The sequence below is a fragment of the Oncorhynchus mykiss genome, chromosome 7 (assembly GCF_057628025.1).
Source record: "Oncorhynchus mykiss isolate SJ-2025 chromosome 7, ASM5762802v1, whole genome shotgun sequence".
Classification (NCBI taxonomy): domain Eukaryota; kingdom Metazoa; phylum Chordata; class Actinopteri; order Salmoniformes; family Salmonidae; genus Oncorhynchus; species Oncorhynchus mykiss.
In genome coordinates this window covers 23,830,191-23,902,279 of record NC_143028.1, presented here as the reverse complement: position 1 = coordinate 23,902,279, position 72,089 = coordinate 23,830,191, and the positions used below count along the sequence as shown (strand labels likewise).

General features: G+C 41.4%; 4 protein-coding genes and 1 long non-coding RNA gene across 5 annotated transcripts in view; 4 read left to right on the top strand and 1 right to left on the bottom strand.

Moving 5' to 3' along the window:
* LOC110528935 (uncharacterized) overlaps positions 1–890 on the top strand; it is a 7,879-nt gene extending 6,989 nt beyond the window's left edge. The window contains exon 2 of the mRNA XM_036983120.2: positions 1–890. This exon is cut by the window's left edge and continues 1,585 nt beyond it. The gene's annotated coding sequence lies outside the window, so the exon portion shown is untranslated.
* A 13,068-nt stretch (positions 891–13,958) lies between these two features.
* LOC149982353 (uncharacterized) lies at positions 13,959–42,377 on the top strand. Its single transcript, XR_016497158.1, has 2 exons — positions 13,959–14,557; positions 41,285–42,377. It is a non-coding gene; the product is annotated as an uncharacterized LOC149982353 (long non-coding RNA).
* LOC110527622 (uncharacterized) lies at positions 22,981–33,716 on the bottom strand. The gene is made up of 2 exons (XM_021609024.3): positions 32,821–33,716; positions 22,981–26,664 (listed from the first exon to the last, which is right to left on the bottom strand). Exons 1-2 carry the CDS (start codon positions 33,101–33,103, stop codon positions 25,469–25,471), a joined length of 1,479 nt encoding a protein of 492 aa, XP_021464699.3. The 5' UTR covers positions 33,104–33,716; the 3' UTR covers positions 22,981–25,468.
* Positions 42,378–43,979: 1,602 nt separating the features above from the next.
* On the top strand, positions 43,980–45,312 carry LOC149982352 (uncharacterized). Its single transcript, XM_090242209.1, has 2 exons — positions 43,980–45,195; positions 45,230–45,312. Exons 1-2 carry the CDS (start codon positions 44,460–44,462, stop codon positions 45,310–45,312), a joined length of 819 nt encoding a protein of 272 aa, XP_090098335.1. The 5' UTR covers positions 43,980–44,459.
* Positions 45,313–69,895: 24,583 nt separating this feature from the next.
* The window catches only part of LOC110528825 (uncharacterized), a 9,975-nt gene continuing 7,781 nt past the window's right edge, over positions 69,896–72,089 (top strand). The window contains exon 1 of the mRNA XM_021610958.3: positions 69,896–70,452. Within this exon, the coding sequence (XP_021466633.3) occupies positions 70,149–70,452 (304 nt within the window). The 5' untranslated portion in view covers positions 69,896–70,148. The remainder of the gene's footprint in view (positions 70,453–72,089) is intronic.

Genomic DNA, 72,089 nt, shown 5'->3' with positions numbered 1-72,089 from the left:
AAAGTGACTAACAAAAAAAGTTGTTACATTTACCACGTTGGTGACCCACTTGAATGAAAATGCAACACTTCAAAATGTAGCTAGCTGATTTCTACAAATTGTCCTCTAACCAGGGATGTACACATTATTCCTAGATTCCGTGTGGTTTTTGAGCTGTTAGTTTTAACAGAGACATTACACTTAACCACATGCGTCTGTGACAGAAACAATGATGTATTTACCTCATTTGGTGGATATTTAACAATGATTTACTTAACAAACAGTACGATATTTCTGTCCTGCTAATTGTGAGTTTTATGGTGTCCACTCTAGCTTCCTGCAGCTAGTCTGGGTGTCGAGGACATGGGCTTCATTAGAGATGGCTTGAAGCTGACGATTGATGTCTCGGTGATTAAAAACCAAACAGCCACATTCCATTCTAAGATTAGTGGTACAGGTGAGACATATGTCTCCGGTCTGATTGAGCCTGCATTCCATAGACAATATATGGTGTATGTTGAGCTGGGATAGAGAGGACTAGAACAAAGGACTCAATGGTCCTGAGACATCCTGGCATCTGGGATATTAGGCCAGGGTCGGGGGTTAAGATAACATCTGGGATATTAGGCCAGGGCCGGGGGTTAAGATAACAACTGGGATATTTGGCCATGGTCGGGGGTTAATATAACACCAGGTGCAAATGAAGACAGGATGAGCCCAAAGTGGCTTATGATGCCCCCCAATCTAGATGGGAGGGGTGGAACCAAGCATTCTGGGTATTAGCTATATAAACTGGGCGTTGTCTGTAAAGGGTAGGCTCTCAGACTAACAGTCAGTTAAGACTGTTGGGCTGACGGTTTCATTATTGCAATAATTAATCAATGTTAAATAAAGATGATTGTTTGAAGAAATGTCCAAGTCTCTCGAAGTACTGAATTTCCACGACACGACCCAATTGAAACAATACAACACTTCAAAATGTAAAGAGATGTTTTCTACAAATTGTCCTCCTCCTCAGTGATGTACACATTATTCCCAGATTCCGTGTGGTTTTTGAACTGTTAGTTTAACAGGACGTGCAACCTCATCTCCCTCCTCTCATATGCAAATTATTTTAGCATAATTCGATGAGTGATGACAAATAAGTGTTGCTTTCCTTTGTTCATCGACCCCTACATTTAAATACATCCCTCCAAAATGTAGACGACTGTCTTCTGCAGGTTGTCCTCTAACCTGTGAGGTAAAAGATATCTCCCATTTCCATGTGTTTTTTTTAGTTGTGTTAGTTTCAACAGCACGTACAACCTGACTTTCTCCCTAATCGATATCAGTGATTTATTGCTGCTTGTGCAGTTTATAATGAGCTTGTTTAAAAAATACAAGTAATATGATTATTGTGGCAGATGTTTGTGTAAATAGCACATGTTATGTTTAGGTTTTCAATTTATCCCAAACTGTTTCTGCATATTGGTTATTGATTTGGACACATTAAAACTGTGTTTTGACATTGGGATATCCCACCTAGCAAAATGTAATTGAAAAGACGTTGAAAATAAGACTATTCCCGACATCCGATATAAGTTCGGTTTTAGTTGAAAGTGAAAGTTGAAAAAAAAAATTACGTACTTGAAGCTTATATACATGGACGCAGTATAATACATTTGTCTATAATCTATTTGATTAATAATTTTTATAATCACTCCAGTATTTATTTACAAGATTCAAGTGCTAATTGTCTTTATTTCACATTTGGTTTTGATATTTCATATTTTCATTTCATGTAACATTTAGTAAACCAAATTATTTATGCAACCAACAGACAATTTTTGGGTACAATTATATTGACACTGTTGCCCTGCTTTTAGAAAATCCGGGTTCATTTTCAGATGTGCCAACCCAAATGTACCAGAGCATGACATTGGGGACTGGGCCCCAATCCAACAACATGCCTATCGAGTGAACCCTGAAAAGAGAGAGAAGCTCTGCAGTGAGGTGGAAAGTTACTTCGGAAATTCCAGGAGTTTCCTCTTGAAATGAGGACAACATGGTTTCTGATTGTCTCAAGGGTGTGCATTCAACAAGTTTTGCATTTAGCCAGTGCGTTGCCATGGATCACAATTTATTTGGACTGCGCGTTTTTCGGTATGGAGATTAGTTTTGGGGCTCGTTCCAAGGGGGCGAGAGTTCTAGAAGCTAGTGAGTTTTAAGTTGTTGTCTGTTGGTTGTAAGCATTCTCTTAGGGGGGAAGGTGTTATAGTCTTTGGTTTTTCCATTTGTGTTTTGAGGTGGACACCAAGGAACTTGAAACTCTCGACTCGCTCCACTACAACCCCGTTGATGTTAATGGGGACCTGTTCGGCCCTGCTTTTCCTGTAGTCCACGATCATCTCCTCTGTCTTGCTCACGTTGAGGGAGAGGAAGTGCCAGGTCTCTGACCTCCTCCCTGTAGGCTGTCAGGGAGAGGTTTAAAATGTCAGTGAAGACACTTGCCAGTTGGTCCGCGCATGCTCTGGGTACATGCCCTGGTAATCAGTCTGTCCTGGCGGCGTTGTGAATGTTGACCTGTTTAAAGGTCTTGCTATGGAGAGTGTGATCACACACGTCCGGAACACCTCAATCATGCTTCAGAGTTGCTTGCCTCAAAGCAAAAAAGGCATTTATGTCGTCTGGCAGCTCGTCTCCACCTTTTCTTCAGGTGAATGACAGGGATTTGGGCCTGGTCTCCTGAAAGCAGTATATACTTCGCGTCAGACTCGTTAAAGAAAAAATATTTGTCAAGTTTGAGGTGACTAATCACTGTTCTGATGTCCAGAAGCTCTACCATGCGAACGAGTTCCCACTAGAGAACACAATCACATGTTGCATGAGGTGTGGCTAACGTTAGCAAGCTTGAGCTAGATACCAAGCTAGCGTAGAAATAGTGCATTGTGGGTAATTGAGAAGATATCCAGAAATAAGTTAAGAAATATTTAATAAAGCAAAAACATAACTGTTTGTCCTTATAGGTAACCAGATCTTCAATACAACTAAGTTACTAAGTCTTTAACCACACTGTGTTGTTACACTGGTGAGTAAAAACTCATGCTTCCTACACTAACTTGTAGTCTGAAAATAAAATATACATTTTACTCAACTGCGTCCAGTCAGCAGATGGACTAGATGCCGCTTAGGCCGCCCGTTGTGACTCCGTCAAGAATTCAGCAGAGCAAGTTTGTATGAAGGTCTGGTTATTAAATGGGATCATAGTTCAATAGTAAAATCCTCTAAAACGCTTTGGTGACAAACTTTGCTGCCCTGTTTCAAGTTGTCCACATGGCTGGGAGAACCTATTCAAGTAAGTAAGTAAATAGGTTTTGGAAATGTAAAAAAACACAATGTATTATTAACTAACTAGCTACAGTGCAGGCTAACTCAAATGAGCTGATAAATTAGCTATCTAGTTGGCTATCTAACTAACTTCAAATACTGTATAATAGATAGCTAAGTGAATTAAATATCACCAGCTACCTAACTTCATATTAGCTAGCTATCTTGATGTATTTATCACAAACAAACTCCAAATGCATTTGTAGGTAGCTAGCTAACAGCCATGGAGGGTGAAAGGATAGCAGCCCCAACTGTCAGTGAGAGAGGAAGCTATTCTGGATGGGGCAGGTACTTTTGTGTTGTTCCTGTCCCTAGAAGTGAGGATGGAGATAATAGTAACATAATATTCAGTGTGGTGTAATTTGACTAGAATGAAGTCTGTTTCTTGTGAGGTTTTCTGTCCTCAGATAAAGAGCTCTATGAAAGCCAGTCTACATATGAAGAGGTCCCAATGAAGAGCAGTGGTTCTCAGTCCTGGGGACTCAAAGAGGGGCACATTGTTGTTTTTGCCTTCGCACTGCACAGCTGATTCAAATGATCAACTCATCAAGCTTCAAGTGGTATTTATGTATTCATTTGTGATGCCATCCTTGATATGATCATGTTATTGTCACAAGCTACACATGCACATATGTCTGCCCATGTATCTATCAATCCAATGTAATCATGATTTGTTATCAGGGATATTATACTTTTGTAATCCACAATGACTTGGTGATTTAACAGTCTAATAATTACATTGTCTTCCATATTCCTACAGATATCTTGTAACTTCCTTCAAAACGATTGCCTACAGTTAACATGTAAGGTCGGGTGACCAGGGTCATCTGGGACTGCCTCCTGGAGGAATTCAGGTGTGTGAAGGCTACCTGTGTCCTGCGTAACTTCATGAGGATGGACACAAGGACCAGGAGGGGATCTGCAGCTCGCCACCGTGTGCCAGAGGAGGTGTCTGCTGCTCTGCAGGATGTTTCAAGGATGGAGTCCAACAACGCAGCAAGAGAGGCAATCCGTGTGCAGGAGATCTTCACCTCCTACTTCTTCAGAGGGTGCTGTTCCCCGGCAACACCATAGACTACACTATGCACAACCAAAGTCTCTTTTAAGAGCCATTCACATTGCAATAAGAGTATTCTTCCATTTACTTAGCTATGTCAACTGCAGTTATTCAATTCACAATTTCTATCCCTTTGATTTCTACTTCTCAGGTGAGGGTGCTGTTTAGGTAAGGGTGTGATGTCTGTACAAAACCAAAACAGGCTCTTATCCCGCTCTCCCCTTCGACCCTAAATAGTCTAGGTTATATCAGCTGTGTCGGTGAACCCCTCCTGCATCTGAACTGGCTACATAGGGTCAACAGGAAGTATTATTAAAGAGATGCTTTACATTGAAATACAGATAGATGCAGTAGTCCCAGAGTTAATGATCCAAGGTCAGTTTTGCATTTCACCTCCTGATTGATGAATAACAATGTTAGAATAAAAAATAAAACACAAGGCTTAAACATGCTCTCTCTCCATCTGTCTCTCGTCTGCAGACATGTTTTGATGTGAGAGGATGCCAACCCCCAGTCTCATCATCGCCACCTCACCTGCTTTTAAGATGACCTTTTGGCTGACTAGAGACACTATTATGTAATTGTGATGAACTGAGAGAATATTTAGGTAGCACTGTGATTCATTAATCATGTGCTGCCTTCCCTGCTCCTATGTGCTTACCTCCTTCCCTTTCTGTCTTCTACACCTCTCCCCCCACCTCTTTCCTCCTCTGTTTTTATAATGCACAACAGATGTGTATTGAAGTACAGATTGAACTTGTATTTATAACACTTGGATAATGAGCTTTTCAATAAAGCGTTTCACATTCTCTACTGGTTGAAATTAAGTGTAATGTGATGAAATACTCCACCTATCCTGTGTTTATCAGATCAATACAGATGAAGGGCATTAGATATTGAGATGAACCGGTTTTAGAGTATTTACATGATGCATAGGAAGTGTAGTGTACTGTTTTTTAACATTATATTTCTCTATATATGAATTAACTAGTTAACTCCTGTTTCTAGTTTATTAGTTACACTGTGTAACCATTGATGTCCCAGGACCAGGATAAAAAAAAAAAGCATAATCGTTTGTCTCTACATTAACTAACATTCCTGTCAACTGTACATGGTTTTGCATGATTTGTTATGACGTTATAATCCCTTACATTTTGCCTTACATCCCAGTATTTCTATCTGCCATCTTTGATCCAGTTCTGTTCTGTGTAGGGGTACCCCTTTCTCCTAGTATTGTTGTCTGCCATCTTTGATCCAGTTCTGTTCTGTGTAGGGGTACCCCTCTCTCCTAGTATTGTTGTCTGCCATCTTTGATCCAGTTCAGTTGGTGTAGGGGTACCCCTATCTCCTAGTATTTCTGTCCACCATGTTTGATCCAGTTCAGTTCTGTGTAGGAGTACCCCTCTCTCCTAGTATTTCTGTCTGCCATGTTTGATCCAGTTCAGTTCTGTGTAGGGGTACCCCTCTCTCCTAGTATTTCTGTCCACCATCTTTGATCCAGTTCAGTTCTGTGTAGTGGTACCCCTCTCTCCGAGTATTTCTGTATGCCATCTTTGATCCAGATCAGTTCTGTGTAGTGGTACCCCTCTCTCCGAGTATTTCTGTATGCCATCTTTGATCCAGTTCAGTTCTGTGTAGGGGTACCCCTCTCTCCGAGTATTTCTGTATGCCATCTTTGATCCAGTTCAGTTCTGTGTAGGGGTACCCCTCTCTCCTAGTATTTCTGTCCACCATGTTTGATCCAGTTCAGTTCTGTGTAGGAGTACCCCTCTCTTCTAGTATTTCTGTATGCCATCTTTGATCCAGATCAGTTCTGTGTAGTGGTACCCCTCTCTCCGAGTATTTCTGTATGCCATCTTTGATCCAGTTCAGTTCTGTGTAGGGGTACCCCTCTCTCCGAGTATTTCTGTATGCCATCTTTGATCCAGTTCAGTTCTGTGTAGGGGTACCCCTCTCTCCTAGTATTTCTGTCCGCTATCTTTGACCCAGTTCAGTTCTGTGTAGGGGTACCCCTCTCTCCTAGTATTTCTGTCCGCCATCTTTGATCCAGTTCAGTTCTGTGTAGGGGTACCCCTCTCTCCGAGTATTTCTGTATGCCATCTTTGATCCAGTTCAGTTCTGTGTAGGGGTACCCCTCTCTCCTAGTATTTCTGTCCGCTATCTTTGACCCAGTTCAGTTCTGTGTAGGGGTACCCATCTCTCCTAGTATTTCTGTCCGCCATCTTTGATCCAGTTCAGTTCTGTGTAGGCGTACCCCTCTCTCCTAGTATTTATGTCCACCATCTTTGATCCAGTTCAGTTCTGTGTAGGGGTACCCCTCTCTCCTAGTATTTCTGTCTGCCATCTTTGCTGAAGAAAGTCTAACAGTCACTAGTGCAGCAGCAGCCTCCCCCGGTCCGAGTGCCGGCCCGGTAAGAACTTTAAGATGCCATGGAAAGTGTAGTGTCTTAACACTTAGTACTTATTTATGTAATAAGAAAGACTCTGAATACAAACAATTGAACTGGAGCTTCACATTTACTCAAACGAGTTAGTACCAGAATAACATAGAACAACACTGCGCATGACCAAGGGTGCTCCATCCTTAAAGGGGACATCAGTAATTAACAGAACATAACACTCCTTCTCTTATACAATCAGAGTTACTTTTACCAAACCACAACTGAAACATTTCCCAGAACTTGTTGTAGTTATTTTGCATCTTTTAATTTTAACTTGAACAGTTAGTTTTTGTTTGTTTGTTTATAAGTCTAGTCTGTCTGGTGGACGGTGCCTTCGTTCTGGGTAGCGCCTCAGATTGTCTGGAGGCTCCTGAACATCCTCAGTGTGTGCTTGTTCCATTATAGCTTCTGCTATAGCAGCACCTTCATCAACACGTTCCCTTCTTTCAGCCTGGGGTCTATTTACTGCCCTACCGTCCTCTACAGTTCCCTGTGTGTCACTCTCAGGATCTCTGTGCCTGTTCTCTCTCGATTGTTGTGCTGTTTTCCGTGGAATGCATTTGGTTAATGTGACGCCGGCACATTATCTCTGGGCTCACTTGAACTTGGTAAGTTCTGGGTCCCGTTTGTGTGTGTACGGTCCCTCTTGTCCATTTCCCTCCTCTTCTGTAGTCTCGCACCATCACTTCCTGTCCTGTTTGGAGATGGCGCTCCCGGCCGCATCTTGGCTTGTTTGTTCAGCACTTCATTACGCCTGTTTGGCTTCATGATGTCCAGCTGTGTGCGGAGAGGCCTCCCGAACATCAGTGCGGCTGGGCTTTCATTTGTCGTGGCATACCGTGGGGTGTTTCGGTAGGAGGCCAGGAACTTGTCCAGTTTTGTTTGCAAAGTCCCTTCGTCTCGTTTTGCTGCACGGAGTCCTTGCTTTAGGGTTTGCACAAAGCGTTCTGCCAACCCATTGGTGGCAGGGTGGTACGGAGCTGAGGTTGAGTGTTTGATTCCATTTACTGACATGAATCTTGTAAACTCGTCACTTACAAAAGCTTGCGCGTTGTCACTTACCAGCTGCAGTGGCAAACCGAAGCGTGCAAACGTTGTTCTGAGACACTCTATCGTCTGAGCTGAGGTCTGGCCATTTGGAATGGGCATCAACTATAACCAGAAATATGTGCTTTTCAAAGGGACCAGCGTAGTCCACATGAATTTTCTGCCATGGCTCTGCGGGCCATTCCCATGGGTGGACTGGGACAGGAACAGGCATGTGAAGGGTTTCCAAACATCCGCTACAGTTCTTTGCCATATTTTCTATCTGTTGGTCCAGACCTGGCCACCAGAAGTGGCTCCTTGCGAGCAGCTTCATTTTGACAATTCCAACATGACCTTCATGTAGTTGCTGCAAGACTAGATGTTGGCATTTCTGGGGTATCATGACTCTCATTCCCCACATCAAACATCCTTGGTACGTTGTAATTTCGTTTCTCCGCTGGAAATATGGAGTCAGCTCCTTTCTGCCAGTAGCTGGCCATCCTGACATGGTGTAGGTGTACACTTTTGACAAGGTCACATCTTTCCTTCTCATGTTTGGTAACTGTGCTTGTGACTGGTAGTGCCTCGAGCTGAGCGGTATGGAACATGTCCACTGCATCCACCCTCCTTTGTCTTTCTCTTGTACACGGCAGTCTGGATAATCCATCTGCATTTGTGTGGAGGGATGACGGCTTAAACTCAATGTCATACATATGACTGGCAAGGAACAGGGCATATCGCTGTAACCTGGCTGCTGTCATTGCCGGAATGCCTTTCTTTGGACTGAAAATGGAAAGCAACGGCTGGTGATCTGTAACCAGTGTGAAACGCTTGCCATATAGGTATGCATGGAATTTCTTGACACCCCACACTAGTGCCAGTGCTTCTTTGTCGATTTGTGAGTAGTTTTTCTCTGCATCATTCAATGTTCGTGACGCAAATGCAACTGGCCTCTCTAACCCATCTTTCAGTGTGTGTGAAAGGACGGCCCCTAATCCATAAGGGGACGCATCACAAGCCAACTTCACTGGCATTTCAGGGTCGTAATGCATCAGGACCTGTTCAGATGTTATGAGCCGTTTTGCCCCCAGAAATGCATTTTCACACTGCTCTGTCCACCGCCATGTCCTATTCTTTTCCAGGAGCTGATTTAGAGGCTGGAGTACTGCTGAAAGTTTTGGGAGGAATCTTCTGTAGTAATTGATCAGTCCCGTGAAAGATCTCACTTCTGTGATATTTTGTGGTCGTGGTGCCTGTACCACTGCCTCGATTTTGTCCTGTGTTTTGTGCAATCCATTGCAGTCAATCTCATGTCCACAGAAGACAATCTTGTCTTTGAAGAACTCACACTTCTTTAAGTTTGCCTGTAGACCATACTCTTTCAGTCTTTTCAGGACCTCTTCCAGGTTAGCCAGGTGCGTCCTGTTATGATCATGTCATCCAGGATACACTGGGTTCCTTGTAAAATCTGGTCAATAGTTTGTTGCCAAATGGCTGGGGCTGATGCAATGCCAAAAACCAGGCGGTTATACCTGTATAGACCTTTGTGTGTGTTTATTGTCAGGTATTGTTTGGAACTCTCTTCAACCGGTAGCTGCAGGTAAGCCAGTTTCAGATCAATTTTACTGAAGTGTTTCCCACCAGCTAGTGCAGCAAAGATGTCATCCAGACGTGGTAGGGGGTATTGGTCCACATGCAACATTGAATTCACAGTTACCTTGAAGTCCCCACACATTCTAACAGACCCGTCTTTCTTCACAGTAGGAACTATGGGTGTGTCCCATTCGCTTCTGTCCACTTTCGTCAGGATCCCTGTATCCTGCAAGCGATCGATTTCCGCTTCCACCTTTGGTCTCAGGGAGTATGGAACAGATCTGGCTTTGTAGAATTTTGGGGTTGTGTCATCTCGCAGTACAAGTTTGGCTGTGAAGCCTTTTACTGTTCCCATCTGATCACTGAAAACTGTGTTGTATTTCTTCCGCAAGTGTTCCAGTGTTTGGTCTGTACCATTCTCTTTGGACTGGAACGTGTGGAGCATTTTCAAGTCACACCAATTCAGCTTTATTTTTGAAAGCCATTCCCTGCTAAATAATGGGGGGCCAGTTCCAGGCACCACATACAGCTGTAACTGCTGTGTTTGCCCCCCATAATGCACTCTGACCTGCAACGCCCCCATTGGGCTCAATCCCTCTCCTGAGTATGTCTTCAGCAACACATTTGTGTTCTTCAGCTTGATAGCCTTAAAGTGCTCATTGTAGACGGTAGTGGAAATTATAGACACTGCAGATCCAAACCCCTCCATTTTGAGGGGTTTGCCTTCGATATCTGGTGTCACCCATATTATGCTACTGCTGGGATAAGTCACTGTGTTTAACTCCATTGTACCAATTAATCGTTCATCTGAATCACTGCCACTGTTCTCTGCTAGTGTATTCACAGACCCTTTAATTTTCTCAGTTTTCCTGTTGTGACTGAATTTTGCTTTGCATGCTCTTTGAATGTGCCCTCTTCTACTGCATTTGTGACAAATTTAGTCTTTGAAACGGCAGTCCTCTGCTCTGTGATCATCTCTGTCACACCTGTTGCATTTTTCGGTCACACAGGGACGCTGTCGACTGCGTGAAAACTTGTGCAGGGAAATTTGTGACAGGTCAGTACTTCTTTTACTTTGCAACTCAAATGCATCTTTAGTTTGCGATTTCCATAGCCACAGAAATTTCAACAGCCTTTGCAAATGTGAGCTCTGATTCTGTGTGCAAACGTTTTTCAATGTGTTCATGTTCCAGTCCACAAACAAATCTATCCCTTAATGTGTCATTTAGGTTCTCTCCAAACTGGCAATGTTCAGACAGTTTCTTCAACACTGCTACATATGTACTAACACCCTCCCCCTCATTCTGATCTCTCTTGTGGAAACGAAAACGTTCCGCGATGAGGATTGGTTTAGGTGATAGGTGATTTTGCAATATCTCCACAATCTCTGTGAATGTTTTATTTGAGGGCTTCAGAGGGGCAGTCAGATCTCTTAGCAAACTGTATCTTGGCATAACAGTCATAAGGTGTTTGCTTCACTGACAGTCACTGGACCCAGTTTTGAGTTCAGCTCAGGACTAGCCCCTGAATTCACTACACTATGAATAGAAGGACTGGTCATCCATAAGGTCAAAATCATAGTTTTAACCAGGTTTCGAGGCTACACAGTGGAGTTATGCAATGTTTTGGTTTCTGATGGGGCAATACAGTTGAAATATTTGAGGTATTTATAAGTTACACCACTGTTCAAAAGTTTGGGATCACTTAGAAATGTCCTTGTTTTTGAAAGAAAAGCTCACAAGTCCTCAACTGACAGCTTCATTAAATAGTACCCGCAAAACACCAGTCTCAACGTCAACAGTGGAGAGGCGAATCCGAGATGCTGCAAAGAAAAAGCTATATCTCAGACTGGCCAATAAAAATAAAAGATTTAGAACAAAACAACACAGACACTGGACAGAGATATGTATTTTTCTTTGCAACTCTGCCTAGAAAGCCAGCATCTTTTTCACTGTTGACGTTGAGACTGGTGTTTTACAGGTACTATTTGATGAAGCTGTCAATTGAGCAATTGTGAGGTGTCTGTTTCTCAAACTAGACACTCTAATTTACTTGTCCTCTTGCTCAGTTGTGCACCGGGGCCTCCCACTCCTCTTTCTATTCTGGTGTTAGGTTCAAAATTTTCAGAGTAAATAACTCACGGACACCAGAGAAGCTGAACCAAGTTTAATTCTTCCCAAAGGGTCTTTACAGCTGTAATTCAGACAAAAAGTATATATACAGTGCCTTGCGAAAGTATTCGGCCCCCTTGAACTTTGCGACCTTTTGCCACATTTCAGGTTTCAAACATAAAGATATAAAACTGTATTTTTTGTGAAGAATCAACAACAAGTGGGACACAATCATGAAGTGGAACGAACTTTATTGGATATTTCAAACTTTTTTAACAAATCAAAAACTGAAAAATTGGGCGTGCAAAATTATTCAGCCCCTTTACTTTCAGTGCAGCAAACTCTCTCCAGAAGTTCAGTGAGGATCTCTGAATGATCCAATGTTGACCTAAATGACTAATGATGATAAATACAATCCACCTGTGTGTAATCAAGTCTCCGTATAAATGCACCTGCACTGTGATAGTCTCAGAGGTCCGTTAACAGCTGCAGAGAGCATCATGAAGAACAAGGAACACACCAGGCAGGTCCGAGATACTGTTGTGAAGAAGTTTAAAGCCGGATTTGGATACAAAAAGATTTCCCAAGCTTTAAACATCCCAAGGAGCACTGTGCAAGCAATAATATTGAAATGGAAGGATTATCAGACCACTGCAAATCTACCAAGACCTGGCCGTCCCTCTAAACTTTCAGCTCATACAAGGAGAAGACTGATCAGAGATGCAGCCAAGAGGCCCATGATCACTCTGGATGAACTGCAGAGATCTACAGCTGAGGTGGGAGACTCTGTCCATAGGACAACAATCAGTCGTATATTGCACAAATCTGGGCTTTATGGAAGAGTGGCAAGAAGAAAGCCATTTCTTAAAGGTATCCATAAAAAGTGTTGTTTAAAGTTTGCCACAAGCCACCTGGGAGACACACCAAACATGTGGAAGAAGGTGCTCTGGTCAGATGAAACCTAAATGGAACTTTTTGGCAACAATGCAAAACGTTATGTTTGGCGTAAAAGCAACACACCATCCCCACTGTCAAACATGGTGGTGTCAGCATCATGGTTTGGGCCTGCTTTTATTCAGCAGGGACAGGGAAGATGGTTAAAATTGATGGGAAGATGGATGGAGCCAAATACAGGACCATTCTGGAAGAAAACCTGATGGAGTCTGCAAAAGACCTGAGACTGGGACGGAGATTTGTCTTCCAACAAGACAATGATCCAAAACATAAAGCAAAATCTACAATGGAATGGTTCAAAAATAAACATATCCAGGTGTTAGAATGGCCAAGTCAAAGTCCAGACCTGAATCCAATCGAGAATCTGTGGAAAGAACTGAAAACTGCTGTTCACAAATGCTCTCCATCCAACCTCACTGAGCTCGAGCTGTTTTGCAAGGAGGAATGGGAAAAAATTTCAGTCTCTCGATGTGCAAAACTGATAGAGACATACCCCAAGCGACTTACAGCTGTAATCGCAGCAAAAGGTGGCGCTACAAAGTTTTAACTTAAGGGGGCTGAATAATTTAGCACGCCCAATTTTTCAGTTTTTGATTTGTTAAAAAAGTTTGAAATATCCAATAAATGTCGTTCCACTTCATGATTGTGTCCCACTTGTTGTTGATTCTTCACAAAAAAATACAGTTTTATATCTTTATGTTTGAAGCCTGAAATGTGGCAAAAGGTTGCAAAGTTCAAGAGGGCCGAATACTTTCGCAAGGCACTGTACTTCACGACACTTTTAAGCTTCTGCACTCCTCTTGTCATCGAGCTCTCTGCCTTCTACCTCAGACTTTTTCTTGCCACTGTAGATGTCATGTATTGTCATGTTATGTTCTCTATAATGAAACATCACCAAGTGAAATAAAGTTGATAAGATACTATTAATAGACATTAAATAAAAAATGGTTGTTCAGAAATCATTCATTATCATGTTGCTCTCATGAAATGTACAAAATATTTCACAATCATTACCACTGCTGATATTCACATAGAATAATTACAAGGATGATATTTCTCAGTTGCATTGACCTGCATACATCAGACACCACCTCTCCCTTGTGCACATGCGACTGAAATGTAACCAATCACAAAAATCACTGAGCCAGATTTGATGGCCCAATAAAAACGAAACTGCATGTTTCTGCCAGCCAAGGGGATAATTCCAGTGCAGTACATGTGTAAAGGGATACTTCCAGTGCAGTACATGTGTAGAGGGATAATTCCAGTGCAGTACATGTGTAGAGGGATAATTCCAGTGCAGTACATGTGTAGAGGGATAATTCCAGTGCAGTACATGTGTAGAGGGTGTAGAGGGATAATTCCAATTCAGGAAGTTCCTACCCCCTATAACTTTTTGTCTGTACATTTTAATATACATTTTGCTCAACTGCGTTACCCACTCCAGTCAGCAGATGGCGGTGTGGGAATTTAAGGTTATGCTGTTGGTGTGACGTATAATCTAGTGGACAGAACGCTTCTTTCAACAGCCGCAACAGTTAGTCAGCCACCTCGGTAGCTTGCTAGACACAATAGCCGAACCAATAAAGCTCTTTAGACGCTATCGTGTATACTAGCCACAGTGTTTTAAACACTCTTCTGTCGTCTAGTTAGATTTAATTTCAAATGTACAGTGTTGTTGTTATTAGTCAGCTAGCATCCCCGACCATGCAGTCACTAAGCTACTCTCCTTCTAAAGAAGAGGAGGATATCACAGTAAAACAAGAAGTAGAGAGTGAAAGAAGAGAAAGACGCGTTCAGAGTGAAAGAGGAGGAGGATCTTACAGTAAAAGGAGAGGAGGATGCAGTTTATGGAGTGAAAGAGGAGGAGGGGGAGATGACTGTTACATCGAAAAAGGAGGAGGAGGAAGAAGAGGAGGAAACTGGATACCTGGGCCTGGTTTCCCAAACACATCTTAAGGCATCCAATGGTTCTAACGATGAATTTAGCCATAAGATGGTTTTGAGAAACCGTTCCCTGATTGACACTAGTAAGTACTGTCTTAAAAACAGGCACAAACTCTGCAGTTGTTTAACTGATGTTTGGTGTTAAAGCGGAAATCTGCAATTGCTACATCCATATTGTGACTTTTAAATTATTTATTTATAGCCATTGATTCTTGAAGAATATAACACATGCTTCATGAGCTTAGTTCAACTGTTGTACCTGTTGTACCAACTGTTGTGCCCATCAGATCCCCAAATAAGCTTTTTTGACTAATGTTTAGAAACAATGTAAATAAACACTGTATAGCCTAAACATGGTAAAAACATGGTTAAAACTATAATGTTGATATCATGGGCGGTCAGTTCTTGCATCCATAGGTCTATCTGTAGTTACATTTCTCCAACCCCATAATAATCTTATTACCAAAACAGTGGTGGAATAACATATGTTATTGTTTGAACTGCAGATTGCTGGGTTGTGTGTTTTTTTTAAACAGCAACAAAATGGCTGCCCAGAGACTTGGTTTGGTAAACAGCTGAGGGATGGGGGAAGGAGAAGTGTAACCACTCTCAAATTCATAGAGAACGATATTGTAGAAACCGTAACCCAAAACCTGGCGACCTCGTCAAGAAGTTCAGACATCTTGGCGTAACAGTTATAAGGTGTTGGCTTGACAGTCGCTGGACCCAGGTTTGAGTTCAGCTCAGGGCTACCCCCTGAATTCACTACACTATGAATACAACGACTGGCCATCCCTGAGGTCATAATGATAATTTAACCAGGTTTCTAGGCTATATAGTATATTCTATAATATGTATATATATATTAGTATATACTAGAATTCATCCATGATGTCATAATGATAGTTTAACCAGGTTTCTAGGCTATATAGTATATTCTATAATATGTATATCTCTCTCTCTATATATATATATATTAGTATATTCTAGAATTCATCCATGATGTCATAATGATAGTTTAACCAGGTTTCTAGGAAATATAGTGTATTCTAGAATTCATCCATGATGTCATAATGATAATTTAACCAGGTTTCTAGGCGATATAGTATGTTCTACAATTGCCAGTGAAGATTTCCTGTGGAGGTCATATTGTTAGAGCTGTTGGCAAGTCATTGTATAATATTCTGGCAATTTATTTTCATGCCATTATATTAAAGGCAAGACATACCTAGATTCAATTACATTCATGAATTGGTTTGAAACCTTTGTTTTAAACTCTTCTCAAACATACATTAAAATACAACACCTGTTTGGCTCCTCCCTTTCCTGGGTCAGTGAACAGCGGTATTAAATTGAATGAATGAATCTGAGCCTCACGCTCATCACCTATGGAAGGCGAGGCTTCCAGCGAGGTGTGGATTTAATAGTATGTTGTACCTAGTTTCCCTCCTTCAGGGAACAGTAGTTATTGTCATAATGTTAAGCTTGTCATATGTTGAACATCAACTTAAATACTGGATCTAGCTGTCGGACAGTTTTTTGTATTCATATCTCTGAAATGCACTCTAACTACGTCACATTTAGTGTCTCCTTATGTTTCGCTGGGAAAACAGTTTTCATGGGCACAGCAATTATAAATCATTTCAGAGTTTCCTAAATCCAATGGTTCTTATGGTTAAGAGTCACTTTAACTTTATAGAAAACACCCAAATGGATAGTCGTTAACACGGTTCTTCAATAATTACACATAATATTTAATACTGTAGCTGTTATTAAGTTAATCACATGTTCAACTATCATCAGCTGAACCAGGAAATAATTTTCTGAATTCCAATCAAATGACAAACATCCCGACATGCAACAACACCAAAGTGCTTCTTCATTCATTACTCTGGTAAAGACAGTTATGCCGTGCTCCACGTTGGATTCAACATCCCTAACAAATTGATGTTTATAATGTTATTGTCTGCTTGATTTATAGTAGGGTCTCATTAGTCTGTTTGGACACAGAAATACTTAGCTCATAATGTGTTAAGAGACCTGTTCCTTGATGGATAGGCTGTTGTACAACACACAGAGCTATTTTCTTATTCAGGACATTTAGAATGACAACACATTACAGAGTAGCCTAGTGGGATTATTCACAAAATTATCTGGTGATCAGGTTATGAAATGTCATGATAAAGACATTTTAGTTTCCATGTTTCACCTGAAATATTTAATTATTTATAGTCCTAAGGTCTGTTATTGTTAGGTGAAGTTATGGGTCCTACAGTAGGTCTATGTTATTGTTAGGTGAAGTTATGGGCCAATTTGGCAAGCACTTAGTGTACAAACCTTCATTGTCAGGCTGATGGAACAGCTAGCCAAAGAGCATTTTACTGGTTGAAGAGTTTTTTTAAAGTATAAAGCAGTTGATATGGGACAATAATACAAACATATTAAGCAGGTGATTCAAGCGAGCCTAATAATCCAAAAGTAATGTGAAATGCCCTCATAAGCAACCTGCACAATAAACTGCACAAGCATCAGAAACGCTGTTGTTTTGACAAGTAGCAATAAATCACAGATATCGATTAGGGGGGAAATCAGTTGTACGTGCTGTTGAAACTAACACAACTAAAAAAAACTCATGGAAATGGGAGATATCTTTTACCTCACTGGTTAGAGGACAACCTGAAGAAGACAGCTAGCTACATTTTGAAGTTTTATATTTTGATTCAAGAGGGTGGCCAACATGGTAAGTTACACAACACTTTTTTGTTAAATCTCATAAGTAGTACTCTTTCAATTCAGAGCCTGGATTTTTCACCTGAGGCTAATATCCATATAATGCTAAAATCAAATGGACAGGGGGCAAACATTTAGGGTGCTACATTGTGACATTCATTAAAATACTCTGACTACAATGTTAAAACATTCCACATTGTGACATTATGTCATTGATATCATGAAAAAACTCCTTCATGTATGTATTTTCTGATGTTTGATCAGAAATATTTTATCAGAGAATCTCTTGTCACATTGATCACAGCTATAAGATTTCGCTCCTGTGTGTGTTCTCAAATGTACTATCAGGCTGTTTGGCTGAGTAAAACTCTTCCCATATTGATCACAACTATGGTGTGTTCTCTGGTGTGTCTTCAGACGCCAGATGTAACAAATCTCTTCCCACAATGAGGACAGTCATATGGCTTCTCTCCTGTTTGTGTTCTCTGGTGCACTATCAGGTTGCTTGGCTGAGTAAAACTTTTCCCACATTGATCACAGCCATAAGGTTTCTCTCCAGTGTGAATTCTCTGATGTATTTGAAGGTCTACTGAAGAGGTTAATCTCTTCCCACAGTCAGAGCAGCAGTGTTAGTTTCGTTCCAGCAGTGTTAGTTTCTCTCCAGCAGTGTTAGTTTCTCTCCCGTGTGTATTCCCAGGTGTACTTTCAGTGAATTTGATCTTAAAACTTCTTCAGGATAGGGGGCAGCATTTTCACTTTTGGATAAATAGCGTGCCCAATTTCAACTTCCTGCTACTCTTCCAGAATATAAGATATGCATATTATTCATAGATTTGGATAGAAAACACTCTGAAGTTTCTAAAACTGTTTGAATCATGTCTGTGAGTATAACAGAACTTATGTAGCAGGCAAAACCCTGAAAAATCATTCTGATTTTTTTTTTGTTGAGGTCACTGTCTATTCAATCATTTTCAATGGGAAACTAGATTTCTAAGGGACTTGTTTGCAGTTCCTACCGCTTCCACTGGATGTCACCAGTCTTTAGAAATTGGTTGAGGTTATTCCTTTGTGTCATGAAGAAGTACAGACATCTTGAATGAGTGTCATTTGAAGTGTACTTTTTGAGAGAGGAGCATGACTCGAAAAGTAGCGTGAGTTTGTTGTCTTCCGGTATTGAACACAGATTGTCCCGTACTCAATTTGATCGATTATTAACGTAAAAAAATACCTAAAGTTGTATTACAAAAGTAGTTTGAAATGTTTTGGCAAAGTTTACAGGTAACTTTTGAGATATTTTGTAGTGACGTTGCGCAAATTGGAATCTGTGTTTTTCTGGATCAAATGCGCAAAATAAATGGACATTTTGGATATATGTCGATGGAATTAATCGAACAAAAATACAATTTGGGATGTTTATGGGACATATTGGAGTGCCAACAAAAGAAGCTCGTCAAAGGTAAGACATGATTTATATTTTATTTCTGCGTTTTGTGTTGCGCCTGCAGGGTTGAAATATGCTACTCTCTTTGTTTACTGTTGTGCTATCGTCAGATAATAGCATCTTATGCTTTCGCCGAAAAGCCTTTTTGAAATCTGACATGTTGGCTGAATTCACAACGAGTGTAGCTTTAATTTGGTATCCTACACGTGTGATTAAATGAAAGTTTGATTTTTATAGTATTTTATTTTAATTTGGAGCTCTATATTTTCCTTGACTATTGGCCAAGTGGGACGCAAGCGTCCCGCCTATCCCAGAGAGGTTTTAAGTAACTTTTCCCACAGTCAAAACAGTGGTGAGGTTTCTCTCCTGTGTGTACTCGCTGGTGTATTTCACCTGTGTGAAGTATCTTTGTGTAGTTTTAGTGAATATGATCTTGAGTAACTCTTCCCACAGTCAAGAGCAGTGGTGAGATTTCTTCCCTGTGGGTTTCCGCTGGTGTTTCTTGAGGAGTTCTGATCTGGAGAGACTCTTCTCTGCCTCGTCAGCATCATGATGTTCTTGATACTCCCCAGAGGATCTACAATAATCACTTCTCTCTCCTGTGTAAACAACAAAGTCAGACAAATGTTTAAAGGCCCACAACACCAGAAATGTACTGTTTATTTGAGGTAAAAGGTGATGCCCAGAGCGTACCCATGAATTTGTACAACAATTGACATCTGTTAAATTATTTGACAATTAAGACAGTCAAGTGAGCAAGAATAGTAATTTTGTCTTGTTTTCACATTAGTAGTAACATTGATGATTGTTGATTGAAGTTATTAAAGTTGTTGAAATCCTAAGCAGTGTGCCAGACGACTTTTGGTCTCCAATATAGGCCCCTTTCTGTGTTTACTAAATTTGCTGCACGAGGGCGATGCACACACAATTTGATTGTAGAAACTCCTCCCTGCTAATGAGGAAACCACTAGTTATGGATGTAGTATATCTGCCTGGAGCAAAAATGGTGAGCGAAGATTTTAGTTTTTCACAATGTATTCTGAATATTACAGCGCATGATCATGAGTGCTACTGAAGGAAACTCACATTAAGTTCTGTGTCTATTCACTAAATCACCCCCGTGGGGGAAACTCAGGGGGGTTCTCATAGGCTGACAGCAAAAATAACCTCCAATTCCAGGTTGCTTATGAGTGCCTTTCACATAACCTTTGGATGATAATTGTAAGGCTCATTTGAATCTCCTGCTTAATATGTTTGTGTTATTGCTGCAAATCAACTGATTTATACTTTTTTTTAAACACTTAAAATGCAATTGGCTAGCTTTGCCATCAGTCTGACAATGAGGGTTTGTCCACCAAGTATTTTAAAAATGACCATAACTTCACCTAACAATAACATAGACCTACTGTAGGACCCATAACTTCACCTAACAACAACATGGACCTACTGTAGGACCCATAACTTCAACTAACAATAACAGACCTAGGACTATATATAATTTAATATTTCAGGTGAAACATGGAAACTAAGATGTCTTTGTCATGACATTTCATAACCTGATCACCAGATCATTTTGTGAATAATCCCATTAGGCTATTCTGTAATGTGTTGTTATTCTAAATGTCCTGAATAAAGGAAAATAGCTCTGTGTGTTGTACAATAGCCTATCAATCAAGGAACAGTTTTCTAAACATTATAAACATCAATTTGTTAGAGATGTTGGATCCAACATGGAGCACGGCATAACTGTCTTGACCAGAGTAATGAATGAAGAAGCACTTTGGTTATTGTTGCATGTCGTGATGTTTGTCATGTGACTGTCATTCAGAAAATGATTTCCTGGATCAGCTGATGATCGTTGAACATGCAACTGTAACTAAACAGCTACAGAATTAAGAATGTGTAATTATTGAAGAACCGCATTAATGACAGTATCCATTTGGGTGTTGTCAATAAAGTTAAGGTGACTCGGTTAGAACCATTGGATTTAGCAAACTCTGAAATGATTTAGGATCTGTGCCCATGAAAACTGTTTTCCCAGCGTAATATAAGGAGCCACTAAATGTGACGTAGGTAGAGTGCATTTCAGAGATCTGAATACAAAAAACTGTACGAACAGGAAAATAACCTAAACCACAAGGCCAAATCGACACTGGAGGAGCTTACCAAGATGACATTGAATGTTCCCGAGTGGCCTAGTTACAGTTTGGACTTAACTTGAGGATAGGGGGCAGTATTTTCACTTTGGATGAATTGCGTGCCCATAGTGAACTGCATCCTACTCTGTCCTAGATTGCTAATATATGCATATTATTATTACTATTGGATAGAAAACACTCTGAAGTTTCTAAAACTGTTTGAATTATGTCTGTGAGTATAACAGAACTCATAGGGTAGGCAATCTTCCAAACAAGAAGTGAAATTCTGAATGTGGGTCAACTTTGCCGTCATCGCCCCCTCCTTTCCCAACAAGATATGGATCTGGTAGCACTTCCTACACCTTCCACTAGATGTCCTCATTCAGTAGAAAGTAGAATGGAGCATTTGCTGTGAACTTTGACCGAATGGGAGGGGAAATAGTCAGTGTCCCGAGAGAATGCCATTTTCCTGTGGCGCATTTCTCTGTGGGTGCCACCGCTGTTCCATTTGGCTGCAGCTGAAAACTTATGATCCGGTTGGAACGTTATTGGATATATATGAAAATAACATCCCGAAGATTGATTCTCTACTTAGTTTGACCAGTTTATTCGACCTGGAATATTTTTTTTTTAAGTTTTCGTGCGAGTTGTCCTGGACCAGCAGTCAGTTTTTGGGCACATGAGCTGAAAGTGATAGCAAATGCAGCTAATTGGACACTAGTATTGGACATTATGGAACAAAACAATGATTTATTGTGGAACTAGGACTCCTTGCACTACATTCTGATGAAAGATCATCAAAGGTAAGGGAATATTTATGAAGTAATTTCGTATTTCTGTTGACTCCAACATGGCGGAGAAATACTTTTACATCTGAGCGCTGTCTCAGATGATTGCATGGTAGGCTTTTTCAGTAACGTTTAAAAAAAATCTGACACAGCGGTTGCATTAAGAACCAGTGTATCTTTAATTATATGTAGAACATGTATCTTTAGTCAAAGTTTATGATGAGTATTTCTGTTATCTGGCTTAGCTTTCTATAATTCCTCCGGATATTTTGGAGGCAGTTCTGAACATGGCGTCAATGTAAACCGAGATTTGTGGATATAAATATGGATATAAATATGTGGATATAAATTTGTTCGATATTATCGATTTTGCTTTTGTGACTATCTTTGGCTGGAAAAAATGGCTGCGTTTTCCCTTTGATTTGGTGGTGGTCTAACATAAATATATGTTGTGTTTTTGCTGTAAAACATTAAAAAAATCGGACATGATGGGTAGATGAACAAGATGTGTATCTTTCATTTGAGGTATTGGACTTGTTAATGTGTGAAAGTTAAATATTTCTAAAGAATCCTTTTAATTCCCTGCACCACCTTTTCAGCTGAATGGGGGGGGGGGGGGGGGGAGTTCCCCTCGGGGAACTACTTGCCATAACAGGTTTTAAATTGTCTTGAAAGTCTATGGCAAAACTTAAAAATGGCTTTCTAGCAATGATCAACAACCAGCTTGTCAGAACAGGAAGATTTTTCAAATAATAATGAATATTCACATGGAAATCAGTCGCCTATTGGATGACATCACGACTTCCCACCAAGCCAACTCTTTGAAGGCCTTACTAAGACATCACTCACTCCTTCTAGTTTCTAGTTCTAATCACGGGAGGACGTCATGAACAATTCATACAGTACAAAAATATATTCAAGTGTAGAAAGCCCTTTTGAAAATCACACATTAGTTCAACAACTGCATAGTTTATGTCCCTGTTTTATAAGATAGTACTCACTGTATTTACTGGTGTTAATCAGTTCTCCAGTCTTCTCTGTCCTCTAATGTGACAGTAATCTCCCCCTCTTCATCCTTCATTCCAAAAATGACTTCATTTTCTTATGCTGTGACAGTAACCTCCTCCACTCCAAAAACTGCATCTTCCTCTTCCTCTTCTTCTTTCACAGTTACAGCCTCACCCTCTACTTGTTTTTGAATTTTAACAGCCTCATCTTCCTCCTCCACTTTCACCAGAGCTTCTTTCTCCGTCCAGCAGACCTCTTCTTTAGCAGGAGAAGAGTAACTTAGTGAGCTCATGGTCGGGGATAATAGCTAGCTAGCATTAGCGACTAGAGCTAACTTAACCAGTGATAGGGTTGCGTCAATCGAATCTGGTATCAGGATAAGTATGAAGCGGAATCATCGATTGTATACTATGTACTTTTTATTAGCTAAGCAATAAGTTATCTAACAAAATAACAATTTTGTTATCTAACAAAAGACCGTTTGTTCTTGCAACACTACGTTCTGAATGTGCCCCCACAACTCATTGCACAGTTCCTGTCTTCATGTTATTCTGTATTTTTCCATCATGAGAAAAGCCCATGGCCCTGAAACTGTTAACAATGTCTCAAGTCAGCTATGTTGCATAACACATAATCGTCACACAAGCCAGCTAGTTGACTTACAATGTAAAATATTAAATTAAATGCGGTAGCTAGTTGTTTCTACATAAGTATGTTTAAATCATAGTGGCAAATAAACCATGAAATTGTCTAAAGAACTTGAACGTTCCGACTTTGTTGGCTACCGAGCTAACGAGGTGGCTGCAGTTGTTGAAGAAGCCTTCCGTCCACTAGATTATACGTCACAGTAGAAACATCGCCTGAAAGACACATATCGCCATCTACTGTCTGGAGGGAGGAAACGCAGTTGAGGAGGAAAACTTTTTTATTTATTTTGAATTATAATATTATAAAGCAGTTTAGGGAAACATTTTTCTCTCTATTAAATTAGAATATTATATCAACACGTACAAAGAGCAACAAGTGTTTGATTAGTTCAGATTTTTTATGAGAATTTTAAACAAACTCTACATCTACTCCATATCTGTATTCCTGATTCAGTCAAATAACTAGATATCAAAATAAGCACCTAGCTATTGATACCCTTGATAAAGATTAGCAAAAATGACTGTATAAAATAAACAAACATTTTTGCTAATTTATTAAAATAAACAGAAAAATCACATTTACATAAGTATTCAGACTCTTTACTATGTACTTTGTTGAAACACCTTTGGCAGCGATTACAGCCTTGAGTCTTCTTGTGTATGACGCTACAAGCTTGGCACACCTGTATTTGGGGAGTTTCTCCCATTCTTCTCTGCAGATCCTCTCAAGCTCTGTCAGGTTGGATGGGGAGCGTCACTGCACAGCTATTTTCAGGTCTCTCTAGAGATGTTTGATCGGGTTCAAGTCCGGGCTCTGGCTGGGCCACTCAAGGTTATTCAGAGACTTGTCCTGAAGCAACTCCGCAGTTGTCTTGGCTGTGGGCTTAAGGCTGTTGTACTGTTGGTAGGTGAACCGTTACCCCAGTCTGAGGTCCTGAGTTCTCTGTAGCAGGTTTTCAGCAAGTTTCTCTCCGTACTTTGCTCTGTTCATCTTTCCCTCGATTCTGATTAGTCTCCCAGTCCCTGCCGCTGAAAAACATCCCCACAGCATGATGCTGCCACCACCATGCTTTACGCCAGGTGAGACGCTTGGCATTCAGGCCAAATAGTTCAGTCCTTAGGTGCCTTTTGGCTACAAGCGGGCAGTCCTGTTCTTATTACTGAAGAGTGGTTTCGGTCTGGCCACTCTACTACAAAGGCCTGATTGGTGGAGTGCTGCAGAGATGGTTGTCCTTCTGGAAGGTTCTCCCGTCTCCACAGAGGAGCTCTGGAGCTCTGTCAGAGTGACCATCGGGTTCTTGGTCACCTCCCTGACCAAGGCCCTTCTACCCCCATTTCTCAGTTTGGCAGGCGGCCAGCTCTAGGAAGAGTCTTGTTGGTTCCAAACTTCTTCCATTCTAGAATGATGGTGACCACTGTGTTCTTGGGGACCTTCAATGCTACAGACATTTTTTGGTACCCTTCCCCAGATCTGTGCCTCAACACGATCCTGTCTCTGAGCTCTATTGACAATTTCTTCGAACTCATTGCTTGGTGTTTGCTCTGATGGACATTGTCAACTGTGGGACCAACTGTGGGACAGGTTTAATCATAAACAATATGATTTCATGTGGCATAAACAAAAACTCTCAGTAAAAAATATGTCAGAACACAGCGACTTTATTCTCTCATGTGATTTCAGGTTCTGTGACTGGGAAAATGTCCTTCCACACAGAGAGAGAGAGGAGTGATAGGGCTTTTTTGGTGTGTCTTCTTATGCTCCTTCAGACTCCTTAACCAGACAAAACTCTTTCCACACTAGGAGTATTGGAAAGGCTTCTCTCCTGTGTTTGTCCACTCATGCTCCTTCAGGCTCCCTAACTGAAGAAAACTCATTCCACAGTGGGAACAGTAATAAGTCTAGTCCCTCTCATACCAAAGACAGAGTATTTAGTTAAATACTAAGAAGAGAACTGAATTAAACCTTCATAAAATAAAACTGTCTTCCTGCGAGACTAGATTCCTCAAAAACCTGAAGTCAGTTTTCAGAACATTCCATAATTTCTTAACTTGGTGGCTGCCCTAATAATAATAATAATAATGCAGAACATAAAATCTAATCTTACTCTCATGTTTATGACAGAGCTCTATAGGCAAAGGGAAAGGGGGATACCTAGTCAGTTGTACAACAATGCATTGAACTGAAATGTGTCTTCCGCATTTAACCCAAACCCTCTGAATCAGAGAGGTGCGAGGGGTTGCCTTAATTGACATCCACGTCTTCGGTGCCCGGATTTTCTTCTGTGTGTATTCTCTCATGCCTTTTCAGGGTAGCTAACACGGTAAAACTCTTTCTACACTGGGAACATTGGAAAGGCTTTTCTCCTGTGTGTGTCCTCTCATGAGCTTTTAGGTCCCCTACTCGGGAAAATCTATTTTTACACTGGGAACATTGGAAAGGCTTTTCTCCTGTGTGTATTCTCTCATGCTCTTGTAGGTGCCCTCTCTGAGTAAAACTGTTTCCACAATGGGAACATTGGAATGGCTTTTCTCCTGTGTGTATTCTCTCATGCCTTTTTAGGTTACTTAACACAATAAAACTCTTTCCACACTGGGAACATTGGAAAGGCTTTTCTCCTGTGTGTGTCCACTCATGCTCCTTCAGGCTCCTTGACTGAATAAAACTCATTCCACAGTGGGAACAGTGATGAGGCTTTTCTCCTGTGTGTATTCTCTCATGCCTTTTCAGGTTAGCTAACACGGTAAAACGCTTTCCACACTGGGAACAATGGAAAGGTTCTTCTCCTGTGTGTGTCCACTCATGAGCTTTTAGGTCCCCTGATCGGGAAAATCTCTTTTCACAATGGAAGCAATGGTAAGGCTTTTCTCCTGTGTGTATTCTCTCATGCCTTTTCAAGTTAGCTAACAGGGTAAAAATCTTTCTACACTGGGAACACTGGAAAGGCTTTTCTTCTGTGTGTGTCCACTCATGTGCCTTCAGGCTCGCCAACTGAATAAAACTCATTCCACAGTGGGAACAGTGATAAGGACTTTCTCCTGTGTGTATTCTCTCATGCCTTTTCAGATTAGCTAACAGGGTAAAACTCTTTCCACACTGGGAACATTGAAAAGGCTTTTCTCCTTTGTGTATTCTCTCATGCCTTTTCAGGTTATTTAACACAGTAAAACTCTTTCCACACTGGGAACAGTGATAAGGCTTTTCTCCCGTGTGTGTCCTTTCATGAGCTTTTAAGTCCCCTGATCCGGAAAATCTCTTTTCACATTGGAAGCAGTGGTATGGCTTTTCTCCTGTGTGTGTCCTCTCATGGTGCTTTAGATTCCCTAACCAGCGAAAACTTTTTTCACAGTGGGAGCAGTGGTGTCGTCTCGCTGGTTTGGGCATCTCTGGGTCTGGTTCCCCTGAAGGACTCTTCCTGCTGTCAGAGTCTGGTATCTCTCCTGCCAAAGACAAACAGAGTATCTCGTTAAACAGAGACCTGAATGAAACCTCCACATGATAAAAGTGTCTTCCTATGAGGTTTAATCTAGACTAGATCCCTCAATAAAATAGCAGAACTGGTCATCACAGAGTGGCTGTAGTGCTTTGTAGGCTGGGTAAATCCTTTTAAATTCAATACATTTTTGACAGCATCCCATTTGATTTGAATAAAGCTTTCCTTACATGTTTGCCTGTGGAAGAAGTGGTAAAAACATTAATGAGATATACAGTACCAGTTAAAAGTTTGGACAAACCTATTCTTTCCAGGGTTTGTCTTTATTTTGACTATTTTCTACATTGTAGAGTAATAGTGAAGACATGAAAACACATATGGGATCATGTAGTAACCAAAAAAAGTGGTAAACAAATCAAAATATATTTTTGATTCTTCAAAGGTGCCACCCTTTGCCTTGATGATAGCTTTGCACACTCTTGGCATTCTCTCAAATAGCTTCACCTGGAATGCTTTTCAAACTGTCTTGAAGGAGTTCCCACATATGCTGAGCACTTATTGGCTGCTTTCCTTCGCTCTGCGGTACAATTAATTCCAAACCATCTCAATTGGGTTGAGGTTGGGTGATTGTGGAGGCCAGGTCATCTGATGCAGCACTCAATCACTCTCCTTTTTGGTCAAATAGCCCTTACACAGACTGGAGGTGTGTTGGGTCATTGTTATTTTGAAAAACAAATGATAGTCCCACTAAGCGCAAACCAGATGGGATGGCGTATCGCTTCAGAATTCTGTGGTAGCCAGACAGGTGTGTGCCTTTCTAAATCATGTCCAATCAATTGAATTTACAACAGGTGGACTCCAATCAAGTTGTAGAAACATCTCAAGGATGATCAATGGAAATGGGATTCACATGAGCGCAGTTTAGAGTCTCATAGCAAACGGTCTGAATACTTATGTAAATAATACTTATGTAAATAATAATATTCTGTTTTTTCTTTTTAATAAATGTGCCATTTTTTTCTCCAAACCTATTTTCTCTTTGTCATTATGGGGTATTGTGATGTCATTATTGGAAATTGTGTGTAGATTGGTGAGGATTAGTATTTATTCAATTCATTGTAGAATAAGGCTGTAACGCAACAAAATGTGGAAAGAGTTTAGTGACATAAATAAGGGATTAAATACATTTTTTAAATATCTCTCAGATAGGACAGACACTTCAGAACAACTTACTTTAGATGTTCTGGGGGAAACAATGTTAGTATGGTTACTGTTGTTCCATGTTGTGAATGTTATCCAATGTGTTACTATGGGATATAGCATATAAGTTGGGACAAGGACATCCTCAGACAGGGCTTAGGCTGTAAAACTATCATTTAGATCTGATGATTGGTCAGGCCCATTCATTTTCAATGAAGAGAAGCAAAGCGGGCGACATGAGCAAGGCAGGACCAAAGTTGGGGAAAGCTGAAAGTAGATTTTTTGAGGGGGGAATTTTTTTTCTTTTCTTCCCCGTTTCTCCCCAATTTGTCCCATTGCTGCCCCTCCTGTACAGACTCAGGAGAGGCGAAGGTTAAGAGCCATGCGTCTTCCGAAACACGACCGTGCCAAACCGCACTGCTTCTTGACACACTGCTCGCTTAACCCAGATGCCAGCCGCACCAATGTGTCGGAGGAAATACCGTCCAGCTGGCGACCGAAGTCAGCGTGCATGCACCCGGCCGCCACAAGGAGTCGATAGAGCGCGATGGGACAAGGACATCCAAGCCGGCCAAACCCTCCCCTATGGGCCAATTCAAATGTGTGCCGCCTCATGGGTCTCCCCGGTTGCGACACAGCCCAGGATCAAACCCGGATCTGTAGAGCGACGCAGTGCTCTGCCACTCGGGAGGCTGTCTCTGCCACTCGGGAGGCTGTTGATACCTAGCACTACCTATTATGCTTGCTAGTGTAACGGATGTGAAATGGCTAGCTAGTTAGCGGTGTTCGCGCTAAATAGAGTTTCAATCGGTGACGTCACTTGCTCTGAGACCTTGAAGTAGTGGTTCCCCTTGCTCTGCAAGGGCCGTGGCTTTTGTGGAGCGATGGGTAACGATGCTTCGTGGGTGACTGTTGTTGATGTGTGAAGAGGGTCCCTGGTTCGCGCCCGGGTATGGGCGAGGGGACGGTCTAAAGTTATACTGTTACACTAGCACCACACGAGAGCGAAGCTAGCGTGGTTATCCACATGTTTTACCAATAGTATAAACACCCTGTTACCTGCAAGCTCTTCCTCAACAACAATGCAGTATTCAATATTAAAAGTAAAGAAATGTTTTAAAATGCAGGCACCCAAGACTAAAGATTCTATTTTAACAAGCAAAAACAAGAATCTTATCAAACTCGTGTGGTGCAGTTGAGTTGTGGGTGTCAGAAATAATGTAGCTATTTATACAGCAGGAATTCTGATAAATAAGTTGTAGCTGTGACGAGGGCTTGACCTCACTGGCCAAAGAAAACATGTTCCCAACCTTTTCATGTGGTTGGATCACGTTGTGTATTTACAGTGTTTGATGTTGTGTTGTCATAACCTCCGGGAGGAGAGAATGGATGTTTACCCTGGGAGATTCCATGCCAGCGGAGCCCAGAAATATTTATAATATCAGAACAATCCGAGATATCAAAAATATTTTCATGCTAGGCTGGTGCGTGTGCACGCGTAATGTGTGGACTAGAGGTCGACCGATTATGATTTTAACGCCGATACCGATTATTAGAGGACCAAAAAAAGCCGATACCGATTAATCGGCCGATCTATTTAAAAAAAAATGTATTTGAATGTAATAATGACAATTACAACAATATTGAATTAACACTTATTTTAACTTAATATAATACATCAATCAAATCAATTTAGCCTCAAATAAATAATGAAACATGTTCAATTTGGTTTAAATAATGCAAAAACAAAGTGTTGGAGAAGAAAGTAAAAGTGCAATATGTGCAATGTAAAAAAGCTAACGTTTAAATTCCTTGCTCAGAACATATGAAAGCTGATGGTTCCTTTTAAAATGAGTCTTCAATATTCCCAGGTAAGAAGTTTTAGGTTGTAGTTATTTATTATAGGAATTATAGGACTATTCCTCTCTATACCAATTGTATTTCATATACCTTTGACTATTGGACGTTCTTATAGGCACTTTAGTATTGCCAGTGGAACAGTATAGCTTCCGTCCCTCTCCTCGCCCCTGGACTCAAACCAGGAACACATCGACAACAGCCACCCTCGAAGCATCGTTACCCATCGCTCCACAAAAGCCGCGGCCCTTGCAGAGCAACTACTTCAAGGTCTCAGAGCAAGTGACGTCACCAACTGAAACGCTATTAGCATGCACCCCGCTAACTAGCTAACCATTTCACATTGGTTACACCAGCCTAATCTCGGGAGTTGATAGGCTTGAAGTCATACACAGCTCAATGCTTGAAGCACAGCGAAGAGCTGCTGGCAAACGCACTAAAGTGCTGTTTGAATTAATGCTTATGAGCCTGCTGCTGCCTACCACCGCTCAGTCAGACTGCTCTATCAAATCATAGACTTAATTATAACATAATAACACACAGAAATACAAGCCTTAGGTCATGAATATGGTCAAATCCGGAAACGATAATTTCGAAAACAAAACGTTTATACTTTCAGTGAAATACGGAACCGTTCCGTATTTTATCTAACGGGTGGCATCCATAAGTCTAAATATTCCTGTTACATTGCACAACCTTCAATGTTGTCATAATTACGTAAAATTCTGGCAAATTAGTTTGCAACGAGCCAGGTGGCCCAAACTGTTGCATATACCCTGACTCTGCATGCAATGAATGCAAGAGAAGTGACAATTTCCCTGGTTTAATATTGCCTGCTAACCTGGATTTCTTTTAACATTAATATGCAGTTTAAAAATATGTACTTCTGTGTATTGATTTTAAGAAAGGCATTGATGTTTATGGTTAGGTACATTCGTGCAACGATTATGCTTTTTTTGCAAATGCGCTTTTGTTAAATCATCCCCCGTTTGGCGAAGTTGGCTGTCTTTGTTAGGAAGAAATAGTCTTCACACAGTTTGCAACGGGCCATGCGGCCCAAACTGCTGCATATACCCTGACTCTGTTGCACAGAATGCAAGAGAAGTGACACAATTTCCCTAGTTAAAAGAAATTCATGTTAGCAGACAATATTAACTAAATATTCAGGTTTAAATATATATACTTGTGTATTGATTTTAAGAAAGGCATTGATGTTTATGGCTAGGTACACGTTGGAGCAATGACAGTCTTTTTTTGCAAATGCGCACCGCATCGATTATATGCAACGCTAGATAAACTAGCAATATCAACCATGTGTAGTTAACTAGTGATTATGTTAAGATTTTTATTTATTTATAAGATACGTTTAATGCTAGCTAGCACCTTACCTTGGCTCCTTGCTGCACTCGCATAACAGGTAGTCAGTCTGCCACGCAGTCTCCTCGTGGAGTGCAATGTAATTGGCCATTCCGATTAATCGGTCGACCACTACTCTACACATTATAAGCTAAGTATCTCTGTGTTGAAACAGACTAACGAGACCCTAATGTAAATCAAGCATACAATAACACATTATAAACATCAATTTGTTAGGGATGTTGGATCCAACATGGAGCACAGCATAACTGTCTTTACCAGAGTAATGAATGAAGATGCACTTTGGTAGTTGTTGCATGTCGTGATGTTTGTCATGTGACTGTCATTCAGAAAATGATTTCTGGGATCAGCTGATGATAGTTGAACATGTGACTAACTAAACAGCTACAGTATTAAGTATTGTGTGTAATTACTGAAGAACCGTGTTAATGACAGTATCCATTTGTGTGTTGTGAATCAACTTAAGGTTACTCTCGGATTTAGCAAACTCTCAAATGATTTAGGATTTATGTGCCCATGAAAACTGTTTTCCCAGCGTAACATAAGGAGACATTAAATGTTACGTAGTTAGGGAGCATTTCAACGATCTGAATACAACAAACTGTCCGATTTTAAGATCCAGTATTTAAGTTGAAGTTTTTCATATGACAAGCTTAACGTTATGACTATAACTACTGCTGGAGGAGGGAAACGAGGTACAACATACTATTAAATCCACATGTTATGACTATAACTACTGTTCCCTGAAGGAGGGAAAATAGGTACAACATACTATTAAATCCACGCCTCGCTGCAAGCCCCACCCTCAACAGGTGATGAGCGTGAGACTCTGATTTATTCCTTAAATTTAATACCGCACTTCACCGACCCAGGAAATGGCGGGGCCAAACAGGTGTTGTAACTCGTTCATAATTGGCAAGCAGATCGGTAGAAATAGTAAGATAAATTGGCACTCCAAATGGAAATGGAAAAAGGTTGCCAATTTTAACGGAAACTTCAGGAGCATAACGTCAGAATATACGAAGGCCAGCAGCAGGTGGGGAATTGGTAATTTTCTTCTGGTTATATTGATCTCTGGCTTCCTCAAGTCATGTGTGTTATGTGCGGTTTACTTTATCCAACAGAAGTTTCGTAATGCTTAAGTTATGTGGACACGTGACATACCGACAACTTTGATTTAAAAAAACTGTAGGAGTTATCTCCAGATCGCTATGCATATTCATGCTAGTAGCTTAGCATCTCTCTCCATTGAATACAGGCGGTTGACGTCAACGACACTCATAATATAAACAATAGATTACAATAACAAGATGGATCCACCAATCCAAAGAAAGGATATGTAGGAGACAGACAACCCGCAGTGCCGCTTTGTGGACAACGACTCTCCTTGTCAGGGCGGAGAGACATCATGTCAGAATATCCATTATTGTTGGTGTAGCCAACCCAACTCTCACATGGCACTATTGGGGGGCACGGTATGTAGTAAATCATCACGACATTAAAATCACTACATGCCGTGCCCCCCAGTCTGCGGTCAGCAGATAGACCCTTCTCAAATATATATGTTAAGTCACTTTTTGGAAACGGAACGGAGAAAACAAGGGATAGCTTGCTCTCTACGTCTGATTCTAGACATATCAGTCATCATCTTAGGGCCCTCCGTTGAAGAGGTATTGACGAACCAACTCAGAATATCCAAAGTTAAAAACACATTTAAGGCGGTACTTACTGGTGTTAATCAGATCTCCCATCTCCTCATCTTTCAATGTGACTGTAATCTCCCCTTCCTTCTTCACTCCAAAAACTGCATCCTCTTTCTCTGCCTCCTCTTCTTTCACTGAAACGTCTTCCTCTTCTTCTTTCACTGTAACAGCCTCACCCTCTACTTCTTGTTTAACTGTGACATCCTCTTCTTCCTTCTCCTCTTTTACGACAATGTTCAGCCCCAGAGTTTCTTTCTCCGTCCAGCAGACCTCCTCTTCTTCAACAGGAGAGAAGTTTAGGGAGCTCATGTTCAGGGATGTTAGCTAGCTGGCTATCATTAGTGACTAGGCTAGTGCTAACTTAACCAGCCAACTACTATAGCTGACTAATACAAAATAACGTAATATTAAATAGTTTAACAAGTAGATATGACAGAAGTGTGTCTAAAACACAGTAGGTAATATACACCGAAAGCGTACAAATAGCTGGAATCTTTCAGCTATGTTGGCTAGCAAGCTACCGGGGTGGTTGGCGAGCTGTTTCTGAAGAACCGTCCACTAGATTATACGTCACGCTTGCAGCGTCGCTTGAAGACGCACATCGCCGTCTGCTGACTGGAGGGGAAACGCAGTTAAGGATCATATTTTATTTTCAGATAAAGTTCGTTTTAAATGTAGTTAATAAATAAATAAAATACTTTAGTTCAGTAGTTCAGACCCCTTGGCTTTTTCCACATTTTGTTACCTTACAGCCTTATTCTAAAATTAATTAAATATAAAATGTTCCTCATCAATCTACACACAATACCCCGTAATGACAAAGCGAAAGCAAAAACAGAAATACCTTATTCACATAAGTATTCAGACCCTTTGCTATGAGACATATTACAGACATATTCAATCTCTCCCTATCCCAGTCTACTGTCCCCACATAATTCAAGATGTCCACCATTTTTCCTGTATGTATGTATGTATGTATGTATGTATGTATGTATGTATGTATGTATGTGTGTGTTTTATTTAAATAGGCAAGTCAGTTTAAAACAAATTCTTTATTTACAATGACGGCCTACCCTGGCCAAACCCGGACGACACAGAGCCAGTTGTGCAGTGCCATATTGGACTCCAAATCATGGCCAGATGTGATTCAGCCTGGATTCGAACCAGGGACTGTAGTGATGAATCTTGCACTGAGATGCCTTAAAATATTGCGCCACTCGGGAGCCCGGAAAGCAAAGTTAACTGAACTAAGTGACTATCCGTCATCATGGAGTGCTTTGAGAGACTAGTCAAGGATTATATCACCTCTACCTTACCTGTCACCCTAGACCCACTTCAATTTTCTCACCGCCTCAATAGATCCACAGACGACGCAATCACACTGAACACTGCCCTATCCCATCTGGACAAGAGGAATACCTATGTAAGAATGCTGTTCATTGACTATAGCTCAGCATTCAACACCATAGTACCCTCCAAGCTCTTCATTAAGCTTGATGCCCTGGGTCTGAACTCCGCCATGTGTAACTGTGTCCTGGACTTCCTGACGGGTGGCCCCCCAGGTGGTGAAGGTAGGAAAAAACACCTCCACGCCGCTGATACCCACAAGGATGGGTGCTCAGCCCCCTCCTGTACTTCCTGTTCACCCATGACTGCATGGCCACGCACGCCTCAATCATAAAGTTTGCAGACGACACAACAGTAGTAGGCCTGATTACCAGCAATGATGAGACAACCCACAGGGCGGAGGTGAGGGCCCTGGGAGTGTGGAGCCAGGAAAATAACCTCTCGCCCAATGTCAACAAAACAAAGGAGATGATCATGGACTTCAGGAAACAGCAGAGGGAGCACCCCCCCTATCCACATCGATGGGACGCAGTGGAGAAGGGTGAAAGTTTAAAGTTCCTCGTCGTACACATCCCTGACAAACTGAAATGGTCCACCCACACAGAAACGTGGTGAAGGACAGCGACTCTTCAACCTCAGGAGGCTGAAGAAATTTGGCTTGGCACCTAAAACCCTCAAACTTTTACAGATGCACAATTGAGAGCATCCTGTCAGGCTGTATCGCCTGGTACGGCAATCGATACTGCCTGACGAGGTCTGACCAACGCATGCTCCTTTTGCTTCATGCTCCTTTTGCTTCATGCTCCTTTTGCGAAAGTGGCACTACAGTCTCCTGGTAAAAAAACACTGCCAAAAAACCCATGCAAATTGTTGGAAGTGTGTCGATTTTATGGATCTACTTTTGATGAAATAAGGAAAATATTCAATTTACTTTTAGGGAAAAGATTGTACAATAAAACCGGATTAAAAGTTACAATCCCCACTTGCTCCTTGATTATCGATAATAATTCTGGGCATTCAACAAAACATATAGCGTCCTCCATTACTCTGGGTACAGCCTACCTCTGAAAGCAATCTGCACAAACCTGGTTACATTCGACATATTAAGCTTTTGCCATTATAGCCAGTTAGCAGGCATGCTGTAACGTCTCTTTTGCCAGTCAAAATGATTAAACAACTGTTACAGTGGCTTAAATGAAGGAATGGAACACTACTAGATTCTAAATAGAGGAAATTATGGAATGGACACTATTAGATTCTAAATAGAGTAAAGGATGGAATGGAACACTATTAGATTCTAAATAGAGTAAAGGATGGAATGGAACACTATTAGATTCTAAATGGAGGAAAGGATGGAATGGAACACTATTAGATTCTAAATGGAGGAAAGGATGGAATGGAACACTATTAGATTCTAAATAGAGGAAAGGATGGAATGGAATCACTATGTAGCATCTGAAAAATAGTTTATATGTCCGAACTTAGAATCAAATAGACTTCCCAGAAATAATATGGCATTTACTTTATTTCACCTTTATTTAATCAGATATGTCATTTGAGAACCAATTTGCATTTACAATGACAATCTGAATGAAGCAATACTAATATTAATCTATTGAATAATTAACATGTTTGAAATATCCCAATTATATAGTGAACAACATTTAGGGGATTACACTTGCATTCAATCAATCTTAAGTTCATAATCAAAACGTATTTTTAAAACAATTTTAATCCGATTTTCGACGTGATCATGTCTTGAACTGGAAAAAAAAAATGTTGACCTATTTTTCAGTATGATTTAATTCATACAATATGATTTAATGTAGCATGAACAAAAACACAATTTCTCAATCAAAAACATAAGTCAGAACACAGCCTCTATTCTCTCGTGTGATTTCAGGTCCTCTGACTGGGAAAATGTAATTTCATAATGAGAGCAGTGGTATGTCTTCTCCTCCTGTGTCTTAGTATGTCGGAAAAGCTTTTCTCCTGTGTGTATTCTCTCATGCCTTTTCAAGCTCCCTAACCGGGTAAAACTATTTTCACACTGGGAACATTGGTAAGGCTTTTCTCCTGAGTGTATTCTCTCATGCACCTCCAGGCTCGCATACCGCATAAAATTCCTGTGTTTTCAGGCTCCCTAACTGAGTAAAACTCTTTACACAGTGGGAACAGTGGTATGGCTTCTCACCAGAGTGAATTCTCTTATGTATTTTCAGGTTCCCTAACCCAGTAAATATCTTTCCACACTGAGAGCAGTGGTACCCGGTCTTCCTATCTTCTGTGTGTATTTCTTCATGTTGTTTCAGGTACCGTAACTTGATAAAACTCTTTCCACAGTGGGAGCATTCGTAAGGGTTTTCTCCTGTGTGCGTTCCTTAAACCACTTAAAACTCTTTCCACACTGGGAACAGGGGTGTTGTCTTGCTGGACTCCCCTGAAGGAGTCTCCCCGCTGTCAGAGTGAGAGTCTGGAATCAGACAGGTGTTCTACTCCGCTGGTCCCTGTCCTACCAAAGACAGAGTATTTAGTTAAATACTAAACAGACAACTGAATTTTTTTATTTATTTTACCTTTATTTAACCAGTCAGTTAAGAACAAATTCTTATTTTCAATGACGGCCTGGGAACAGTGGGTTAACTGCCTGTTCAGGGGCAGAACGACAGATTTGTACCTTGTCAGCTCGGGGGTTTGAACTCACAACCTTCCGGTTACTAGTCCAACGCTCTAACCACTAGGCTACCCTGCCGCCCCAATTAAACCTCCATAAAATAAAACTGTCTTCCTGTAAGGCTAGATTCCTCAATAACCTGAAGTCAGTTTTCAGAACATTCCATAATTTAATAAAAAACATAATAATAATAATGTAGAACATAAAATCTAATCTTGCTCTCATGTTTATAGCAGAGCTCTATACTAGGGAAAGGGGGATACCTAGTCAGTAATATTAGATAATGTCTTTAGGCTGAACAGAGCTCTATAATAATAGATCATGCCATGTTCTAGGCTGAGCAGAGCTCTATAATAATAGATAATGTCATGTTTACAGGCTGAGCAGAGCTCTATAATAATAGATAATGTCATGTTTATAGGCTGAACAGAGCTCTATAATAATATATAATGTCATGTTTATAGGCTGAGCAGAGCTCTATAATAATAGATAATGTCATGTCTTTAGGCTGAACAGAGCTCTATAATAATAGATTGTCATGTTTATAGGCTGAGCAGAGTTCTATAATAATAGATAATGTCATGTTCTAGGCTGAGCAGAGCTCTATAATAATATATAATGTCATGTTTACAGGCTGAGCAGAGCTCTATAATAATAGATAATGTCATGTTTATAGGCTGAACAGAGCTCTATAATAATATATAATGTCATGTTTATAGGCTGAGCAGAGCTCTATAATAATAGATCATGTCATGTCTTTAGGCTGAACAGAGCTCTATAATAATAGATGTCATGTTTATAGGCTGAACAGAGCTCTATAATATATATTGTCATGTTTATAGTCTGAGCAGAGCTCTATAATATATTATTTTTATAGGCTGAGGCCTTAAGTGTCCCTGGACCAGTTGAAGCCCAAAGATCCAGCACCATATTTGACAGTAGGTACGGGATCCTGTTCTGCATTCTAATTTAGACTCTAAACCCACTGGTGTTACCATGGAGCTCTATGTTCATGTCATCCAAGACATGTAAATGACTGGAGACAATAAAAGGCTAAACAACATTGGTCATTGGATTGAAAGTGGTGCTGTAGTCAGATTACTGGGAAATAGAGGTGTTTAGCCACGCCCACCAGTGGTGGGTTTGGTGTCAGAATGAGAACGCAGGGCCATCTCAGGCCCCACACTTTAACCCCATTTGAAAACCTGTGGTTTGAATTGAAGAGGGCAGTCCATAAGGACCTGGTAGGATTCTGTATGGAGAATTGTCTAAGATCCCTCCCAATGTGTTCTCCAAATCACACACCTACTCATTCAAGGGTTTTTTCTTTAATTAGACTATTTTCTACATAGTAGAATAATAGCGAAGACATCACAACTCTGAAACAACACATATGGAATCATGTTGTTACCAAAAATGTGTTAAACAAATCCAAATATATTTTATATTTGAGATTCTTCAAAGTAGCCGACCTTTGCCTTGATGACAGCTCTGCACACTCTCTTACAACATGATTCCATATGTGTTATTTAATCATTTTTATGTCCAGCACCTCTCTTAAACAGGTGTTCTACACTGCTAGCCAGCACCTCTCCTAAACAGGTGTTCTACTCCGCTAGCCAGCACCTCTCCTAAACAGGTGTTCTACTCTGCTAGCCAGCACCTCTCCTAAACAGGTGATCTACCCCGCACCTCTCCTAAACAGGTGTTCTACTCCGCTAGCCAGCAACTCTCCTAGACAGGTGTTCTAATCTGCTAGCCAGCACCTCTCCTAAACAGGTGTTCTACTCTGCTAGCCAGCACCTCTCCTAAACAGGTGTTCTACTCCGCTAGCCAGCACCTCTCCTAAACAGGTGTTCTACTCTGCTAGCCAGCACCTCTCCTAAACAGGTGTTCTACTCTGCTGGCCAGCACCTCTTTTTTTAACCTTTTTTTAACCAGGCAAGTCAGTTAAGAACAAATTCTTATTTTCAATGATGGCCTAGGAACAGTGGGTTAACTGCCTGTTCAGGGGCAGAACGACATATTTGTACCTTGTCAGCTTGGGGGTTTGAACTCGCAACCTTTCGGTTACTAGTCCAACGCTCTAACCACTAGGCTACCCTGCCGCCCCTCTCCTAAGCAGGTGTTCTACTCCGCTAGCCAGCCCCTCTCCTAAACAGGTGTTCTACTCTGCTGGCCAGCACCTCTCCTAAACAGGTGTTCTACTCCGCTAGCCAGCACCTCTCCTAAACAGGTGTTCTACTCTGCTAGCCAGCACCTCTCCTAAACAGGTGTTCTACTCTGCTAGCCAGCACCTCTCCTAAACAGGTGTTCTTCTCCGCTGCCAGCACCTCTCCTAAACAAGTGTTCTACTCTGCTAGCCAGCACCTCTCCTAAACAGGTGTTCTACTCCGCTGCCAGCACCTCTCCTAAACAGGTGTTCTACTCTGCTAGCCAGCACTCTCTCTCTTTGAAATTATTTATTTATAGCCATTGATTATTGAAGAATATAACACATGCCTCATGAGCTTAGTTCAACTTTTGTACCCCATCAGAACTCCAATAAGTTGTTTTTACTCCAATGTTTAGAAACAATGTAAATCAACACTGTGTAGCCTCAACGTGGTTAAAACTACTGTATAATGTTGATATCCTGGATGGTCAGTCCATAGGTTTGTCTATGAATTTGAGAGTAGTTACATTTCTCCAGCCCCATCCATCATCTTATTACCAAAACAGTGGTGGAATTACAGCTTTGTTATTGTTTCAACTGTAGATGGGTTGTGTGGTTTTTTTAAACAGCAACAAAATGGCTGCCCAGAGACTTGGTTTGGTTAACAGCTGAGGGATGGGGGAAGGAGAAATGTAACCACTCAAATTCATAGAGAACGATATTGTAGAAACCGTAACCCAACCCCTATCAACCTCGTCAAGAAGTTCAGACATCTTGGCATAACAGGTATAAAGTGTTGGCCTGACAGTCGCTGGACCCAGGTTTGAGTTCAGCTCAGGGCTACCCCCTGAATTCACTACACTATGAAAACAAAGACTGCCCATCCATGATGTCATAATGATAGTTTAACCAGGTTTCTAGGATATATAGTATATTCTAGAATTTATCCATGATGTCATAATGATAGATTAACCAGGTTTCTAGGCTATATAGTATATTCTAGAATTTATCCATGATGTCATAATGCTAGATTAACCAGGTTTCTAGGCTATATAGTATATTCTAGAATTCATCCATGATGTCATAATGATAGTTTAACACGGTTTCTAGGCTATATAGTATATTCTAGAATTCATCCATGATGTCATAATGATAGTTTAACACGGTTTCTAGGCTATATAGTATATTCTATAATTGCCCGTGAAGATTTCCTATGTGGGCAAATTATTAGAGCTGTTGATAAGTCATTGTATAATATTCAGCCAATTTTTTTCATGCCATTACATTAAAGGCAAGACATACCTAGATTCAATTACATTCATGAATTCGTTTGAAACCTTTGTTTTAAAACCTTCTCAAAGTTGGTACCTTGATGGATTTGTGAAAAATGTTTTGTCATAAAACACTTTTTATTTATTTAAATGTAACCTTTATTTAACTAGGCAAGTCAGTTAAGAACAAATTCTTATTTACAATGACTGCCTACCCCGGATGACGCTGGGCTAATTGTGTGCCGCCCTATGGGACTCCCAATCACGACCGGTTGTGATACAGCCTGGATTTGAACCAGGGTGTCTGTAGTGACACCTCAAGCGCTGAGATGCATTGTCCGCTGTGCCACTCGGGAGCCCCAAAATCATGTTCTCGTGCTGTCCCCAACTAAAATACATATTGGTCAACCAAGAGTCAGTCATCTGTTCTTTCTACCAATCGCCCCATGTGTTTTTATAAAATCAACCGTATGTACTGAACTGGAATGATGCTTTCAGCCGTTTGATTAAATAAGACACACAAATGACTGGAGGGAGCCAGAGATCAAGATAACCTAACCAGAAGAGAGAACAATTCTGCCATTATGCTCCTGAAGTTTCCGGTAATGGGCTACAAAGGCGGTCGGCAACGTTTACCATTTGGAGTGCCAATGTATCTTACCATTTCTACCGATCTGTGTGCCAGTTATGATTTTTGTATGCACATTTCCGTGGAACAGTTTCATTTAATTTATAATAGTATTGTGGCGAAATCCTGCACGGAGCCTTCACCATGCGCTGCCACTTTAAGAGCGCATGAACAGTAAGGAAGGAAGAAATAAAGAGAGCTCATTCAGCTCTTTGGGGAGGGGACTAACTGCACGACAGTTTGTGTGTGTGTGTGTGTGTGTGTGTGTGTGTGTGTGTGTGTGTGTGTGTGTGTGTGTGTGTGTGTGTGTGTGTGTGTGTGTGTGTGTGTGTGTGTGTGTGTGTGTGTGTGTGTGTGTGTTTTCAGTGTGTGTAGTTTAAAGTATTTAACTCAATCATCGATGTGATCTTTCTAGGTCGTGGTTGTTTTCGTTTGGGACCACGGCGGTTATGGATCGCATGGATTAGTAGCAAACCGGCACGCCTGAAGACCACAGCTAAGATCTCTCTTGTTCTCTTTCTCTTCCCTCTATTGTTCCAGTGCTTTACCCTGCAACAGACTCTCTATTTTTCAAATGCACTTCCCATTGAAGTTCATTAGAGCTGGACTATTATTGCCCTGCCAGAAGTATTTGGACATTTTAGTTAAAAGGGAGGTTGCTTGCAAGTTGTGTATTGTTATGTGAACTGTATTGAGGTGTACTAATGGCATGTGGCGGAGAAGATTGTGGACATTTTTAAGGCCTTTGTTTTGTCTATGAACACCCCCCACATTCATACCCTCTGCACTCATCCACTGGAAGATAATACAAATTATTGCAAATCCTCTGTCTTGGTTCCTTGTAGAAGTTGCTGTTAAATTGCTCTGCCATTTTTATTGGTTGTGGTATTCTTGTAGGGGTTACCCCTGTGCTGTGATGTGGGTAATATAGGGTGTGTAATCTCTTTTCTCTTCACTGGCTATCTGGTAAATAGGCTACACTCTAGGCAGTCTCTTCTGCTGATGTGTGTGGGTCTGGTAGTGGTACTCTCTATTCTACTAATTTCCTTTCGTCATGGTTAATACCTGCCTGGCGATCAGAGCATTACATTTTTTTCCCTTTTATGCCGAGTGGTTATCAAAAGGGTGAGAGCTGGAAATCTTTTACGAAAATACTTTGAGGAACTATTGTCATTCGCAATTGATTAGACTTTGTTTACTTGCCTTTTGAGGTGAACATTTTTGAGAAGCTCCACAACTCATTAGTGGTGGTATGTTAAGACAATCAAAAATACTATCAGACATCCCCAAATGGGCACATTTATAGGCCTACATTGTGTGCAGGCCAGGTAGACTAGTGCAACTTCTATATGTGTAATCAGGTGTCGTCCTTACTCGACATTGACAGGAGTGTTTCAAACAAAAGACAATGAATAAATTGACAACTGACGCATCTTGCGGGGTCAGGTCAAATCAAATGTTATTGGTTGTGTCTTTGGCACCATTAAAGTGAAGACTTGTTTTATCAAATCAATTCTCTGTCATTATTATTACGTGATTGACTAGTTTTGTGCCAATTTGGCAAACAATGTACAAACCCTCATTGTCAGGCTGATGTTAAAGCTAGCCAAAGAGCATTTTACTGGTTGAAGTGTTTTAAAAAAAAGTATAAAGCAGTTGATTTGCGATGACAAACATTTAAATTAAGCTGGACATTCAAACGAGCTTTACAATTATAATCCAAAGTAGTGTGAAATGCTCTCATGAGCAACCTGGAAATGGAGGTTACTTCCCTGAGTTTTCCTCCATTTACATTCAGAATACATTGTGAAAAACTAAAATCCTTGCTCACCATTTTTGCTCCAGGCAGATCTACTACATAGGGGCCTATATTGGAGACCAAAAGTCATCTGGCACACTGCTTAGAGTTTAAAAAACATGAATATCTTATTTCTAGTCTACAATCTTAGATCTTACTACTAATGTGAAAACAAGACAAAATATGACTTCTTGCTAATTGTAAGACAAATGTCAAATAATCATTACATTCATTACAGACGTCAATTGTTGTCATGGCTACGCTGTTGGCATCACCTTTTACAGTGGATTTCTGATATTGTGGGCGTTTAACCATCTGTATGACTTGGTCACGTCTCTCTCCTGTGTGAATGACAATCGTGGATCCTCTGGGCTGCCTCAACAACCCCATGATGCTGACAAGGCAGAGAAGAGTCTCTCCAGATCAGAACTCCCCAAGAAACACCAGCAGAGACCCACAGGGAAGATAATTCACCGCTCTGATTGTGGGAAGAGATTCCCCTCATCAGCAGGCATTAAAATTTAGCAGAGAATCCACACAGTAGAGAAACCTTATTGGTGTACTCAATGTGGGAAGAGTGTTGATATATCTAGCCATCTTATTGTACACCAGATAATACACACATGAGAGAAGTCTTATAGCTGTACACAATGTTTGAAGAGTTATACTCATTCAACCAGCCTGATATTACACAAGAGAACACACACAGGAGAGAAATCTCATATCTGTGATCAATGTGACCAGAGATACTCTGATAAAAGATATCTGATTAAACATCAGAAAATACATGCATGAAGAAGTTTTTTCATGATATCAAACATTGTAAAATGAGTATTTTAATGATGTCACAATGTAGAATGTTTTAACATTGTGGAAGGAGTATTTGGTTGCTGATTGTCTCAAGGGTGGCCAGTAAAAAAACGCTTTGTGTTTTGCTTTTAGCCAGTGCATCACAATTTATTTTGACGGCAAGTTTTTCTATATTGGAGATGAGTTTTGTTTGGGCTCGTTCCAAGGGGACGAGAGTTCTAGAAGCTAGTGAGTTTTAGGATTCTATAGAAAGAAAAAGAAAACATAATATACAATAGTATCATTTAGAAATGTTTTTTATTATATTTAATTGTTGACAGCCAGTAGACACCATGTTTATATTGTAGAAGGTGAAGCATTGTAGTTGATTATAATGTGAAATGGAAGTTAACTGTTGGTGGTGGAAACTTTTCCAACAAAAATATAGGATATATGTTACAGGCTTTGGTTTTTCTATTTATGTTTTGAGGTTGGATTGTAGCACGTATAGCTCGTTAGCACGTCGGACGCACTGATTGGCGTCACCTTGTTAGTCAGTATGTGTTACACCTGTGCTGGCTTGTCCATCTCGTTAGTGGGAAGGTGTTTCACCTGAGCTGGTCCAGGTTCTATTTAAGAGTGTCTGGCCCAGTGCTCCAGTTGTCTTGATAGATGTGGAGAGTCAACACCTTTAGTTGCTCCACCTTTGTGGTTTAAAAATGTTTTCATTTCAGGTTGAAGCTTCTTTCTGAAGAGAGCTTATTTTTTTAAATGAATCAATACAAGCAAACAAGATCGGTTCCGGGGATTGGTATGGCAAATACCTTACGATTTGCCTGGACTGAAAAGGAGATGGAGCCGTGGAGTAGAGAGACATTTGGAAGGACCATTTTGATGGGATGCCTCAGGATAGAGGTGAAGGAAGTGCTCTGCCTTCAAGGGAACCCTTAATGAGAAGGCTTTCGATGTGACGTTTCACAAAGAAGAAAAACATGACGAAGTAATGAAGACGGCAAAGGATGTGGAGAAAACGGGACCCCTGTGCCATTATGCGGTGACCAGCCTGGCGAAGAACAACTTCAGGGTGGTCACCGTAACCATGTACAATCCGCATGTGAAAGATGAAGAGGTGAGGGCCTTTCTGGGGAGATACATGGACAATGTCTCCTCAGCGAGGTACCTCAGGGACTCCCTGGGTTTCTGGAACGGGAGGAGAGGGTTCCAGGCGTTACTCAGGGAGTCCCCGAAGAGTGTGGATGGCTACCTCTATCCTCCGGCGATGTTCTCCCTGGGGGCTGACAGGGGAACACTCTACTATGCACGTCAGCCCCCGTTCTGCAGGCGTTGTATGGCCTACGGCCATATCCTGGCCTCGTGCAGCGCCAAGAAATGTCGTTTTTGTGGGTCGGAAGAGCACGAGGCCAAGGAGTGTGACGAGCCCAAGGCTTGCCACGGGTGTGGCTCAAGAGCACACCTGTGGCGTGATTGCCCGGCTCGTCACAGGTCATACGCGTCTGCAGCTGGGGGGGGGGGAGCGGGGGATGGGGGGAGGAAAGAAAGGACGCGTGCGGATTGCATGGATGGCACAGGGGAAAAGACGGCGCAGGAAGAAGATGGGAAGAAGGATGAGGTGAGAAGAAAGAGGCGAGGAGAAGAAAAGAATGGAACAGAAGGAGAGAAGAAAAAGGGGACGGAAGAAGAAGAAGGTGGAGGAGCTGAGAAGAGGGAGAAGGGGACTGGTACGAGAAGGAGTGGAAGAGGGAACGGGGACAGTGGTACGAGAAGGAGTGGAAGAGGGAACGGGGACAGTGACGGAGAAGGAGGGAGGAGTAGAGGTGGGAGGGGAGGGGGGGTAGATGGGGGGAAGGAGTGGGGGGAGGGGTTAGTGGGGATGGGACGTTGTGTCTCCCCGCTACCTCCTTCACCAAAGAAGAAAGGGATAAAGAGGGGGAGCTTGGCAGGAAGTGAGAGGGAGGGGGGTGTGGAGGGGGAGGGGGGGTTAAGAGAGTGGCGGGGGGGGGGAGGGGAGGGTAATTTGTCCTCCCGGTTTGCCTCAGCCCCTTGCATTTTAGTGGATGACTCCAGTGAGGGGTCGGTGGGTTGTTTGCTAGAGGGATCCCAACTCCTGTTTGGGGAGATGGGGTCCCCTATATGCAGCCCCGAGGCAAACAGGGAGGGGGGGATGGTGGGTGGGGAGGGAGGACCCAACACACTGCCTGGATCATGGGTTGGGATGGAGGACGGGGGGGCGTCAGGAGAGGAGAGGACGTCCCCGCCGGTGGAGATGGACCAGGGGAGCATCGGGTGAGTCTCCTGGTTTTTCTTTGGGTTTTGGGTTTTTTATTTGTTGTAAATATTTAAATGAATAGTTCTGTTTCTTTTTTTAGTCTAAATGTTAGGGGGTTAAGGGATAATGTTAAAAGGAGGGCGGTTTTTTGTTATTTAGAGGGTGTGGGGTTTGATTTCTGTTTTTTACAGGAGGCTCACCTGAGGGATGGTGGGGATGTGTGTAGATTTAAGAGGGAGTGGGATAAGGGGGAATCTTTTTGGGGCATAGGAGGGGTGCACTCAACAGGAGTAGGGATTTTGTGTGGGCATAGAGAGGTTAAAATAGAGAACACTTTTGTAATAATGCAGGGTAGAGTTTTGGGGATAGATGTTAAGTTTAGAGAAGCTAGATATAGGTTAATTGGGGTGTATGGGCCACAGGTGGCGACAGACAGGAGGGAGATGGTGGACTGTCTGGCGCCCCTGTGTGTTACAAACAGGCACTTGGTGATAGGAGGAGACTTTAATATAGATTTAGGGTTAGGCGGTGATAGCAGTGCAGGTGCCATCTCTGGGCTAATGGCTTGCCATGGTCTGGTTGATGGTGGCCTGCACACTACTCCGGCAATGGTCGGTCCTACATGGCGCAACTCCAGGGGGGTTGCGCGGAGGCTCGACTACATTTTTGTATCCAGGTCTTTGGGTCAGTTGTCTGGGCGGCTGTTGCCTGTTTTCTTCACGGATCACGACGGGGTGTTCCTGCAGGTGGGGTCGCCAGTCAGCCTCTTCGGTAGGGGGTACTGGAAGTTAGATCGGGATATACTGGAGGAGCAGGCTTTCGTTGACGCATTTTTTTGTTTCTTTCGGAGGCTTGACGGCCTCCGGTCCATGTGCGAGGGGGTGTTAGAGTGGTGGGATTTAGTCAAGGGGAGGATAAGGGCTTTTATAATAGGATATTGTAGAAGGAAAAAAAGGGAGGAAAGGAGGGAGGTGGATCGTATCCAAAGGTTAATTGAACTCGAGTACGAGGCAGGCAACCTCGGCGGGTCGATTGACTGGGAGAGATTCGCAGCCCTAAAGGCGCAGCTCAGGGAGCTGCAGGAGCAGAAGGCTCGAGCTTTCCTGGAGCGTGCGCATAGTGGCTTTCTAGAACATAATGAGACTTGTTCCGCTATGTTCTTTAAGTCGGTTAGGGCCAGACAGAGTAGGAAGGTAATGAAGGGAGTTAGGGAAGAAAATGGTAGTATAGTAAGTAAACCAGAGGAAATGGTCAGGGTGACAACTGATCATTTCCAAGGTTTATTTAAGGAAAGGGAAATAGATGTAGAGCAGGGAAACGTGTTTTTAGAACACTTGTCCCGGCGGTTGCCAGAGGACATTAGAGACGTGATGGAGGCCCAGATCTCACTAGAAGAGGTTGAGAGCGCTCTTAGGAGGATGGGAAAAGGGAAGGTGCCTGGGATGGATGGGTTGCCGGCTGAGTTTTACCTCAAGTTTTGGGGTATACTTGGACCAGTGGTTCTCGAAGTCTTGAAGGCCATCCTTGAGACGGGGGTCCCGGGGGGATCAATGGCTGTTGGTGTGCTGTCACTTCTTTATAAGAAGGGGGAAGCAACTGACCTTGGCAACTGGCGGCCATTGACCATGCTGTGCGTAGATTACAAGATTCTTGCAAAGGTTTTAGCAGACCGGTTGCGCACAGCCCTTCCCTATGTCGTCCACGAGGATCAGACGTGCGGGGTAAAGGGCCGCTCTATAAGATGGAACCTACAGTTGATCAGGGATTCCATCGCTTGGGTTGAAGATAGAGGGCTGCCTTTAATGGTAGCAGCGCTAGATCAGGCGAAAGCTTTTGATCGCGTGAATAGATCTTTTCTATTCAGGGTGTTAGGTAGATTAGGATTTGGGGAGAAGTTTATAGGATGGATCCGTACTTTATATGTCGGAGCGGGGTGTCGAGTTAGTGTAAATAGTCACTTAGGTGACGTTTTTGACCTCTCGTCTGGGGTCAGGCAGGGATGCCCACTCTCGGCTCTCCTCTTCGTTCTGTACATGGAGCCTCTGGGGGCTGCCATTAGGGCAGACACAGGGGTGGAAGGCTTGTTGATCCCTGGAAGCGGTGGGCTGCGTGTTAAGATGACGCAGTACGCCGACGACACTTCCTTGCTGTTGTGCAAGGACTCGTGCCTGACAAGGTCCCTTGCCATCTTTGGGGATTTCACCCGAGTGTCGGGAGCGGTTCTGAACCATGCAAAGTCTTCCGTCAAGTTTTTCGGAAGATGGCGCAGTAGAACGGATGTGCCTGGGGGGTTATCTCTCTGTGAAGGGGCCCTGAGGATTCTCGGGGTTCATTTTGAGACCTCCGGCTCAGCGACGCTAAACTGGAACATGCGTATTGCAGTGGTACAGAGGAAGCTAGCAATGTGGAAGGCTAGGTATTTGTCTTTTATGGGCAAAGTCCTGGTCCTAAAGGTGGATGTGTTGCCGTCTCTTTTGTATGTGGCATACATCTACCCATTGCCGGCTTGTCTGAGGAGGCCTCTAGTGAGGCTTGTGTTTCAGTTTATGTGGAGTGGCAGGTGCGAGTGGGTCGCCAGGGCACGCATGATCTGTCCCATCGGGGAGGGAGGTAGGGGGGTACCACATTTCCCCCTCAAGCTGGACAGCTGCCGTGGCATTTTGGCCATGCGGCCAAGTGGCTGCGTGCGCACCCCGAGGTTGAAGTTGCCCGAGTAGGTTTAGACCACAGGCACCTGTACGAGGAGGTCAGGCAGGCAGGGAGTCCTGCGCCTGTAGCGGGCATCTCGTCAGTGGTCTGGGAGGGAGTGCAGGCGCGGGGCCTGGACAACAGGCTCAAGGACCTGAATTGGTTGGGCCTCCATAAGTGCTTGCCGGTACGTGCCATCTTGTACCGGTATAGTTTGGTGCAATCCCCCACCTGTCCAAGATCCTCTTGTGGCAGGGAGGAGACTGTGCGCCATGCCTTCTGGGACTGTGCCTTTGCTGGACTAGTCTGGGCTAGGGCACGGGTAATGCTAGGTGTGGTTAGGAGTGATTTTGTTTTGACATGGGCTAGGCTAGAGAGAGGCGTAGGGAGAGCAAAGGGAACGGATAGGGACAGGTTTCTGCTGTGGCTTCTCATGAGTCTCTTTAAAAAGGGACTGTGGGAAGCCAGGCAGAATTTAGTCAAGACAGGGAGAGATTGGGGGGTGGAAGGGATAGTGAGAAGGGTGGAAGGTGATTTGAGGGGGAAGATGAAGAGGGAGGAGAGGAAGTGGGGGAAGCATGCGGCACGGGAGAGGTGGAAAGGGGGTTTAGGGCTGGGAGTGTTAGAGTGAGTTTGGTAAGGGGATAGATTAGGGAAGGGGAGATAGGGAAAGGGTTAGGTATTGGTTAGGTATGACGGGGAGGGACGATGCTCCCCTGAGGTTTGTTTTTGTTTGATATTTTTGTAAATAGAATTAATTAAGAATGAATGAGAATTATGATTTTGTAATAGTATGAATGGTATTGATTGTAATAAATTATTTTAACCACCTTTGTGGTTTGCGTCCTGTCTAAGTTTTTTTTTTTTTTGGTTTTCCTGTTTCCATTGTGTTGCATCCATGCCTGAAATGTGCTGTATTAATAAAGCTTGACTTGATTTGAACATATTGTAAGTCAAATGAACCTAATGACTGACCAATCAACAGACTCTTGGTCCATCTTAGTATGAAAAACTGTATCAATCGCACTTTTCCAGCCTGCTGAAGGTGTGGTGGAGTGGTAAACACCACCCCCGGCTCTACCAGGGGCTTGAGGTTGTCTCCCACAGCTCTGCTTATGTCATGTTCTGTGGCCTTGCTGTTCCATTTCTTGACTGCCCCTGCAACACAGAAACACATTTAGTCATTTATACACTGCTCAAAAAAATAAAGGGAACACTAAAATAACACATCCTAGATCTGAATGAATGAAATATTCTTATTAAATACTTTTTTCTTTACATAGTTGAATGTGCTGACAACAATCACACAAATTATCAATGGAAATCAAATGTATCAAGCAATGGAGGTCTGGATTTGGAGTCACACTCAAAATTAAAGTGGAAAACCACACTACAGGCTGATCCAACTTTGATGTAATGTACTTAAAACAAGTCAAAATGAGGCTCAGTGGTGTGTGTGGCCTCCACGTGCCTGTATGACCTCCCTACAACGCTTGGGCATGCTCCTGATGAGGTGGCGGATGGTCTCCTGAGGGATCTCCTCCCAGACCTGGACTAAAGCATCCAACTCCTGGACAGTCTGTGGTGGATGGAGCGAGACCTGATGTCCCAGATGTGCTCAATTGGATTCAGGTCTGGGGAACGGGCGGGCCAGTCCATAGCATCAATGTCTTCCTCTTACAGGAACTGCTGACACACTCCAGCCACATGAGGTCTTGCATTAGCAGGAACCCAGGGCCAACCGCACCAGCATATGGTCTCACAAGGGGTCTGAGGATCTCATATCGGTACCTAATGGCAGTCAGGCTACCTCTGGCGAGCACATGGAGGGCTGTGCGGCCCCCCAAAGAAATGCCACCCCACACCATGACTGACCCACCGTCAAACCGGTCATGCTGGAGGATGTTGCAGGCAGCAGAACGTTCTCCACGGCGTCTCCAGACTGTCACGTCTGTCACATGTACTCAGTGTGAACCTGCTTCATCTGTGAAGAGTACAGGGTGCCAGTGGTGAATTTGCCCATCTTGGTGTTCTCTGGCAAATGAAAAACGTCCTGCACGGTGTTGGGCGGTAAGCACAACCCCCACCTGTGGACGTCGGGCCCTCATACCACCCTCATGGACTCTGTTTCTGACCGTTTGAGCAGACACATGCACATTTGTGGCCTACTGGAGGTCATTTTGCAGGGCTCTGGCAGTGCTCCTCCTGCTCCTCCTTGCAGAAAGGTGGAGGTAGCGGTCCTGCTGCTGGGTTGCTGCCCTCTTCCACGTCTCCTGATGTACTGGCCTGTCTCCTGGTAGCGCCTCCATGCTCTGGACACTACGCTGACAGACACAGCAAACCTTCTTGCCACAGCTCGCATTGATGTGCCATCCTGGATGAGCTGCACTACCTGAGCCACTTGTGTGGGTTGTAGACTCCGTCTCATGCTACCACTAGAGTGAAAGCACTGCCAGCATTCAAAAGTGACCAAAACATCAGCAAGGAAGCATAGGAACTGAGAAGTGGTTTGTGGTCACCCCCTGCAGAACCACTTCTTTATTGGGGGTGTCTTGCTAATTGCCTATAATTTCCACCTGTTGTCTTCCATTTGCACAATGGCATGTGAAATTTATTGTCAATCAGTGTTGCTTCCTAAGTGGACAGTTTGATTTCACAGAAGTGTGATTGACTTGGAGTTACATTGTGTTGTTTAAGTGTTCCCTTTATTTTTTTTGAGCAGTGTATAAATCACTCAAAGTAATGGACATGGAGCATCTATGGCCTGTTTCACCTGGCACCTAAATGTGACTTCTGTCATCTGATCACTCCAAGCTGCATTAGGTTCAGATCTACCAGGATTGGCCTTTGACATAGTCTGGATGCAGTCAGGCCAACCAATATACATCAGCAATGTAAAGAGATGGGGCGAATGAGTGGGGAAAAGTATCTTTTACACAAATTACCTTCATAATATCAAAGAGCAAATGTGTGTGCTTGAGAGAAAATTAACTTTCATACAGCCAAAAGGGTTGAGAAATTACACCAGTGGACAATTTGCACTAATGTAAATAAACATGGATGATGGAACGTACTCCCTTTTGCTTACGTGATGAACTGCTAAGGGGACATACATATTTACCATCTAAACCATGTGTGACCTCTCACCTCTCTGGCTGTAGAAGTGTTCTTCCTAACCAGTTCCTCAACAGCTCACTGACTGAGCTCCACCCTCACTGGGTCTTCAGAGGAGAGGAAGGCAGAGGAGGGATGGAAGGTTGACTGAATCAGTCAGTCAATAAAGTGTAGAGCTGCTGTCTGACAAAATCACTATTTTAGTAGTTCATTAAAGTAAATGAGGCTTTATGACTGCTGAATACCAACTATCAATCACTTAGATCATGTATTTTCAGGTAGAGATACATCCTTGGGACCTCCGTATTCCTTTGAAGTTGACATTTACAATGGTTAAGGTAGGTTTTAAGGTTCGGGTTTAGGGTAGAGATGTCCCAAGGATCCTGGATAGCATTGACCATTGTGCATTCTTCTCTGTTTAACATAGCAGGTGATGGGTTCTGACTTCTGAACTTGAAAATATTAAATATCCTTATTCATGTCACAGTTTGACGGAGGGGAATGTAGAACGTTTACATTCTGTCAGAATGTGTTATTGTTAGACATCAGGGATCCTATGGAAGGAGAAGGGCCATAGTCTGGAACAAGTCAACAGGACAGCCGTGAGGTGGGGAGGAGAGGAGAAGGGCCACAGCCGTGAGGAGGGAGGTATTCTAGGCTAGATCAGATGAAGAAAGGAAGAACTGATGTGACTGAAGTTCTGCCTAGCAACAGAGGTGTAAGGAGACTCAGCATAAAGGGTTAAATACCAGTAAGGAGGAGACTCAGCATAAAGGGTTAAATACTAGCGCTTGTGTGAATATGTCTTGGTCTTAAGCAGCTGTGACTCAGTGGGTGAATAAACTTGGTTTGAGTTTTACTTACCGTCTGAGTTTTTACTCTTTATTTAGAACTTAACACAGGTGTAAAAGAAACACAGTTAAGACAAAATTACAAAGTTCTATGCGCTAAAATATGTAGAATATTGTCCTGTTGGAAACTACAACTCTACTACATCACACAGTTCAGGCCGGGTCTGATTTATCTCTGTGCAATGTTGTGAGGGAAACATCTATGTTAACCTCTTTAAGTTGATAAGACTTCTAATGTGTTGAAGGATCTCTTTAAGGTTGAGAAGTTTGTGTATGTTTGGGTGGGTGTGCAACCACACACCCTCTGGACAGACAGGCCAAAGGCGCTTGGCCCAATTCAGGGAACCGTTGATCTACTTCACAGGAACTGTGTCTTTGTCTTGTTTTGCACACTTTGTACAAAATAATAAAATGCAGTACTACAGGATATTTCTTAACGTAGCTCTTTATTAGCAAGCTATAACTGGCATGTTCCCGTATTGCCAACCAGGATCAAACTGACCATGACCTAACCATTTGGGTTGTCTTAACCAATCATAGCACAGTATGATATGGCGGTAAAATGCATCCAATTACATATCAGTATGTTTTTACACATATGAATATTACACTGTTGTTTTGACACGTCACTGGAAAACTAGAATAACTATCTGTTGCTACAGGAGACGACCAATTCACAGTTTGTCTGTATCTAGTTCTCCACACACGGACACATACCAAGATCACATGTTTTCTATATGCACAAGATAGTTTGAATATGTAAGGCTTCTGACCACCTTGTGTCATGAGTTCTTGGCCTTCCACCTCAGAGTGTAGGGCTGACCAGCTACATTATTGCAATTCTTATCAAAAAAAAGGTTGATTGTTTGAAGAAATGACAGTCTCTCCAGATTGGTTAGAATTTCCACCACAATGTGCAGTAGGCTTTTTCAATACCAACAATGATAGACTAGACTCATAGTACAGAATGAATGACTGCCCGGTTCAACCTCAGTTCACCATCACCTCATACTGTATTGGAGCAGCAGCTGACTGCCCGGTTCAACGTCAGTTCACCGTCTCACCTCATACTGTATTGGAGCAGCAGCTGACTGCCCGGTTCAACGTCAGTTCACCGTCTCACCTCATACTGTATTGGAGCAGCAGCTGACTGCCCGGTTCAACGTCAGTTCACGGTCTCACCTCATACTGTATTGGAGCAGCAGCAGCTGACTTGATCGTTGATGCTAATCATCATGTTTGAATCTGAGAGTAAATAGAGCCGACTACACTTTAAAAATGAAGGGTTCAACTGGAGTTGTTCTCAGATCCCCTAAGAACCGTAGGGTTCTTGGTCAATGAAAAACAGCCCCAAAAGGTTCTTCAAAAAACTTGTTAGAAGGTGGATTCATCAAGGAACCTCCGTTGTTGCTGGACTTCTTCCGGGAACTTCGCAATTTCAACTGAAAATGATGGTGACAAGTTTAGATGCGACAACAAATTAAAAAGGTTCAGTTGGGTTGATGTTTGGCTCTGAATATGTCTCGAAATAATTTATTATAATAATATAACATAATAATAATGAATAACGAAGACAATTATGGGTTTCTGTGAATAGCTTTCATAACGTTACTATAGCTAATTAAGGTAAATATTAGAAAACCGGGTTTGACCGTTGGCGTTGTATGAGCTACAGTACCGTTATCTAGCTTACGTTATGTCCTAACTAGGCACAACTAGGTTTGGATTATTTCCCTGAACTATATTCTTTCCCATATATTGTATATTGTTTCCATAAAGCCAAAAAGGCTTTACACTCGTTAACGTAAGTTTCCAATCTAGAGCAGTTCTCACTTTTGTGATAATGAACTAGCTAACGTTAACTAACTAACTAACTAAGGACGGTGACCTGTCCAGACAAGATGTTACAACGAACTGAAGGTGTCTGACTAGCTGTTGTTATGGAAGGAGCGTCCCGTCCACTAGATTATACGTCACACTGGCAGCGTCGCCTGAACCTAAAAGACGCACATTGCCATCTGCTCACTGGAGTGGGCAACGTAGCGTAACGTAACGTTTATTTTTCATTTATTTCATAAAAGTTAAAAATTATATTAAGTCGTTCAAAGAGAAGCATGTGTTGAATGGTTCGTATTTAATGAGTGAGATTTTAAAACGAACTTTGCACCTTCTACATATTTTCATTGAACCATTCCTCTGACATGGATCATTTTGACCCCAGAGGCATAGCTTTTATCATTGCCAAAATGTGGTTTTGTCACGAACCTCGTCCTCCTCTTCTGAGGAGGAGTAGCGAGAAGGATCGGAGCACCAAAACACAGTAAGTGTCCACAATTTAATGAAGCAAAATGAACACTGAACAAAAACAATAAACAACAAACGAACAGTCCTGTGAAGTGAATGACAAAACACTAAACAGGAAATAAACACCCACGAAACCCAGGTGGGAAAAGGCTACCTAAGTATGATTCTCAATCAGAGACAACTAACGACACCTGCCTCTGATTGAGAACCATACAAGGCCGAACACAAAAACCAACATACAAAAACAAACAGACTGCACACCCCAACTCACGCCCTGACCATACTAAAACAAAGACAAAACAAAGAAACTAAGGTCAGAACGTGACAGGTTTATTCAATTCTTCCAAATTTTTCATGACTTTGTCAATCAACTTGTTCTTAATAAATCTAAATCATGGTTTAGTGTTTCTGTGTCAATATGGACTTTTAACAAATTCAAATCCTTTGTTATCATTTTGACTCCAGCCAAAAGCACCTTTGATAAATAGGATGTTTATTTCAATTCAAAATCACATTTTATTGGTCACATACATGTGTTTAGTAGATATTATTGTGGGTGTTGTGAAATGCTTGTGTTTCTAGCTCCGACAGGGCAGTAATATCTAACAATTTCACAACACACAAATCACCTGACACCTGCAGATATAGTGCCACTCCCATGTACTCTCCTAAGATTGGACTTTTCTATACCAGGTATCACATGACTGTGTTCCTGCCAAGGCAGCAGCTACTCTTCCTGTGGTTTATTAAGGATCCCCATTAGTTCCTGCTGAGTAAGGTCAGGGAGCGTGCCAGCCTGCCTGAACCGTCCCTTTCAAGCAAAAGGTATAATTGATGATTAATGAATTAACAGGTATAAATGATGGGTTATGAACTAACATGTATAAATTATGGGGTATGAATGATGGGTTATGAACTAACAGGAATAAATGATGGCTTACGAATTAACAGGTATAAATGAAGGGGTACAAATGATGGGTTATCAATTATAGGTTATGAATTAACAGGTATGAATGATGGGTTATGAACTAACAGGTATAAATGATGGGTTATGAACTAACATGTATAAATGATGGGTTGTGAATTTACCGGCATAAATGATGGGTTGTAAAATAACTGGTATAATTGATGGGTTGTGAACTAACAGGTATAAATGATGGGTTATGAACTAAAAGGTATAAATAATGGGTTAAGAACTAACAGGTTTAAATGATGGGTTGTGAATTAACCGGCATAAATGATGGGTTGTGAAATAACTGGTATAAATAATGGGTTGTGAACTAACAGGTATAAATTATGGGTTATGAACTAACAAGTATAAATGATGGGTTGTTTATTAACAGGTACAAATGATGGGTCATGAACTAACAGGTATAAATGATGGGTTGTGATTTACTGGTATAAATAATGAGTTGTGAACTAACAGGTATAAATGATGGGTTATGAATTAACAGGTATAAATGATGGGTTATGAACTAATAGGTATAAATGTTGGGTTGTGAACGAAAAGGTATAAATGATGGGTTATGAATTAACTGGTATAAATTATGGGTTGTTTATTAACAGGTACAAATTATAGGTTATCAATTATGGGTTATGACTTAACAGGTATGAATGATGGGTTATGAACTAACAGGTATGAATGATGGGTTATGAACTAACAGGTATAAATGATGGGTTATGAACTAACAGGTATAAAAGATGGGTTGTGAATTTACCGGCATAAATTATGGGTTGTGAAATAACTGGTATAAATAATGGGTTGTGAACTAACAGGTATAAATTATGGGTTATGAAGTAATAGGTATAAATGTTGGGTTATGAACTAAAAGGTATAAATGATGGGTTATGAATGAACTGGTACAAATGATGGGTTATCAATTATGGGTTATGACTTAACAGGTATGAATGATGGGTTATGAACTAAAAGGTATAAATGATGGGTTATGAACTAACAGGTATAAATGATGGGTTATGAACTAACAGGTTTAAATTATGGGTTGTGAATTAACCGGCATAAATGATGGGTTGTGAAATAACTGGTATAAATAATGGGTTGTGAACTAACAGGTATAAAAGATGGGTTGTGAATTTACTGGTATAAATGATGGGTTGTATAATAACTGGTATAAATAATGAGTTGTGAACTAACAGGTATAAATGATAGGTTATGAATTAATAGGTATACATGATGGGTTATGAACTAAAAGGTATAAATGATGGGTTATGAATTAACTGGTATAAATGATGGGTTATGAACTAACAGGTATAAATGATGGGTTATGAACTAACAGGTATAAATGATGGGTTATGAATTAACAGGTATAAATGATGGGTTATGAATTAACAGGTACAAATGATGGGTTATCAATTATGGGTTATGAATTAACAGGTATGAATGATGGGTTATGAACTAACAGGTATATATGATGGGTTATGAACTAACAGGTATAAATTAGGGGGTTGTGAAATAACTGGTATAAATAATGGGTTGTAAATTAACAGGTAAAAATGGGTTGTTTATTAACAGGTACAAATGATGGCTTATAAATGATGGGTTATGAATTAACAGGTGTGAATTATGGGTTATGAATTAACCGCTATAAATGATGGGTTATGAACTAACATGTATAAAAAATGGGTTGTATATTAACAGGTATAAATGATGGGTTATCAACTAACAGGTATAAATGATGGGTTGTAAACAAACTGGTATAAATGATGGGTTATCAATTATGGGTTATGAATTAACAGGTATGAATGATGGGTTATGAACTAACAGGTATAAATGATGGGTTATGAACTAACAGGTATAAATGATGGTTTATGAACTAACAGGTATAAATGATGGGTTATGAACTAACAGGTTTTAAATGATGGGTTATGAATTAATGGTACAAATGATGGGTTGTTTATTAACAGGTATACATGATGGGTTATGAATTAACAGGTATAAATGATGGGTTATGAACAAACAGGTAAAAATGATGGGTTATGAACTAACAGGTATAAATGATGGGTTATGAACAAACAGGTAAAAAAATGTGGGTTATGAATTAACAGGTATAAATGATGGGTTATGAATTAACTGGTATAAATGATGGGTTGTTTATTAACAGGTACAAATGATGGGTTATCAATTATGGGTCACCCATCATTCTGGCTTTAATGGGTATTGTTTTTGGTAAGGTCTATAATTTGATTTTGGGACAACTTGTACTGGTGTTACTCCTTTATTAACTAATCCCACATCCCCGGGACCCTGAGACCACAGATACTCGGGTATTCCTTTTAAATCTTCTTCCTGTTCTTCTGTCAACAGGTATTCTGCTTCTCAGAACCCCCCCCCCCCCCCCCCCCCCCCCTCCCCCTCTCACTAATGTGCACTGCGGGAGCACAGTTTGCTCTCCAGTTCAGTGGCCTATGTTGTAAACCTTCCTTCCACGTTACCCAGTCTGCTAGCCTTTTCCCCTTTGTCACCCAATATCCCATATCCTTCCACTGCCCAGAGGGTTCTTTAGCTAGGGCCACATGGGGGCTCCATTTTTCTCTGTACAGGGCCTGGATATGAGTAGGCAGTTCCACCTCCACAGCTGCATGAGTTGAATCATAGTAAAGTCATTTCAGACCAATGGTTCGCTCAGTGGTTTTCAGAAGTGCCTCCTCATATACCAGATCGGGGCCGGGGTGTCTGTTATACCACAGTGTACACAGTGCAAGTCATCTGGAGACCTTTTAGTGGGTCCTGATATTACATCATCTGTTAGTTCCATCAATACTTTGGGTATGTCTGTTAAACCTACCCTCAATAAATCTTTACTATACCAATAATGCGGATCTCCTTCCCTACAGATTACCATGTTATTTTTAACAACCTGGGCTTTCATACCTTCGTCTGTAGGTGTTATGGCAATTTTCAAAAGTTTCATGACATCTCTCCCCAACAGATTCACAGGACACAATTTTGATATTGTGTCGCCTAACCCTCAGTCATTTCATGTCTGAGAGTTATGGGAGTGGAGAGTCTCTCTACACAGTGATGGCCAGACACAGAACGAACAATTATCTTATCCCCTGGGGGATGAATTCCTTGTGGTGCATCCTCACTGCATATGGCTGTCCTGCATGCCCCCGTATCACACAGAAATGTAATTATCTTTCCCATAACTGTATGTGTCAAAAAAGGTTTCTCTTCCTGAGCAAGAGCAAGGTCTACTGTTGCTAATTCAAATACCTCAGTCTCTGCGTCAATCTTTTCTAAATTGTTAAGGTCTGAAGTGCTATTACTACAGTCGCTGTCCTTTTCGTCGTACCAGTCCACTACTTCTTTCCTGACTATTCTGCCCTTGAGTTGCGTTCCCATGCAAAACTAGACAGATAGCTAACAACTAAGTCTTCAATAAATCTCCCAAGGCGTGACTTTTCTTGAATGAATATTTTGAAAATGTTTATGTTGTGAAACTGCAAAATACAGAAAATAATATACTTTAGTATTCAATTCACACCGACATACTGTAGCTGTACATTAAACACTTGAAGTTACATAAATACAAAGCACGCGCTAAAGTACCATGCATCTGGCATGATGCCAAACCATATAGCTAATTGTTACTCATATGGTAATTGGCTCCTTTCATTACTCTAATAATGTACAACCATCTATGTAGAATAACAAAGCATATTACACTAGAAACAGTAACAAAACTACAGTATTGTATATGTTACAATTCGTTTGCATTACGCACGAGCAAAGTAATACAGCTAACGACATACATTAAAGGCATTGCAATTTGTGAGTAAATGTAACCAACCAACATTGAAATGTAAGCAACTCTATCAATAACAAGATTATCATCACTAGCTAAATGCTTGAATCGAACTTTCAAACAAATATTTTCCAAGGCTGAAGCGTGACAAGAAATAACTACATTGAAAGACCTGCACCGTAGCGTTGTTTGTAGCTGCTTCTATGCGTGCAGAACAAATTCTCTACTTCCTGTTTGCGTAGTCTTTCTAAGTACCAGAAAGCTCCACTAGGGGGCAAATTACACCATTGAACACAATGAAAATCCAATTTAACCATTGTAATAAAATAATCTGTTACCTTCTAACAGGATGGCAGCACACTCCCCGCCTGGTATAATGAAATTGCGCCACTATGAAATAAAGCATATCAAGAAACAAATAATGTCCTTTCTATTTTTATATTTTGTCTCTAGGATGCTTCAGAAAGAAGAACAACAATCTCTGAGATTGGTCTCAGAAACACCTTAGCAGCTCCTTGCTTGACCATTTTCAGTTCTACTTTCCTAACCTTTTTGTCAGTACTGGGAAAGGTTTTTACCACAAGCCCGACTGGCCAGTCATTTCTGTGTGCCTGACTGTCTTTCAATAAGACAACATCTCCCACTTTTACATTTGGCTTTTCTGCTGTCCATTTTCTGCATCTCTGCAGCGTTGTCAGGTACTCTTGTCTCCACCTTTTCCAAAAGGTGTCAGCGGGACACTGAACTTGCTTCCACTTTTTCCTATTTGTACAGAACAACCGTCCTATCTAACAACACTTACTATATCCCACCCTTAATAATCCTTTGGCTTGCAAAACCAGGATCTATTAAGTTCTAGTTTATTTATGGTAGTGCACCTTACCACGGGTAATTTCAGACCTGTTTCCTTCCTATCGATTTTGGTTAAAACACAAAGTAGAAACCCATTGTATTTGTTCAGAATATTCAAGCACCTATCATTGATTAAATCCAAGAACATTCAATCGGTATCCCGGGTGGCGCAGTGGTTAAGGGCGCTGTACTGCGTAACCGGCCGAGACCGGGAGGTCCGTGGGGAGACGCACAATTGGCCTAGCGTCGTCCGGGTTAGGGAGGGCTTGGTCGGTAGGGATGTCCTTGTCTGCACCAGCAACTCCTGTGGCAGGCCGGGCGCAGTGCGCGCTAACCAGGTGCAAGGTTGCCAGGTGCACGGTGTAGCCTCCGACACATTGGTGCGGCTGGCTTCCGGGTTGGATGCACGCTGTGTTAAGAAGCAGTATGGCTGGCTGGGTTGTGTATCGGAGGACGCATGACTTTCAACCTTCGTCTCTCCCGAGCCTGCACTGTAGCGATGAGAAAAGATAGTAGCTACTACAACAATTGGATATCACGAAATTGGGGAGAAAAAGGGGTAAAATTCAACAAAAAAATAAAATAAATAAATAAAAGAACATTCAATCAAAAATATCTTAAATAATTCCTCCCAAATTCGAGAATAAAGACCTTGCCGCCGACTGGGAAAAGCACTGTTCGTTGGATCTAGTCACCGTCCCTGTCGGCCTGGGGTGTACACAGGCCTGGTCTTTTCCCTCAATTCAGAGGCCAGGTCTTAAATAACGGGACCAGACCCGCTCGTGCACGATTTTCGGTGTACGAACTTCAGATGGCAGAGACGGGTATTTAGTTCCGGCGTTCGAAGGACCAATTGTTACAGGAATTATATTCCTCTATGTTTTAATACCCAATTAAAATGAAACACTCTGTCAATTCCTAAGAATTTGTAAGACTCTTATTTGTATAAAATGGACAGAGACCAGTCTCAAATATCAACCAGCTGTGTTTATTCTCGAGAGTACTGAACATGATACAGTTTACCACAGGTTATGAACTGAAGATGACGTCATTAGTTTTCGTATTACACCGTCTCATCTCCGCTCCAATATAATGGCTGTATGGTTCTCAAGACTTTTTTATTTTTTTATTTATTTCACCTTTATTTAACCAGGTAGGCTAGTTGAGAACAAGTTCTCATTTGCAACTGCGACCTGGCCAAGATAAAGCATAGCAGTATGAGCAGACAACACAGAGTTACACATGGAGTAAACAATTAACAAGTCAATAACACAGTAGAAAACAAAGGGGGAGTCTATATACAATGTGTGCAGAAGGCATGAGGTAGGCGAATAATTACAATTTTGCAGATTAACACTTTTGCAGATTAACACTGGAGTGATAAATGATCAGAAGGTCATGTACAGGTAGAGATATTGGTGTGCAAAAGAGCAGAAAAATAAATAAATAAAAACAGTATGGGGATGAGGTAGGTGAAAATGGGTGGGCTATTTACCAATAGACTATGTACAGCTGCAGCGATCGGTTAGCTGCTCAGATAGCTGATGTTTGAAGTTGGTGAGGGAGATGAAAGTCTCCAACTTCAGCGATTTTTGCAATTCGTTCCAGTCACAGGCAGCAGAGTACTGGAACGAAAGGCGGCCAAATGAGGTGTTGGCTTTAGGGATGATCAGTGAGATACACCTGCTGGAGCGCGTGCTACGGATGGGTGTTGCCATCGTGACCAGTGAGCTGAGATAAGAAGGAGCTTTACCTAGCATGGATTTGTAGATGACCTGGAGCCAGTGGGTCTGGCGACGAATATGTAGCGAGGGCCAGCCGACTAGAGCATACAAGTCGCAGTGGTGGGTGGTATAAGGTGCTTTAGTGACAAAACGGATGGCACTGTGATAAACTGCATCCAGTTTGCTGAGTAGAGTGTTGGAAGCCATTTTGTAGATGACATCGCCGAAGTCGAGGATCGGTAGGATAGTCAGTTTTACCAGGGTAAGCTTGGCGGCGTGAGTGAAGGAGGCTTTGTTGCGGAATAGAAAGCCGACTCTTGATTTGATTTTCGATTGGAGATGTTTGATATGAGTCTGGAAGGAGAGTTTGCAGTCTAGCCAGACACCTAGGTAATTATAGATGTCCACATATTCTAGGTCGGAACCATCCAGGGTGGTGATGCTAGGCAGGCATGCGGGTGCAGGCAGCGATCGGTTGAAAAGCATGCATTTGGTTTTACTAGCGTTTAAGAGCAGTCGGAGGCCACGGAAGGAGTGTTGTATGGCATTGAAGCTTGTTTGGAGGTTAGATAGCACAGTGTCCAATGACGGGCCGAAAGTATATAGAATGGTGTCGTCTGCGTAGAGGTGGATCAGGGAATCGCCCGCAGCAAGAGCAACATCATTGATGTATACAGAGAAAAGAGTCGGCCCGAGAATTGAACCCTGTGGCACCCCCATAGAGACTGCCAGAGGACCGGACAGCATGCCCTCCGATTTGACACACTGAACTCTGTCTGCAAAGTAATTGGTGAACCAGGCAAGGCAGTCATCCGAAAAACCGAGGCTACTGAGTCTGCCGATAAGAATATGGTGATTGACAGAGTCGAAAGCCTTGGCAAGGTCGATGAAGACGGCTGCACAGTACTGTCTTTTATCGATGGCGGTTATGATATCGTTTAGTACCTTGAGTGTGGCTGAGGTGCACCCGTGACCGGCTCGGAAACCAGATTGCACAGCGGAGAAGGTACAGTGGGATTCGAGATGGTCAGTGACCTGTTTGTTGACTTGGCTTTCGAAGACCTTAGATAGGCAGGGCAGGATGGATATAGGTCTGTAACAGTTTGGGTCCAGGGTGTCTCCCCCTTTGAAGAGGGGGATGACTGCGGCAGCTTTCCAATCCTTGGGGATCTCAGACGATATGAAAGAGAGGTTGAACAGGCTGGTAATAGGGGTTGCGACAATGGTGGCGGATAGTTTCAGAAATAGAGGGTCCAGATTGTCAAGCCCAGCTGATTTGTACGGGTCCAGGTTTTGCAGCTCTTTCAGAACATCTGCTATCTGGATTTGGGTAAAGGAGAACCTGGAGAGGCTTGGGCGAGGAGCAGCGGGGGGGGGCGGGGCTGTTGGCCGAGGTTGAAGTAGCCAGGCGGAAGGCATGGCCAGCCGTTGAGAAATGCTCATTGAAGTTTTCGATAATCATGGATTTATCGGTGGTGACCGTGTTACCTAGCCTCAGTGCAGTGGGCAGCTGGGAGGAGGTGCTCTTGTTCTCCATTGACTTCACAGTGTCCCAGAACTTTTTGGAGTTGGAGCTACAGGATGCAAACTTCTGCCTGAAGAAGCTGGCCTTAGCTTTCCTGACTGACTGCGTGTACTGACTGCGTGTACTTAGATACTTTATGACCAGAGCCAAGGTCTGCCTGTGTAGATAAGCGTTCTAGCCAGTCTAGCGATAAGTTAATTCATTTCTACCAAGGAACAGACAGTCATTGTTCTAATTCTTGATTATATTTACACACATTATATTCAGTACTAGGATTAAAAACATACATAACATAATAGTATTCAGATTAGTCAGTCCTGATTGAAATGTATACATAATTAGTCATTATTGATAAAAATTCCCTTAACACTAATACTAATACTAATACCCTTCACCACATAGCTAATACTTATTTATACCCTACACCCTATAGCTAATACTAATTCTAATTAGCTAATATAGCTCATACTAATTCTAATACCCTACACCCTATAGCTAGTACTAATACTAGTACCCTACACCCTTTAGCTAATTTTAATACCATAATACCCTATAGCTAATACTAACACTAATACCCTACACCCTATAGCTAATACTAATAATCTACACACAATAGCTAATGCTAATACCCTACACGCTATAGCTAATACTAATATCTAATACCATACACCCTTTAGCTACTACTAATACCCTTAACCCTATAGCTAATACTAATACTAATACCCTACACACTATAGCTAATACTAATACCTAATACCCTACACCCTATAGCTAATACTAATACCATACACCCTTTAGCTAATACTAATACCCTACACACACTAGCTAATGCTAATACCCTACACACTTTAGCTAATACTAATATCTTATACCATACACCCTTTCGCTAATACTAATACCCTTAACTCTATAGCTAATACTAATACTAATACCCTACATCCTTTAGCTAATACTAAAACCCTACACTCTATAGCTAATACTAATACCCTATAGCTAGTACTAATACTAATACCATAAACCCTATAGCTAATACTAATACTAATACCATATACCCTATAGCTAATACTAACACTAATACCCTACACCCTATAGCTAATACTAATACCCTACACACAATAGCTAATGCTAATACCCTACACGCTATAGCTAATACAAATACTAATACCCTACACCCTTTAGCTAATACTAATATTAATACCCTACACCCTATAGCTAATACTAATACCCTTCATACAATAGCTAATGCTAATACCCTACACACTTTAGCTAATACTAGTATGAATGCCATACACCCTGTAGCTAATACTAACAGTAACACACTACACCCTATAGCTAATACTATTACCCTACACCCTATAGCTAAAACTAATACTAATACCCTACACCCTATAGCTAATACTAATACTAACACCCTACACCCTATAGCTAATACTATTACCATAAATCCTACAGCTAATATTAATACTAATACCCTACACCCTTTAGCTAATTCTAATACCATACACCATATAGCTAATACTAATAACCGACACCCAAAAGCTAATACTAATAATAATACCCTATAACTGATACTGATACTAATACCCTACATCCTATAGCTAATATTAATACCATACACCCTATAACTAATACTAATATCATACACCCTGTAGCTAATACTAATACAATACACACTATAGCCAATACTATTACCTAATACCCTAGAGATAATTCTAATACTAATACCCCACACCCTATAGATAATACTAATACTAATACACTACACCCTATAGCTAAGTCTAATACCCTACACCCTATAGCTAAAACTAATACTAATACCCTACACCCTATAGCTAATACTAATACTAACACCCTACACCCTATAGCTAATACTATTACCATAAATCCTACAGCTAATATTAATACTAATACCCTACACCCTTTAGCTAATTCTAATACCATACACCATATAGCTAATACTAATAACCGACACCCAAAAGCTAATACTAATAATAATACCCTATAACTGATACTGATACTAATACCCTACATCCTATAGCTAATATTAATACCATACACCCTATAACTAATACTAATATCATACACCCTGTAGCTAATACTAATACAATACACACTATAGCCAATACTATTACCTAATACCCTAGAGATAATTCTAATACTAATACCCCACACCCTATAGATAATACTAATACTAATACACTACACCCTATAGCTAAGTCTAATACCCTACACCCTATAGCTAAAACTAATACTAATACCCTACACCCTATAGCTAATACTAATGCCCAACACCCTATAGCTATAGCTAATACTAGTACTAATACCATACACACTACAGCTAATACAAATACTAATACCCTACACCCTATAGCTAATAGTAATACTAACACCATACACCCTATAGCTAATAGTAATACTAACACCATACACCCTATAGCTAATACTAATTATAATACCCTACACCCTAAAGCTAATACTAATACCCTACAACCTAGAGCTAATACTAATACTAATACCATACATCCTATAGCTAATACTAACACTAACACCCTACACCCTATAGCTAATACTAACACCCTACACCCTAAAACAATTACTAATACCCTACACCCTATAGCTTTGACTTATACCCTACACCCTATAGCTAATGTCAAATCAAATTTATTTATATAGCCCTTCGTACATCAGCTGAAATCTCAAAGTGCTGTACAGAAACCCAGCCTAAAACCCCAAACAGCAAGCAATGCAGGTGTAGAAGCACGGTGGCTAGGAAAAACTCCCTAGAAAGGCCAAAACCTAGGAAGAAACCTAGAGAGGAACCAGGCTATGTGGGGTGGCCAGTCCTCTTCTGGCTGTGCCGGGTGGAGATTATAACAGAACATGGCCAAGATGTTCAAATGTTCATAAATGACCAGCATGGTCGAAAAATAATAAGGCAGAACAGTTGAAACTGGAGCAGCAGCACGGTCAGGTGGACTGGGGACAGCAAGGAGTCATCATGCCAGGTAGTCCTGGGGCATGGTCCTAGGGCTCAGGTCAGTTGAAACTGGAGCAGCAGCATGGCCAGGTGGACTGGGGACAGCAAGGAGTCATCATGTCAGGTAGTCCTGGGGCATGGTCCTAGGGCTCAGGTCCTCCGAGAGAGAGAAAGAAAGAGAGAAGGAGAGAATTAGAGAACGCACAATTAGATTCACACAGGACACAGAATAGGACAGGAGAAGTACTCCAGATATAACAAACTGACCCTAGCCCCCCGACACATAAACTACTGCAGCATAAATTCTGGAGGCTGAGACAGGAGGGGTCAGGAGACACTGTGGCCCCATCTGATGACATCCCCGGACAGGGCCAAACATACTAATACTAATACCCTACTCCCTATAACCAATACTAATACTAATATCCTACACCCTATAGATAACACTAATTCTAATTAGCTAATATAGCTAATACTAACACTAATACTAATAGCCTATATCTAATACTAATACTAATACCCTTCACACTATAGCCAATACTAATACCCTACACCCTATAGCTAAAACTAATCCGAATACCCTACAACCTATAGCTAATACTAATACTAATACCATACACCCTATAGCTAATACTAGTACTAATACCCTACACCCTAAAGCTAATACTAATACCCTACAACCTATAGCTAATACTAATACTAATACCATACACCTTATAGCTAATACTAACACTAAGACCCTACACCCTATAGCTATTACTATTACCCTACACCCTATAGCTAATACTAATTCTAATTAGCTAATATAGCTAATACTAACACTAATACCCTATAGCTAATACTAATACTAATACCTAACACGCTATAGCTAAAACTAATTCCCTACTAGAACCCTACATAATACTAGAACCCTACATCCTCTAGCTAAAAATAATATCCTACACCCTATAGCTAATGCTAATACTAATACCATACACCCTATAGCTAATACTAATACTAATATCCTACGCCCTATAGCTAATACTAATACCATACACCCTATAGCTAATAATAATACTGATACCATACACCCTATAGCTAATACTAACACTAACACCCTACACGCTATAGCTAATACTAGTACCCTACACCCAAAAACTAATACTAATACCCTACACACTATAGCTTTGACTTATACCCTACACCCTATAGCCAATACTAATACTAATATCCTACACCCTATAGATAACACTAATTCCAATGAGATAATATAGCTAATACTAACACTAACACTAATACCCTATAGCTAATACTAATACCCTACACACTATAGCTAATACAAATTCCCCACACCCTATAACTAATTCTAGAACCCTACACACTATAGCTAATACTAATACCCGATACCCTACAACCTATTGCTAATACTAATACCAACACCCTACACCCCATCGCTAACACTAATACTAATTCCCTACACCCTATAGATAACACTAATAACCTACACCCTATAGCTAATACTATTACTGATAGCCTACAACCTACAACTATTACTAACACCCTACACCCTATAGCTAACACTAATACTAATTCCCTACACCCTATAGATAACACTAATAACCTACACCTTATAGCTAATACTAATACTAATACCCTTAACCCTATAGCTAATACTAATACTAATTCCCTACACACTATAGCTAATACTAATACCTAATACCATACACCCTATAGCTAATATTAATACTAATACCCTTAACCCTATAGCTAATACTAACACTAATACCCTACACACTATAGCTAATACTAATACCCGATACCCTACACCCTATAGCTAATACTAATACCATACACCCTTGGCTAATACTAATACTAACATCCTACACCTTATAGCTAATACTAATACTAATACCCTACACCCTATAGATAACACGAATAACCTACACCCTATAGCAATAATAATACCCTACACCCTATAGCTAAAACTAATACTCATACCCTACAACCTATAGCTAATACTAATAATAATACCATTCACCCTATTGCTAATACTAATACAAATACCATACACTATATAACTAATACTAATACCATACACCCTATAGCTAATACTAACACTAACACCCTACACCCTATAGCTAATACTAATACTAATACCCTACACCCTATAGCTAATACTAGTACCCTACACCCTAGAGATAATACTAATACTAATAAACTACTGCCTAAAGCTAATACTAATACCCTACACCCTATAGCTAATACTAAAACTAATATCCTACACCCTATAGCTAATACTAATACCCTACACCCTAGAGATAATACTTGTACTAATACCCTACACCCTACAGCTAATTTTAATATCCTACACACTCTTGCGAATGCTAATACGAATACCCTACACCCTATAGCTAATACTAATACTCTACACCCTCTAGCTAATACTAAGACCCTACACCCATTTGCTAATACTAATACCCTACACCCTAATGCACTGTATACCCCTAATTCACTGTATACCCCTTTCTACCACTGGCAGAGTTTTCTACCACTGGGGGAGTGTTCTATCGCTGGCAGAGTTTTCTACCACTGGCAGTTTTGTAATACAGTCAGGTGATTCGTGGTATAGAAAAATCCAATCTTAGGAGAGTACATGGGAGGCACTATATCTGCAGGTGTCTATCCTATCAAAACCACTGATACAGGTGCCCCTCCACCCTCTGGTGGGATGGATCATGTCTACAGAGAAACCTAGATTCAAATACTTAGATGTGTGTGTATTGGGTATATGTTGTGAAATTGTTAGATATTACTTGTTAGATATTTTTGCACCGTCGGAGCTAGAAACACAAGTATTTCGCTACATCCGCAATAATATCTGCTTAACATGTTCATGTGACCAATAAAATATGATTTGATATGAAATAAATGTCCTATTTATCAAAGGGGTTTTTGGCTGGGGTCAAAATGACTCCAAAGGATTTTAATTAGTTAAAAGTCCATTTTGATACAGAAACACTAAACCATGATTTAGATTTTATTAAGAACAAGTTGATTGACAAAGTCATGAAAAATTGGAAGAATTGAATAAACCACATTTTTGGCGATGATAAAATATATGCCTCTGGGGTCAAAATGATCCATGTCAGAAATATAGTTAAATGTAAATATGTAGTTGGTGTAAAGTTTTGTTTTAAATTCTCACTCATTAAACACGAATCAATCAACACATGCTTCTCTTTGAACGACTTAATATAATATTACACTTTTATGAAGCAAATTAAAAATAAACGTTTGGTTCCTCAACTGCGTTGCCCACTCCAGTCAGCAGATGGCGATGTGTGTCTTTTAGGTTCAGGCGATGCTGCCAGTGTGGAAGGGACGCTCCTTCAACAACAACAGCTAGTCAGACACTTCGGTAGCTTTCTAGCAAACATAGCTACAACATTCACGATCTTTACACTTTGTTGTTGTATATTAGTCGCTGTGTTTTAAACAGACTTCTGTCATGTGTACTTGTTGGCCCATTTAATTATATATTTACGTTGTTTGTCAGCTAGCTGGTTTGCTAGGTTAACTTAGAACTAGGCTAGTCGCTAATGCTAGCTAGCTAACATCCTCGAACATGAGTTCACTAAGCTACTCTCCTGTTAAAGAGGAGGTCTGCTGGACGGAGAAAGAAGCTCTAGTGAAAGAGGAGGAGGAAGAGAAGGCTGTTACAATACAAAAACAAGTAGAGGGTGAGGCTGTTACCGTGAAAGAAGAAGAGGAAGACGTTTCAGTGAAAGAAGAGAAAGACGCGTTCAGAGTGAAAGAGGAGGAGGATGTTACAGTAAAAGAAGAGGAGGAAGCCGTTTCGGGAGTGAAAGAGGAGGAGATGTCTGTCACATTGGAAGAAGAAGAGGAGGTTGGAGATCTGTTTAACACCAGTAAGTACCATCTCTGCAGTCGTTGAACCAATATGCAGTAAAGGGGTTCTACACTTTAATGTTGCTCTGTAGGAATGGCTGAAGCAACACTGTAACGTGTAGAACATCAAGAGTGGACCATCAACAAAACGTTAACAATTGATCAAATGCATCCAATGACAATGCCTGAAATACTATAGTCCTCAATATCTCCTATTAGATTAGCCCAAGATGTACTCTTAAAGGGCCAATCAGTAGTTGTTACATCCATTTAGGGACTTATACATTAATGATATGTACCCATTGTTTCTTGAAGAAATCACTTATTAATGCCTCATGAGCTTAGTTCAACTGTCGTATCCCATCAAAACCTAAAATATAAGTTTTTTTCTGTTATTAGTCAGCTAGCGTGCTGGTTAAGTTAGCACTAGCCTAGCTAGCTAACATCTCCGACCATGAGGTCACTAAGCTACTCACCTCCTGCTAAAGAAGAGGTCTGCTGGACAGAGAAATAAGCTCTTGAGGAAGAGGAGGCTGTTAGTGAAAGAAGAAGAGAAAGATGTTTCAGTGAAAGAATAAGAAGACACTTTCAGAGTGAAAGAGGAGGAGGATGTTACAGTTAAAGAAGAGGAGGCCAGTTCCAGTTCTCTGCTGCCAATGACTGGAACGAACTGCAAAAGTAACTGAAGCTGGAGACTCATATCTCCCTCACTGGCTTTAAGCAGTAACTGTCAGAGCAGCTCACAGATCACTGCACATGTACACTGCACATCTGTAAATAGCCCAACCAACTACCTCATCCCCATACTGTTATTAATTTATTTATTTTGCTCCTTTGCACCCCAGTGTTTCTACTTGCACATTCATCTTCCGCACATCTATCACTCCAGTGTTTAATTGCTATATTGTAATTACTTCGCCACTATGGCCTATTTATTGCCTTCTTACCTTATTTGCACACACTGTATATAGAATTTTTCTATTGTATTATTGACTGGCGGTTTGTTTACTCCATGTGTAACTCTGTGTTGTTGTATGTGTCGCACTGCTTTGCTTTATCTTGGCCAGGTCGCAGTTGTAAATGAGAACTTGTTCTCAACCTGCCTACCTGGTTAAATAAAGGTGCTTTTTTTTAAACACCAGCCTTTCAAAGCACTTCAGGGCAACAGATGTGAGTGCTACACGTCGGTAGTAATTTAGGAAGGTTACCTTAGTGTTCTTGAATGCTTGAAACATGTTGGTATTACAGACTCAGACAGGGAGATGTTGAAATTGTCAGTAAAGACACTTGCCAGTTGGTCAGCGCATGCTCGGAGTATGGTGGTAATGGTAATTACAGATGGTAATCCATCTGGCCCCGCGCTCTTGTGAATGTTGACCTGTTTAAAGGTCTTACATCGGCTGCGGAGAGCCTGATCACACAGTTGTCCGGAACAGCTGATGCTCTCATGCATGCTTCAGTGTTACTTGCCTTGAAGTGAACAGTGATTTAGCTCACCTGGTAGGCTCGTGTCAGTGGGCAGCTGGCAGCTGTGCTTCCCTTTATAGTCTGTAATGGATTGCAAGCCCTGCCGCATCCAATGAGCGTTGGAGCCGGTGTAATACGATTCGATCTTAGTCCTGTATTTACGCTTTGCCTGTTTGCTGGTTCGTCGGAG

Coding starts and splice junctions, on each gene's coding strand:
- LOC149982352 (XM_090242209.1), top strand. CDS start 44,460: ATGAAGACGGCAAAGGATGTGGAGAAAACGGGACCCCTGTGCCATTAT. Junction 45,196..45,229: donor GAAGAGGGAGAAGGGGACTG/GTACGAGAAGGA, acceptor GAACGGGGACAG/TGGTACGAGAAGGAGTGGAA.
- LOC110527622 (XM_021609024.3), bottom strand. CDS start 33,103: ATGAGCTCCCTAAACTTCTCTCCTGTTGAAGAAGAGGAGGTCTGCTGG. Junction 26,665..32,820: donor GGGAGATCTGATTAACACCA/GTAAGTACCGCC, acceptor TGTCTTTGGCAG/GAGAGATACCAGACTCTGAC.